We start from the raw sequence: 72,089 nt of genomic DNA, 5'->3' as shown, positions 1-72,089 counted from the left end.
TCTTTTATAATATACTTCTGCAAAACTGAATTTCAGGAGTGTGGATGAAATGGAAAGTGTAAGAAAATACTTATGGGACAGTGGCCGAACATATCAAATAACTTACATAAGTGCATAAATGTTAGCTTAACTGCCTGTGTGGGTTTTTACATGTTCTCCCTATGCACACATAGGTTTCCTCTGGGTTCAATGACTGATGAGGTTTGATTGGATTGTCTATGTGAAATCGAATGAATGTGCATGTGCATGGTGTGATGGACTGGTGTCCCAGCTCATGTGTATTCCTCCCTCGCACTAAGTTTTCCCAGGATATCCTCTATGACCCTGATGAGGATGAAGCGTTTGCTGAACATGAATAAATGACAAACCACTCATAACCTGTCATGAACCAAGACATCAATTGATTCTCAAAAATGTTTCATGCTATCGAAGGTTTAGATATCTAATCAACAACATGCCATTTATTCAATCAACAATGTACATACAACATGATCTTAAATTGTGATAACATTAGGGGCAAGCTTATAGTCTATAAATTATCTCTAAAAAAGCATTCAATAAACGCAGAAAAAAAGCTATAAATTAGCAGTGGCATCCCACTCAAAGTGTATTTCTGATTTGCTCTTGGGTCAGGCTCCAGGTAAATGAACTAATGAATGAATGAAGACAAAGTAGTGATTCACTAAATATAAACAACACCACATTGGATCTTTACCTAATTTTTAAACTACCTGCCATGTTATTAAGAATGATTGAATCTTCCATATTGAAATGTTTCATGACAGTCATCTGACAAATTATTGGTGGTGAATCTGAGGTAGACAACCCAAGCAAAGTGCTACTCAACATCTTTCTGTAATGAATTCAACTCCTCAACATTGTCATACTCAGGTAACTAGATTAAATATTAAAATTAAAAATGTCACTCTTAAAATGGATTCCAGCTAGCATCTTTTAGAAAATAATCAATTGTATGACATTATGACAGACGCAGTTGATTAAACATGAAAAGCAGCACCTCTTGAAGTTTCCATTTTTCTTAGACCCCCGTGTCTGCTGGCCAATCAGATCTCTGAAGCACTAGTGCATCTCTATTTGCATAAATATTGCCAGGACCAGAAACGGCAAACTAATAACTGCAAACAAGAGGTAAATTCTCATTTGTGTATTGCCTTTGATACCACCATCAGTCAGCTATGTATTTTCCAAAGCAGACCCTAGATCTTCAGGGCCCCTTTAAAGTGCAAACCGAAGCTTTAAAGGATCAATTGCTCTGTATTGCCTGACACCAGACAGATATATTCTCAATCCGTCACACCTCACTGTCAGCAACAGCTAATGGAATCAACATGGTGACTGATAAAGCATGGAAAATAAGTTGTCAAAAAGTGCAGAGCCTTTCATCAATGATGCTGACCCCTCCCAAAATCTGAGCAATGATCTATCATGCACAAATCATATCCTCAAGTTTCTTGATATGAGGAATTTGCGTAAACTTGTTTGTTAAGGAGACTTCAATTTTTATTAGAAGTTGAAAACTCTAGAGGTAGACTCAGAGAAATTAAACCTAACACTAAGCAGAGTATTACTAAAGACATGAGACTCATATGCCTGTGGATTGAGCTGTGAAACATGATGCATAAACCCACAGTTAGCATTGTATAATTTAGTCTGGTCTAAAATGACTTTAAAATCACCAGTAAGAACCCTTACATCTTTTTAACCACTTTATCCTGGTCAAGGTCTTAATGGATCTAGAGCCTGTCCCAAGCACAGTCTGCCTGGGCTGGGTATACACCCTAAATGAAATTCATGTTGAGGTACATGTCATTTACATATACCCCTTATAATATAATGCAAAAGTTGCACTTATCCCAGACTGCATCTGAAGCTGCGGACTTGCATAATATCTGAAGATTCTATATAGACAGCCTAATAACAGCATCATATATCAAACTACATACTAGGTCAGGTGACTCAGGGTTTTATGATCATTCTAATATTTAGCATAAACAATTATGTTTGTTTGTCAGTTATCAGGAAAGGCTTATTCTACTGTAAAGTAGGGTGAGACAGTAATATTAGATTTTTTATTGACAGTATTTTAGTTGTAGTTTATATTATTATTTTATATGCCTAACTTGTTATATGCTGCCTATTATTTTGACATATCAGGCGATTAAGCAAGTAACTGAGGGATTGTGGGGCGTGGTTTATGAACACTGCCATAAAACAAAGTGTTCCTTAATTTTATCCAAAGCCCATAAGAACTGTGATAAGAGCTGATAGATATGAATGAGATCGGTTGATGTGGGACATAGGCTGAATGAAAAAGAACACAATATTTATATATCAACATTTAGTAGTGTCAACACAATGTCTAACAACACAGAAAATACCAGACAAATATAGTACTGTTATAGAGATTATTATAATAATCCAATATAAATGCCAGGGTCATGAGAAGACAGACAACATACAGTATGTGCTGTAAATTGTCAGTCAACTGGTTATTTCTAACACACAAACACACACACACACACACACACACACACACACACACACACACACACACACACACACAATCAAATATATACAGTGATGTGCAAAGGTTTTATGTTTAAAAATCTGCAAATGAAAAATCCTTTCAAAAATAGGAATGTTAAAGAATATTTTTTATAAATTAACAAAATGAAAGTAAATAAACAGTAGAAAAAATCTTATCAAATCAACATTTGTTATGAGTATCCTTTTGCCTGCAAAACAGCATCAGTTCTAGTTTCACTTGCACACAATATTTGAAGGAACTCAGCAGGTGGTTTGCGCTAAACATTTTGGAGATCTAACCACAGATCTTCTGTGGATGTAGGCTGCCTCAAATTCTTCTGTCTCTTCATGTAATCAGGACTCTGTGGGGGCCAAACAATCATTTACAAGATATTTTGTTCTCCTTTACACTGAAAATTGTTTTTAATGACATTGGCTGTCTGTTTGGGATCGTTGTCCTGCTGCAGGATAAATTTGGGGCCGATTAGATGCCTCCCTGATAGTACCGCATAATGGATAAGTATCTCTTGTATTTCTCAGTGTTTTGAGGACCATTAATCCTGACCAAGTCTTCAACTCCATTTGCAGAAATGCAGCCCCAAACTTGCAAGAAACCTCCACCATGCTTGTCTGCTGACACTCATCCTGCCTTTTGCCAAACAACTTGCCTCCTGCTGCAGCTAAATATTTTAGATTTGACCAGAGCACCCGTTGCCTTTTATTTGCACCCTAGTTTCTATGTTTTTGTGCAAATTTGAGATGCTAAGACCAGTTCTGGCCTGACTTCTCCAGACAGATCATAGGTTTGTCTGGGTCCCACTGGTTTTCTCCAGTTCTTTGCTGATGGCACTGCTTGACATCTTCCAGTTTTGAATAAAAGTAAGCATGATGGGTCTTTCATTAGCTGCATTAAGATTTCTTGGTCAATCACCAAACCTGCAGTCCTCAACATTGCCTGTTTCTTTGTGGTTCTTCAAAATAGCTTGAACAGCACTTACTGAAGCCAAGCCTTGTCATCGATTCTCATGTTCACATGTTACAATACCTGGTATAAATTATGTCTGTTCATATTCCCTTGTATATACCCCTGTGTTTTACTAAGATGATTTGTTTGTTGTTTCATCTTGTCTGGTTCCAATCACGTTTTGGTTTTCTTGTTCTTTGATCTAGTTTTGATGTTTGCAAATCACCTGACTCTTGTCTGTTCTAAATTCATGTTTACGTCTGCTATTTGGGATTGTTTACTCCTTCTATCAATAAAACATTCTTACTCATCCACCTCTGCTATCATGCATTCCGTGCATTACATGACAGCTACTTTCTCTCAGCAGCTGCTAGTGTAGCTAGCTGCTTTATCAAATCGCTCATTTTGTCTGTAGTTTTAGCAATTCAGAAAACATTGAAAACAAAATTTAAAACACCATGCAAGTGATGTGTTGCATTAAATCCCCATCTATATATCTGAGTAAAAGAGAGACAGAAAGCTGTGGTGAGTCTGTATCTTCTTAGTGCTGGACCTAGTGCCAAATCAGATGTTGGATGGTGTACTTTTCAAATCCTCACAGGACATAACACCTAGTGAGCAGCAGTATCAGTGACGCAAGCACACAATATACTGCCTTCTTCATGGGTAGGGAGGCACTGATTACACCTCAGTTATATTTTTTTAACATAGCAAAAGTTTTAATCATGTACATGATGCAAATGTAAACCTCTGCCACCCGGGAACTAATCTTTCTCTCAATTACTATGAATCTTAATTAGCTTTGTTATGTAAGCGAGCATGTGGGAGGTCACTGCATTTAAAAATATCACTTTACAAAAAGATAAAACATCAGTATTTGTATGTGTACAAACTCAGGGGGAAATAATCTAGGACAGTTTCATTTTTTCTGTAACAAAACACAATACTATAATTTCTCCAATTTTAAAACAAAACAGAGAATCTACAGTGTCTGAAAAGTTTGTGGATCACACAAAATTTGATCCGTTATTCTAAAACTTTAAATCTTCCAAAAAAGCTGTGTGTGTGTGTGTGTGTGTGTGTGTGTGTGTGTGTGTGTGTGTGTGTGTGTGTGTGTGTGTGTGTGTGCGCATCTGTGTTTCAAATTAGTTTAATTTAGAAAAACACAAAAGCAGGCATCACTGTCTCTGCCTATTTATGTCATGTCCAAGTCCACACACTACAAACTCCTATAATCCTCTCCAGTTGCCTTGTTAGAAGATTCTCTTGAACCCATCCACAGTCTCTGTCTGTGGACCTGTAAGGAAACCCTCTTGTACACAAACACAAAGTCAATCATTGTAAAATCTTGCTCAGGGTTGAAATTTACCCCAGTGATGTTGGTCTGTCAGTTCTGCAGAAGGCCTTGATTATCTCAAACAGCAGGCCCTTATTTTCTATAACCGCAGCTCTGGCAGTATTACTGTCCAGAAGGATAAATTACAGGGTTTGTTTTATGGTTTGTCCAACTGAAGGTCCTTTTTAATTGTATTTATTTATTTTTAATCAAGAGAGACGATTACCATTTCTAACTGTTATACTGTGATAAAGCACAAAAAGTCAAGCAATTTTCTGTTACAGATGTTGCACTATTTTAATCATTGCTATAAATGCATAAAATGCATGAGGCATCATTTTTTATGAGTAAAATTGTGTAACCCATTGCACTTTGCTGTGGTATAAGAAGTTGCATGGGGTGTGTTGTGAGTGGGGAAAATGAAAGCGCTACAATTGTTTAGTCTGGAAATAATTTAATTAATTAATAAATAATTGCAAAACGTCTTTGTTATTGCGTTCCAGCATGCAGAGGTGTAATGTAAGTCTGACCAGAGTCAGCTTTAAATCAGTAGGAATGAAACAGAGTTTAAGTGCCATTCTGTTACTTCAGACATCATGTATTTATCGCTTTTTTTATCAGCAGGTTCGTACTCTAATTACATTTACGATAATAACAAGTACAACTTAGTGCACTACTTCTCTTTATAATGCAGCTCGTTTTGTAATGCATTCTTGAAGGATCTATTTGCAACACATCTGCACACACTTTTAAATATTAGAGGAAAATTAAAGCTGTGAACTAAGTAGGTCAAGGATTGAAGCTGCAGGAAGCTCGCATGGAGCTCTTTGTACTTAGCGTCCTGACCACTAGGAGTCCCTGCAGATCCATGGATTTACAGATACTGCATCATTCCAGAGAAATCAGTCACCCCAAAACAACTATTGTATAATATTATAGCAGCTTATTATGATAGTGCTGCAGAAGCAAAGTGTATCCGAAATAAAACATAACTTCTTTATTGTATTTGTTCAACAGCATGCATTTTTCTGACATTTAATGCAATGGAGGTGGATGAAAAGCAGCCAAGGCTAAAGTTTTAAGGTCTGAGCTTACCTCCACCACAATTTTAGAAAAAGTCAACTAAATTGTATATATAAAATTTTTATATACATATATTGTTATTCTGTAAACCTAGCTAGTTTGTGTAGGATATATATATATATATATATATATATATATATATATATATATATATATATATATATATATATGCTGAGAATACATCCTGTAAATGAGCGACATGTACTGTGTGTATTTCCACTCAGTTAAAATAAATCAGTGTATTCAGTGCATTCAATACAACCCTCATTCACAGCGTTCCTAAACTAAAGGAAAGTGTGGAAAACTGCTGTGTATGAAAAAAATTGCGAAGAAAGAAAAAATCAGCCAAGGTGTGAATAGGATCAATTGCAATTACATAACAATATTCAATATTTTATTGACATTCTGTCCTATATTTAAATTCTGCTAAATGAATAAAAACGTCATTGTGGCAGTGGGAGCTTGGCCAAGTGCGCTGGCTTGTGAATGGAGGGCGAGGCCGGGAGCAGGTAGACATGGGAATGTAGTGGTGTTCCTTTCCCCGAACCCTTTGCTCTCCCACATTTATCCTTCATATAAAAACAACCTGAGCATTTTTTAACCTTGGTAATTATGTGGTTAAATTCACAAATCATCAATATAATTAACACAAATGACATATTTATCATCGCCAGTAATTTTCCAAGTGCAGTTGCTTTTGCCAGCCTTAAATGGCATCTTTTTTTGTTTTTAAACTACATCACTGTATTCTCATGCAAAGGCATAAAAAGAGCAACCGATCAGATCACATTTTCTCTCCCATACATCCAGCTGTGTCAGTTGCAGTGATACCAACTAGCAAGCAGCAACAATAGCAGCATTGTCACCAATACCTCCTCCTCTAATTTGAGTGCCGGTGAAATGAGCAGTCCAGAACTGCTAAGTTAATCCAATGCAGGAGCAGCTAACTCATTTATCCACTGCAGATCAGGGTTTCCAAGAAATGAAACACGGTTTATAGAATGTTTTGACACAGATGAACACATTATACAATGAATAGACAAGATCTGTATATCTGTGCATTTCAGTTTTAGCTTTCTGTCATATGTTTCTCTCAGAACAAACAATAATCAGCACTCATCTCCTTTTCATACATGTGTCATCTTAAGCATACGTAATCCCCTTGAACAGCGAAATAGAGAGTAGGCTGCATAAGCAATGAAGGAAATTGACAGTTAGTAAGAGACTGCAGAAAAAAAGGAAGACAGATGACATATTTCAAAAACTTCATAGCTGAGGTTTCTAGGTTGCTTGCAGCCCTTCAAAACAAAACTTTTTACTTTGGTGTGTCTGTGGTTTTTTTGTGTGTTCTTGTTTAGGCATGTTAAATGCGACATGTGATGGACTTGAGGCTTGATCTGGAATGGCCACTTGCCTTTTTTTGTGACAGCACTTGAAAAGGTTAGCAGTCAGGTACATCTCTCCTCTTGTTCACCTCTGTCACTGTGGCAAGGCTAAGAGTTGCCCAAGGCTGGACAGATGTCATGGCCACTGCTGCAACAAGCCTCCTGTCATAGGCACTTGTGGATGTAGGGCTTTTTGGAGCTTCAGAATAAGGAGGGCATGACCATGACAATCCAGAAAGTAAACATTGCTGTCATGCTCTGATCACTTCACGAAGTCTGTTGGCTTTTATCAGTGTGCTGACAGTTGATGTATCACCTGTACCTTCAGGCTGTTGCATGAAGTAGTAGTAGGAGTAAGAATTCATTTTTACAAGTATTTCACAGGCAGCTTAACCAGTCAACCTGTCAGCGAGCAGTTAAGTGTGAACTCCCTATTAAATACCATTAATAATGATGCTGTTGAATGCTCAATTTGGATTGTTAAGGAGGTGTTGACTGATTTTCTAAAGCAGTACACGTTCAATAGTAGTGTTGGCTGTGATTAAAACGGTTTGCATGTATGTGAAATCAAAGACTAAATGTAAACAGACATTCAACAATCTTATTGTTCATAGTTCATCTTATTGTTCATACCACCTTGATGTGGTAATAACCACATTGTGAATTCTTTTAATAAACAGCATGTCACATCATGCTTTATTTTGTATTACAGCTTATTCTTACATATCCCCATCCCGGTTTCATGCTCTAATGCTTTTCTTGTTTTATTATTGTTATTATTATTCTAGTTTATTTTTGGTTCCTCTCGTAATAAAACTATACATACGCACTCCAGATGAAATCACTGCGTTGAGACTTAATTAATGACCTCGTCTTAGTTCTGTTATACATCTACTAATAATGAAACAACACAGCAGATGACCTTGTAAGCATGCCACATACACAATGGCTTGAATAATAATTAACTGTCCTGTTTGAAAGGGGGGGTATTCTTAGAGAATTCTACATCAATGTCTTAAAATAAAAATAACTTAATAAATTATTAAAATAATAATAATAATTATATATATATATATATATATATATATATATATATATATATATATATATATATATATATATATATGATCTTGATATTAGGAACACATCCTATTCAACCCTTTATTATAGTGAGCTCAAATATCATACAATGTAAAAAGTAGTACTCTTACAAGGCCGTGTCAATCACATTGTCTACAACAGGCTTAAATTGCTTAGATTTATGTTGAAACATAATTGAAACATGACATACAATGTGTGAGGAAATCACACTTACTGTAGCTACAGCGCCAGAACTAAACAGGAAATATCAAAAGCAACCCATATAAAATTTCTCTAATAAAATTTGTTGAAGTTCTTTAAATGCATGTGCAAAATAAGTTTCAAAAACACATCCTCAGATTAATAGGTACCTTGTACATGTAAACATCTTTATTTCTTAGTTTTGTGTCTGCTTGCAAAAATAATATCACATTTTATCCAGTAAGTGAAATTTACACTTTGGGTTTTTGCTTTATATTTACATGAATCATCTTTGTGATTCTAATTAGATATTAGAATCACAGATTTGTTTTTTGTTTTTAAATCATATTTACTGAACCACTGAATTCTTCTTTTTTCAGTGTGCAGAGAAAATTGAGTCATATAACACAAAGTGAATCAAGTGTTTTATAATCAACCACTTCAGCTAGACACTCTGCTGTGAAGACTTCGAGAGGCTTTCACTGATTCTTAATTAGCACCCTTTTGTTTACTCGGCCAGCATGCGTTTAATGATTGGAAGAATTTAATGCCCTCAATCAAGCCCTTGTCGTGCTTTGATTCTGACATCTTCATTCACATGTAATTGACTTTTCATGTTTCCAAGGCAATAAACTTAATGTCTACTTACAAAACATCAAACAAGATGTCTTTTAGCAACTATTAGCCAGGGAGGCCATATTGTAAAACGATAATTAATTGCTTTCTCTGGGATGCCTAATTTCCAATTGTTGGTGGTATGTGCGCATTAGTGGCCCAGTTTGACAGCTTGGAATATGTGCCAGTTACCAAAAGATTTGTTGCAGTGCATTTGTTTTTGAGTTGTAAATGTATTAACATAGTACATGATCCATTTTTTTCTGAATTAAGAACCATCTCTTTTGTTCTAATAATTTATTTTGGGCGTTTATTTCAATTAAGATGTTGTAGAGTATTGTTTAGAAATATTTTGGTGTCTGGTGTTGGTCTCTAAAGAGTACCAACATTTATAAAAAAAAAGAATTAATCACTTTGGGAACAACTACTACTTTTATAACTAATCATGCATGCCATGGAAGTTTTTGTAATAACTATGTGTTTTTGTTATTTATTTTTTTACTAATTCATTAATTTATTTATTTTGCAATATGTTTTTGAGTCAGTGACAGATTAGTTCTCAACAGTGCATACCCCACAGTCCACTTCTCCTGAGTACTAACACCTGTTCTCCATTTTCCCTGCAATCAAGAACTGCACACACACCACTGACTTTCATTTAGACAGATGTGCAGTCTTCTACCTTACGCTGTGCTTTTTCTGCCTGTCCGATCTTTCCCGTTTACTTTCTAAAGCTACTATCTAAAGCTAATAGTTTACTCTATTTGGCCTTGCTTAGCTAACCTCTTTATTTATGTATACTTGCATCTGAGCTAACTTTGCCAAGCTCAAGCAATGCATCTTGAATTTTAATTTGCTGTGTTTAGTATGAATGCTGGTTTGTGGTTTTGTTTATACTGATCTCAGAACTGGATTATCACATTTTCTTTAAACATCTGTGTTTATTACATTGCCATTTACTCTGAGTTATACTCTATACCAAATAATGCAAGGGATGGATGCAGGGGGATGGATGGATGGATGGATGGATAGATAGATATCCATCCAATATACCTTTAAACCAATATCCAGATATTGGTTTAAAGGTATAATTATACATACAATAATGCGAATTTAATTATTTAATACTGTATTTAAAGCCACAGTTTTATTTTGTTTTGATTAAACTCACGTTTCCAACATTAAACAATTATCTACAGTGTCTACTTTTTGATGATCGAAAAGTAGACACTGATTATTTTTATGCAGTTAAATGCTGGTGAAACTGCAAACCTATAACCAGGCTAATGACATTAAGACCTTTTAGGTTACACTGTAAAAAGCAAAATATATGCATTAGTGCAATAATTGTGTAAAAATATAAATCAGTTTATAATGTTTTACAAATGTAAGAATGTCCTTTTCCGCATATTTGATTTGGCACATGTTTTATGCTGGATGATGAACGCATCCCTCCCCATTTATCTGGGCTTGGGACCGGCACTAAGAGTGCACTGGCTTGTGCAACCCTAATGGCTGGGTTTAATGTAAGAATGACCAATTACATTCTTCTTACAAAGAAGCTCCTGTCCATCAAGCGAGCCTGCTCGATAACCACTGTTAGATGGATAAAGAATTTTAGGTCAATATAAGCTTCTCTGACTTTTTTATTTAGTTAATAAAGACCTGGAAGTGGAATTACTAGCACAGACTTACAAAGTTTATTCAGCATGTTTTCTTAGCCATCCTCCTTGCTTTTATTTCCACTTCAACTAGTCTACAGTTCCACACAGCAGTGACTAGTGAATGACTTAGTCAAAATACTACAGACTGAAGCCTTGTTCTCAACTCGTTCTCTACTGTTGTTCTCTACTGTCTCTTGTGTCATGTAGTAACAGACAATGAAACAAAAAACAGCGGTTGCCAAACAAGGACATCCATCCATGTTGTTGCTTTGTTCTGCTTTACATGGTTTCTGTGCTTCTTGTACGTGTTATGCTCTGACATGGAGTCAAGTTTGGTGTTTTTCTGTCACTGTTTAAATGATTCATCAACCAGAGCAGAGGAACGAAAACAGTAAATTATATTTGATCAAAATATTCAGCATCATTACACATTTGACCAAATACAATTTTTTTTCCATCCTAATATATCAGTAGATGTACCATTGGTGCGTCGCTATTTGAAATTTGAACAGCTCCAGGCATTTCCATAAACCTAAGATGAAAAAACATTGATTCTAACTTTATTTCTGTCTATAGTTCATTGTAGTACAATATTTAACACTGAGCACACCTGTCTCTATATGCCTGTATTTGAGAGGTATATTTAGAACATAAAATAGAAGAGACCTCTATGCTCATTCATCCCTAAACTCTTTTATTACTGATGATGGCTTTGTGACAAATTTAGACGTATCACACTTCTCTGAAAGAAATTTTATGTAATCACAACCAGAAAAAAAAAATTGCTCTTGTTGCCCTGAGAGGACCTGCTGCTAAAGTAAAAATGTCAAATGATATTAGGCTTAAAACCAATATTACAGATATATATAGATTACATTTTAGTTGTAATATTTGTAATGAACTTACTGGGGACAATTCTCTTGCATGGTTGTTCATTTAGATTTCTCACATTTTGAGAAACCTTTTCCATGCAGAACAGCAAAATAAATACAGGAACTTTCTGTGCATCACTCTGACAGTCACACTGATATCCACAGTATGTTAAACTAATTTTATTCAGGAAACTAATTAATTCTGCATTTATTAAAGTGACCATTTGCATGTTTTAAATTCTTTCCACCAACTGAGGCCTCACGACAGGATCATCAGCCAAAAAACAATGAAGAACTAAAGTACATTACAAATATATTGAAGAATATGTTCTGACTTGCTGGGGAACTTCAGAAAATCATTTTTGTGATCACAGTGAATCAGTGAACCAGCACTGCCTGCTTTGTTAACAAAAATATTTGACACAAAAGTGCCAATTGGATCCCACTACATGTGTGGAGTTTTGACATTGGACCTCCTGGAGTGTTTAAAGGCTCTGGGATGGAGAAGCTGGTGCTGGATCTGTGATGATCACAAATGTTGAGCTCAGTAGCTCCTAGTTTTATAACCATAATGACTGTATAAGACTGTAGAAAGAACATTACTTATAATCTTATACTCCAGTACTCATGTTAGTTCTCACTCTCCAGTGTTCTGTACTGTTGAAAGATTTATGATCAAACTCTTGATGTCACCCAAATGAGGATAAGTTCCCCTTTTGAGTATGGTTCCTCTCAAGGTTTCTTCCTTATACCATCTAAGGGAGTTTTTCCTTGCCACAGTCGCTATGGCTGCTCATCAGGGATAAATACACATCATTCACATTGCTGCTGAGACAATGTCTGTTGTGAAAAGCGCTATAGAAATAATCTTGACTTGACTTGACAAAAGCACAAATTGAGCATTAAGTATAAAGAAGTTAATTTGTTTTCCAATATCAATTGTCATCAGTTCATCAGAAGGAAGACATGCTTCCAAACTCTTCTCTGTTCTGGCACCTAGTTAGCGAAATTAACTTTCACTTGGCATCCGAACAGCTTGTAGCAGTTTTTAAACAGCAAACAAGTTTCATAAATAAGCACTTTGCTTAAAAAAAATATATATAAAAAAAATGATAATGCCTTCTGCAGCCAAACAATTTTGATGTATTCATGTAGTAAGACATATTCTATTTGATGAACTGTAGTCTAGCAATTGCTGATAAGGGCTAGCACTACTTAACATCCTTGTTATTTTGGATAGCATGACAGAGACACAATTTAATTGTGTCTGTCAAATAAAATAACAACGTTTTGTATGGAAATGGAATAGCAGAGCTGAGTGTTATGTCACCTTCTGAGTGAAACACCCTTGATATTAAATACCCCAAATGCAAACAGGTCAAGATACAAAATAGTGCATGTGAAAAATATATAATAAAAAGTGCACAATGTTGTAGCTTTATCAATAGAGACATTTTTGGAAGCAGAATATTCAGTAAAAAGTTAGAGAAAATGGTAATTCTGGTAGATTTTAGTAGATGTAATGCTAAGGTAGTTTTCAAAAAACCCACTTGTGGTTTCCATGAATTATTGAATAATTGATTAGTTATATTATAGTAATTGTTTTTTGTTTTTTTTTATTAGTAAAAACTTTTTTTTGCTTATGATGTGCAAGCAAGAGCTTACCGAAGCCACTCTCAAAGCTGATTTACCTAATTGTTTTAATCAAATTTACTAGCTAGCAAATATGTGTGTGCATGTGTGTTAATCGAATGGTACTACACTATACTTATTCTCACAATCTAATCCTGATGTAATTCACTGCACTAAATGTTGTGGAGCTCTTCTCTCCTCTCCAGGCATCTCATCTTTTTCTCTTTCTCCTTGTCCCTCACTCATGAGACGTACACTGAATGCTAATTTATGGACTCTTCTTTGATCTGTGAGCTGTGAAGTAAATAGAATTCATAATTTAATGTCTTCAGCCTACTGTTTCCTTATGCAGACTTAAGGGCAGATCTTAGACTCCTGCCCCTTACGACAGGGGGGCAGATGGATCATCCCAATTTCAGGTTATAGGTACTGAATCATTCATGAAATGTAAGGAAGCATGCTCTTTTTTGGTTCACAGGAATGACCTAGAGTCCTTTTCTTTTGCTTTAAGGAAGGCAAAGGGTAATCCAGCAGGGTTGCTCTGGGACATATTGGTTGCAATTTTATTGCAGAAGTGTAGAGAAAGATCTGTTCTCATAGACAGATGGGGAAATCGGGAAGTCACACAAAATTATTTCCTGCCTCAGCATTCATTTCTCCGTCGAGAGATGATGAATTCCTATTCCACAACTCTTCGAAAATATCACCGTTTGAAACCTTTCATAATGCTTGTACAAATGTACACTTGTTATCCAGAAGAACCGGCCAGCATCTACAGTGGTTCTGAAAGAGATTTCTGGACATAGAAAAATAGCAATATTGGATTGTTCAATCACTTGTGCATTAGATTATCCCAGTATTATCCCAGTCAAGCTTTTCCTTACTAAATGACAAATCTTTGCTACACAATTTAAAAGCTTTATTGTGCTGAATACCTTTCAAAAGCCTGAGGATGACAAAGGATTAGATTTTCTCAGAAGCATCAAGGTTCAGAAAGAAAAAAAGCATACCAGAGGACAATGTTGCAGAAATAATGTGACGGCACACTTGGTACAGTGAGTTTATTGGTTATAATATGTCACTTGAATAGACAAAAATGTTTGCTATCTTAGCAAATACAGTGGAACCTCGGGTTACGAACGCCCCGGCATACGTATAATTCAGGTTACGAATCGCAGTTCATAAAAAATGTTGCCTCTAGTTACGAAATTTTTAGGATACGAGCGTTGCGCACGGAAAATCGCAGGCAGGTTAGTTTTTACGATCGCCACGTGCTCTCGCTGCGCTCTCGTGCAGCACATACACATCCACTCGTCGCTCTAACAGTGTGAAATTACTGAACTTTAAATACTGTACGTATTCCTATCACCATGCCGCCAACAAAGTAGCCTGATGGAAATTCTCCTTCCAAACAATAACTCTCCCTCCTCCCGCTTCTACGGACGTCGTCTCCATCATGCACGCAGCGAGACTTCTTAAAGGTAAGGTACCATTTAAAGATTTATTTTTTATATGTTTATATGTTTTTATATGATGCGATTTCAATATAACATGTTAAAAGTAAATTATATTAGTGAATATTGGCGTTACTTTTTTTTTTAAGAAACACTTTTTGGATGTCCAGAACGAATTACCGAAGTTTCTATTCATTCTTATGGGAAAATTTGTATCGGGATACGAGCTTTTCAGGTTAAGAGTAAAGTGATGGAACCAATTAAACTCGTAACCCGAGGTTCCACTGTATAGAGTAAGTCTTACTTTTCTGATTATTTCTGATTTGTTATAAATGTACAAATCAAATTGAATGCTATTTTTACTATTCATATCTTTTCCTTTTAATCTGACTTGAAGAAGTTCGCAGCAGGTGAGTATGTTTTGTGAAGCTCTTGTGCTCAAGGTTTCCTTTTGAGTTTGTTAAACATTTCAAGCTTTTAATTGCATTTCAATTTAAAACATCCAGAATAACACAAACTCAGTTAATGTATTAAATGCAGATTTATAACATGTTAAACATTTATACAATTTTATGCAAATTAATCAAATTTACCTTTTTATTTTTAATTGCCAGATATTTCATTATATGGTGCTAGAAATATGTTACTAGTGGTGGATATTGTTTTTTTCCATGAGCAAAATACTATTAAATAATGGCACAAACAAACAAACAAAAATGCTCATATTGATGAATGATTTTGATTATATGGCTTCATTGCCTCAAGAACAATCCAAAGATTATAGATTGATAAACAAAGTTTTGTGCCTATAGCTGAAGGCAAGCATACTGTAAAGCATGCCTGCTGAGATATAGTTGGCTAAAGTGTCAAATACTTTTTAGGTAATCCGGGCATCAATACAAATGACATTCTTCAATTTTACAGCTCCTGAAAAACATCTATAATATTTTTACTTTAGTGGGGCATAATTCTCAACCATGGTTGGATGATCATGACCATGGTTATGCATTTAGAAAAGCTCTTCAAAACCTTGTTTATAAACATTTAATTAATCATTTCAAGTTTAGTGCAAATCCATGCAACTTTGAAGTCCAATTTAATATGAATAGTTGTTTTTTAGTACACAAAACTATTTTTATTGCAAAGAACCTTGTCAGCTTCCATACCTTTTTTTTTTAAGAACTGCTAGAACTGCTATATTAGTTTGAATATAAAAATCATTGAAGCTTATATTTCCACGATGCCTCCCTGGTTAGTAACTGATGTGTAACTGATAGGGAAGAGCTGGAAAGTGAATAAAAAATGACAAAAAAAAAAGATGATTTATTCAAATGCTTTAAATGTGTTATTATTTTCCATTGTGTCTGCTCCTACAATAAAATATAACCAAGCAAATGTATTCATTCTTTTCTTGTTTATATTGTTTTCATTTTTGATCTTTATTCTCACCTTCGCCTCTCAAGTGGAAATGTATGCATTGCGCTTGCAATGAAGGACTTCCACTCAAGTGTGTACATCCTTGATAAATCTGGACCGTACTATCACTAAAGGCCTTTAGCTGGATTGATGCCCTGTCTCTGACAGGGTGAAGTGTTTAAGGATGGGGTAAATCAGATCCAATAAGAGCAGATTTAAATGACTGCTGTGGCCTGTAATTGGTTCTGCCGATGACTCCTTAGCACAGGAGAAGCAGCCAATGACCTTGGCTATGATTGTACATCGCTCTTCTGTGCCACAACCCACATCACTCTCTGTAAACATGCCTATCTCTGAAAGGGATCCGTTCTATGCCATGTCATTTGGGTAGAGCCCGGAATAATTGATTTACGGCCATTTCTAAATGCTTAGAAACTTTATTAATTTTAAACAGTTTATTACAATAAAGGAATCCTGCTACTGCTCTATCATAATATTGTTTGGCCCATGAGCATGCTAATATTATCTCAGAAATAATGACTCAAAACGCTAATGGGATTTTGGTGCCAAATCAGAAAAAGAAAAAAAAAATACCTGACCAATTAGCTTTATTTCCTAATCACTTAGCATATGACTCGCTGCACATGAGCAAAGCTTGGCAAGCATCCACACTGGCTCCACTTAAGTCTCCTATTCAGTCTTTTTTCCCCTTATTCTAGGCTTCTTAGTACTAGACAATTTCATCAATAATGTACATAAAGAGAGGTTGAAAACTAATTTGGTAGGTTTTTGCCCCCCTCACAAGTGTAAACACTCAAACACAAGCATAAGCAAATGGAACAAAGTGGCCAATGTGGTGTAATTTTCCTCCCCCTCTCTTGTTCTGCTTTTCTTATCTTTTTTATACACCTTGCCACGTTGGCATTTTCTGCCAATCATGGCGTGACAGCTAACTTCACTGCATCAAACTGTGATCAAATCAGAGCCTTTTCGTCTGGCAGTGAGAACAATGTATTCTGTACTCTAATGAACTCCTGGCAGGAGGGCCACCTGCCTTTTTGCTTTGCCAGCCCATGCAGCAGCAACAGCAGGCAACCTTTACTTAATTACACCATTTTGCATTTAGGAAAAAAAAAAAAAAAAGCTTTTAGTAGGAGTGCTGACTTTCTTATTATCGACAAAAAAGTAAAGGGGTAAAAAAGGCTGCAAAAGATTGTAAAGAATGGGTGTTGGGGAAAGAACAAAGTATAGTAGAAAAACACTTGCTGCTATGAAAAGGTGCATATTAAATTATTTCAGTTCATTAAATTAATTTTCCATATACATTTTTCACTGATGTTATAACAATATTGGTGCATTGCAGTGAATCTTTAAATCATTAGCGATAGCTAAAGCAAATTAGAAAAGAAAATAGATTGCTGATAGTTGCTCTGCAGCATAACTACTCATAAATAATTTATAGTAAACTGGCGGTGGCTTAAGGGGGGGTGGGTGTTGGGGGTTCGATAGTATAAAGAGAAAATTCTAAAGGTGAAACTTATAAAAGGGTTAAAGCAGTTTAAACTAAGCCAGTTTAGCACTGCACACGTCCTCACTGTTATAGGATGATTTGTAAAATGGCTCTCTTAAAAAAGATATCTAGTTTAATCACATATGCAAGCCTCCCTTCAGTTTTACATTTTTATTTAAATCTCTCATGGTGGGTAATGAGTACTTGTGCCTGAGTTGTTAGATTTAGCTTCATTGAGGTAATATACTGTACCCTGCAATCTTGGCCATGATGAACTCATTTTGGGCTGTCATTGTGCAAACTCTGTCTCAGTTTGTGGCAAAAAGCGATTTGTTGGCTGCTGAGCTGTTTGGTCAGCATGATGCTTATAGCCATTCCTGCTGTAATCCATAGCGCAACACTGAAACAAAACACCAGGCTAATTAAGAACTAAAATCTGTCTTAAAAATAAGACTATTAAGAGTTCTCCTACTTTAAGAAGCTTAACGTGTAAAGGGGAATGAGACAGAGTACATGTGTGTGAATGAGAGGGAGGGCAGTGGAGTGGTGCAGTTGCAGGGAGAAGAGATGGAGAAGGTGGAGGAGTTCAGGTACCTGGGGTCAACAGTGCAAAGTAATGGAGAGTGTGTTAGAGAAGTGGAGAAAAGAGTGCTGGCGTGGTGGAGTGGGTGGAGAAGAGCGGTAGGAGTGATTTGTGATAGAAGGGCATCTTCAAGAGTGAAAGGGAGAGTTTATAGGACTGTGGTGAGGCCTGCTATGTTGAATGGTTTAGAGACAGTGGCAATGACCAAAAGACAGGAAGTGAAGCTTGTTTTCGTTAGGAGTGATGAAGATGGACACAATTAGAAACAAGTTTATTAGAGGGACAGCGCATAGGATGTTTTGGAGACAAGATGAGAAAGGCGAGATTGAGATGGTTTAGACACGTGCTGAGGAGGGACATGGGTTATATAGGTAGGAGAATGCTGAGGATGGAGCCAACAGGAAGGAGGAAAAGAGGAAGGACAAAGAGGTTTATGGATGTGTTAAGGGAAGACATTCACATAGTTGGTTTGAAAGAGGCAGATGTAAAGGACAGGGGGGTATAGAGACCGATGATCCCCTGTGGCGACCCCTATTGGGAGATGCCCAAAGAAGAAGAAGATGATAACATTAAAAAACACATGTATAATATTGTGTAGGTCCTTCTTGTCTTAGCAGCTTGTCCCTTTGAGGTATGGATTTCACAAGACCTCTGAAGGTGTACTGAAGTGTTTGGTACCAAGATTTTGGCAAGTTCTGACGGATCGAGGTGAGGTCTTTATGGACTTGTCTTGTTTGTCTTATTGATGCTTGATTGAGATCTGTGGTGGCAGAGTCAATCATTCCTGAATAATGTTTGCACTGTTCTGTATTACCCTGCTTATGAAGGCCAATGCTTTTATAAACTGTTGTTGCCATGAAAGGGGGTACCTGGTATGCAATGACGATTTAGTGGTTAATATGTACAGTATATAAGTATATTACATATACTATATACTGCAGTGGTGCTTCAGTGGTTAAGGCTCTGGGTTACTGAACATAAGTTCAGGGGTTAAAGCCCCAGAACCACAAGCTGGCACTATTGAGAGCTTGAGTAAGGCATTTAACCCTACCTACCCCAGGGGCACTGTACCACGGCTGACCCTGTGCTCTGATCCAATATTCCTGAAAAGCTGGGATTTCAGAAAACCTAAGGGGAGGTTGTAGCTCAGTGGCTAAGGCTCTGGGTTACTGATTGGAAGGTTGAGGGTTCAATCTCCGGATTTGCCAAGCTGCCACTCTTGGGGCCCTTGACTAAGGCCCTTGACCCCCAGTGCTCCAGGGGTACTGTATCATGGAACATTGCTAAGAAATGCGAAGAACTAATTTCACTGTGCTGTAAAGTACATGTGACAAGTATAAAGCACCTTTTTTTTCTTTATAATAGAAGTAGTGGTTGGCATGCTGTGTGCTCAAGAGACAACATATTCAAACTGCTCTTGATGCATTTACTTTAACAATTTTGAGATTATGAGTTTGTGTGGCCCAAAAAATTTATTCATTTGTGATTGCCAAGACAAAATTCTGTACTAAGGTGGCAGAGAAAGGCTTTAAATTGTAATTAGAATCATTAATGGTATATGTAATACAGAGGAAGTAGAGTGCAGTATCTGTAGGAGAGGCAAAAACAGGAACAAAACAGAAATGTGAATAATACAGTCCATTATAATATCATACATATAAAATGTATAAAAAGAAAATGTGAACAAACCTGAAGTTACAATACAGGGAATCTTTTTAGTGGTACAGTGTGATAATGTGACTATCAGGGAGGCAGCAAAGATGGTCAATGTTCAGGTTAATATTATTACAATCTAATATGAAAATAAAAAAAAACTTTAGTAAAGCTATAAAAAATCATGAAAGAATAACCTGCTATGCAGGGTGTGTAATGAGCAACAGATGAGTTTAATCAGAAGTCCAGTCAGTGAATGTGCTATGCTGTTTTTCAGTGGTGAATTCTGGAAACTAGAAACAGTGATTCTGATTCTCTGTAGCATATTTTTCAAAAATATAAAATATTCTTGCTTTAGGGCACAAGAAACAATGTGCAATGTATTTAAAGAGATGAATGAACAGTTTCAGTCTGGCAGTAATGCTGACTGCACACAAAGGTCAACAAGAGAAGTGACAGACTCAAGCTCATAAAAGATTGTTGCTTAACATAAGGCCAGATGTTGAAATTAGTGCAATGTAGCTGATCATATCAACAGATGATGACAACAAAAAAGAACTTGCAGATTTGTACTTCCCAATAAATAAATATCTCCTCTTATATACAGTATTCTGTTATCTAACCAGAAGTCAAACCCAGCTGCTTTATAGTACATTTCAGAGAACTGACTGTGAATCACTGGGGACTTCAGAAAGTGTCAGAGAACTGAAACTGGGGGGGAAAACAGAGAAACCACAGATACAAGAGGACAGCTGTAGAGAATATGAATGAATAAAATATCGATATTTGTCTGTGACAGCTTGTCATTTCCTGCCATTCCAGAGAGGGACAAATCTATATTATTAATGCATACAGCTAAGAACAACAGTCTAACTTTTAACCCCCACCACACTATATATAGGCACATTCTCTAATTACACACCACTCATATATAATTAATCATACTTAGACCTCTGCAGTCACTTGTATAAAAAAACCAAACAAACAAAAACGAGTGCAGAAGTGAGACAGAGAGAAAGAGAGAGATAGAAAGAGAGACTAACATATGCTTTTTAGATTTTAAAAGTGCTCTTCAAAGGCCCATTACACCATCGGTGAAGGTGATTGTTAAAGGTGATAGAACATATTATGAGTGAGTTTTCAAGGGTTTAATGATGTTTTCCTCTACAGCTGGATTATGTCCAGAATGATTACACTGTTTAATGCAGAGAGCTCATCCTCTAACTATTTTGTTGCTTACATGCTTCCGTCAGCTTAATTGAGACTATTTTGTAAGCTCCTATTACTATTACCTTCATTGAGACAATTTTGTAAGCTTCTATTGCAGTCTTTTCGATTTTGATATAATTGCCCAAAAATATCATTTGAATTTAATTAACCTGAGGGAGGGAGGGAGGGAGGGGAGAGAGAGAGAGAGAGAGAGAGAGAGAGAGAGAGAGAAAATAACTAGAGAGCATGAACTAGAATAGTTAACCTATTACACCATACAATGCAAACAGTTCTTTTAAACTTTTTTGCAATTCAAAATGGTGCAGAATGCAGCAGCATCACTTTTGTTGGGTGTATGCAAGCACGATCACTTTACTCCAATTTTAAAGTCCCTTTATTGGCATCTTGTCTGTAGAATTGATTTTAAGATTCTTTATTGAGTGTTTTTAAATCCTTAAAGCCTGGACTGGCACCTAGCCACATATCAGACCTTCTGCCTATGCACAATCCAGTGAGATCCCTTAGGTCTTCAGATCAGAGATTGCTGACCATTCCTAGGAAAGACAAAAATTAAGAGAGAATCAGACTTTTTCAGAAGCTGCAACAAATCTGTGGAACAGTCTCCGTCCTTGACGTTTAAAAACATTGTGTGCTCAAAGTGCTCAAAAACATTTAAATATTATATCTGAGCTAAAAAACTGTTTTCTCTGGCTTTTATTGTGCTGTAGAGATAATTTTTAATGTGTTTTATTTGGGTTTTTTTTTATGTTCTTTTATTACTTTACAGCACTTTGGTCAACTTCTTGTACTTTTAGAATTTATTTTATTGTATTTTATTTTATTTTTTTGCACCACTTTATAGATTATACTCCAGTAGTCCCACCTCGGTTTTAATAATTTTTGCCCAAATAATGAATGTTTAGACAGATGAATATAATCAGTCATTAGCATCCAAGATAATCATGCATATGATTCATAGCCACAATATACACAATATTTATTCTGTTCAACTTCATAGAATGTCCACATAGTTGCTTGCACAATAAGGGAATATAGAAAATAGCATCCAGTGATTGCAGGCACACTGGCTATTCTGCTGTCTGATACATTATTGATCTGAGTACTTGCTAGAGTGATAGGTGAAGAAGGCAACGAATGAAAATAATTTGAAACTGAAACAGAAATATAAATCAGTTTTAGTCTGTTTATCTGATGATCATGTTATGATTATGAGATTACAAGAAATAAAATTAAACAAAACAAGAATGCACAACCTCAATGAACTATTTGGAATAATATGTAGGCGAATTCAGTTCTTTTCAGTAAATCCTATCTGTGTTGCTTTACCAGAACTATTTAAAGTACTTGGACTAACATTGCAATACATTCAAATGTTGCAAATCCACTGAATGAACTGGTGTACAAGTGTTTCTATTAAAGTGTCTGGTGTGTTTAGTTTCTTAGATTCAGATACAAGTGTACATATTTTCATGAATCCACCATAATTCTAACCTATGCAAGGGTTTACAGATATTAGGCTTTAGAAACTGAATGGAGTTTACAGATACAAGGCTATTGAATCTAAATAGGGTTTAGAAATTTCAAGGCTTTAGAAACTGAAAAGCAAGTAGAAATGCAAAATGTAAAAAAGAAAATTCATTGGTTTTTTTGTTTTATTCAATGAATTACCATTTATGATTTTGTTTTACAATTAGTTACAACATTTGTAATTATAAACTATATGTTTAACAGTTTGTGTGTTTAAAAAAAAGTCAATACATTTCAAGTTTTTTATGAAACGAATGTTCATGGGTCACTACGTAGTAATTATGTCCGGTCAAATTACAAGAAAACGTGTGTTGTTCAAAGAGCCAAATGATTAGTTTCTTTGCAAATCTATCACGTCTGTTTTTATAACAAATTGCTACATGTCATAAGGGAACACAAGCCTATGCCTGAGAGCTTTATCCACAACATAGATTTATACCTTTAACAATGTTATATATAGTGTGTGTGTATACAAGGGGTGTTGAGCTGTTGGGTTTTTTGAAGTTGCTGAAATCATCTTTTGGGGATGGGCCGAAAACGCTTTAAAGGAAATTCATGGTAGAGAGTGAAAAGTTTTGAGAAATTGTTAGTTTTTTTTGGGGTTTGAATGGACATTACTCTTTATTGCATGCGAATATGTGCTCTAGTGTGAATTGCAGTCTCTAATAAAATAAAAAAAAAAAAGAAAAGTTTTCTATTTAGTTAGTGAGAATCTGCTTTTTATATAACACTAGATTGACATGATGAGTAAACATGTGTAGCTCAGATCATATAAAACTGATCTATTGAGCTATAAAGCATTTTGTATTTTTATTATTAATTGCACATATTTTTGTGTTGTTACATCCAAATTAATGGCATTAGTGTATGAAAAATATTTGTACAAGCAACTTTTTTCCAAATAACAAAATAGCAGGGTTAACCAGCTAAAAAACATTCCTGTCAATCCTGTGAGAATCATGCATTTCACAGTACTTTTTTATTTTTGTGAATTATTTTTTATTTTTTCATCCCTGAACAAAGACATTCACCACATGACAATACTTCACATCACAGTTCCTAAAATGAACAGCTTGAAAAGAAATGATTGTTATAGGTTTAGCTTTAAAATAAAACTATATACATTCTGCATGTGACTCCTCACACTTCAAGATTATTGCTCAGAGCTTACCCTGGGCTACTAGTCATTATGTTATCAGGCCTGGCTTTTTCTCAATAAGTAGCTGCCTTGATCGAAGTCTGAAAAAGTCATGGGCTGAGATCGGTGCTTCTCACAGCTGAACATTTGCCTGTAGCCCTGCTAACTGTTATAAACGTCTCAGAAGTATATAAATGCAGGTGAGAACAATGGCCTTCTTCTTTTCAAGTGTAATACAATAGCACAGCAGGTTCTAACACATCGTGTGCCTCGTGCCTTTGATTCTCATAGGACTTTAAGCAGGAAGTATCCTGTACATTTAGTTACACTGTAGATGCAATGTTGTTACACATATTGTAATGTTAGCGGCCATGTGTACAACATAAGCATCAGCAGCATTAATCGGCAGTATTTATACAATTTGTCTGAAAAATATATTGTATCATAAATATCTCTAAAACGTTTATATGTGTATATATTACATTTTCCATCAGCATTCAACATCATAGTCTTGAGAAATCTAAACTTGAGAAATACATTAAGAATAAACCTAGTTTGCCAGCTGAGCCATTAAAGTGAAACTAAAAAAAAAAAAATTGGAATTCAAATCCTGAACTGAAGAATAATTCACGCGGCCTTTTAGCTCTGAAAGCAGGTCCAGAAAATGAAGTCACTGCTGAGAGCAATTTTAAAATCGGCAGTATTTATAAAATTTGTCTGAAACGTACTATTTTGCATTTTGAATTAAAAAAATTTTGGAAGACATTACTCTTTGGTTTATTATGAATTAAATATGCTGTATGATGATGAGGACGCTCATAATAACAGTATTGTTATTGTTATTGTTATTATTATCATCATCATCATCATCATCATCATATATTTTTTTTTATACTTCCTGCTAAAAGTGGAAGCCTCAATGATTTTGCTGTTAATTGCTTTTGGAAAGGCATGAAACCAACCTGCATGTTAATATATTTGTAGTACAGAGACAGATTTGCTCATTTAAATATCAAGTATTCACATCAAATTATCGAACAGAACCTTAGTGTTATGAATCAATATTTGTACTAATTTGTTTTCCTTGTGTACCCAGAATGCTGTAATAATTTTATTTAATAGCATTAATTCAACATTATAGGTGTTATTAAACAGTGTAGTTAAATTTGTAGCTTTTTTCAAGGATAAATGTGTGTGTCAGGGTGTGAGCGAAACAAACGGCAGAAGCCGGAGTACAGCTCGCTTGGGTTTTAATGGCATGCGTGAGAGAGAGAGAGATACACGCGCGCGCGCGCGCGCGAACACACACACGCACGCACGCACGCACACGGCAGTCCTTCGGTTGAGAGAGAGAGACCGAGTTGCGCATTGGGAGACGCGTAGCTGACCCGAGATGCACAGGGAGGGGAAGCGCAGCCGGTACGGGATTCTGGAGTCCGAATGGAACGGATGAGAGGAGTCCTGGATGAAAACCGGACCGCGAAAACATGCAGCACGGGAAGTCCAACAAAAACAATAATGAACGGGGAGTGGGAGTGAATGTGGAGCTTATATAGAAGCGGGGTGGAGTGATGAGGAGCTTCAGGTGTGCGTGATTAGGCCTGGAGCTCCAGAGAGAGTGGAGGCATGATTGATGATGAGCTCCAGGTGTGCGCGGTTAAACCTGGAGCTCTAGGGAGAGCGGAGGCATAGAGAGCCACCAAAGGGGGCGTGGCAGGTGGATCCCTGACAGTGTGTGTGTCATAAACAAGCTCCTGAATTCTGTCTGGACAGATTTCTTGGATAGATTTACCTCACAGACAAACCAAATTTCCCTTAACAATTGTCAATACACATATTTGTACAAATGTAATTTAAGTAAGCTGGAATTAAAATAATCAAACTTAGACACTAAGTTTGTTAAGACAGGATGTCTGCATTTTCTTTTTTTCTTTTTTTTTTTTTTATATTATCTCTATCTGTGCCTACATTTAGTTTAAAAAAACTTTAAAAAACACAAAAAACCCCCAAAATTTTTAAAGTAGCTATTAATAATAATAATAATAATAATAATAATAATGTTTGTATATTTATTCATTTATAATATAATATTTTTAAACTAATTTTCCTGTAAGATTTTCTGGTGAAGCAGGACATTTATTTTGATGCAGGACAATGCAGGATGTTATTATATATTTAATTGTAATCATTAAATTATATTCATATTATTTTGGGTTATATTGAAGAAATTTTAATTCAAAGCTTACGATGTATGTTTAGGGCTAGCTACCAGAGCAATTCATTAATAAAAATAACAATAACAACAACAGTAATAATAATAAAAACCCGGCACTTCCTATTTGCTTTTGTATATATCTATATATCTTATCTGAACTTTTTTCCATTCCAAATAATATATTTGTATTTGTGCACATCCCTGTGATAGAGATGAAATGTCACCTTCTCTAGTATATATAGGTTGTGAGAATGCAATGGGGTCAAATGTACTTTCAATCAGTTTGTATAGAGTCTCTTTATTACAGCATCAATCATCGGGCAGCCAACAAAGCCTGGCGTGGCTTCTTTCTCACTTGTCGCCTCAGGTGTGGGTAGAATGATGAAGCGGTCCACAGCCATGGCCATTCGATTACGTGTAGTACTGTTGTTTCACCAGAAATAAAGTGAGTGAAGGCTTCATGTCTTAGCCTACTCTTACTTCAGTCACTCCTGTAGTTTAATATCACACTGAGACCAGAGCCATTTCAAGTGGTGCTCAAATCAACCAAAGTTTCTGTGTAAAGCCAAACATCTATCTGCACATTATTGGACTCTATAATAAAAATCCTTATTGCTTTACCCCTTAAATGAGAGATATCCATCTCAGCTGACAAATCCTAGGTTCCAATTTCAGACTAAATAGATTTTCCCTTTAAATGCTTGATCATGAAATAATTTTCACAAAACATATTTTAAAAATCCCCTAAATATATCATACCACTAAATATCTCAAAAAAGTTTATATATGTTGTGTTCTTAGTGATTCTGGTCCAAATTTGCTGGTTGATGCTGTTTCATTGTTATTCCTGTTTAATGGTATCAGCTGTCCATTTTTTGTCAGCTTTCAACTTCATAGTCTTGAGAAATCTTAACTTGAGGAATACATTAAGAATAAACCTAGTTGCTAACTGAGCCATTAAAGTGGAACTTTAAAAAAAATTAGAATGCAAATCCTGAACTGACAAATAATTCACGTGGCCTTTTACCTCTGAAAGTAGGTCCAGGAAATGAAGTCCCTACCAAGAGCAATTTTAAAATATAGTCCAGTTAACATGTTTGACATATTTAATGACAATAAGCTTTGAAAAAGTACGGTGTCATTAAAGTATTTTAATGACTAGAGCGAATTGTTTATTTAAAAAAAAACATAGTGCTGCAGATCTGAGACTTATATATATTAAAGCATATATCCCTGTCCCTTTACAACAGATCTTTGCTTTAACTGTATTTTAAATAAACAGACTAACTGTATAATCAAGACTGGCATACATACTTGCTTAATTGCTGTCATACAAGTTCCTGAACTTTGGGTGAAATGGCTTACAGTAGTTAAGAGCACCAGATTAAGAAGGAGAGAGATGGATCATGTCTAATATTTTAAAATAACAGGATTTTACGGAGCTTTGAAAATAATCCTGCATGGCACTGTTTAAAAGACTAGCACTGTCATAGCATTACTTTGAAGCTTCAGTCTGTCTACTGTATCATATAGCATGGCGCCATGGTGTTAAATTGACCTGAATACAGTACATATGCATTTGTATTACACTGAATTGAATTACCATTTGCATTACTGGTATGAATCATACTGCTCGTATTCACTGTGCCTTTATCTTAACTTATTGCACCATAAATTTGCATATTTCATTGAACTACGCTGCCGTTTGCATTTCTGCATTGACGATAACTGAATTTCATTGTCTCTGTACTCATACACACTGGCAATGACAATAAAGTTGAGCGTAACCTAACGTAACTTCTCTGGCTCATATATTTCACTTTAACCACCAAAATCCATTTTCATGTCTTTGAGGTTTTTTGTAATCTATAGTAGCCTGCTTGTTTATATATCTGTTTTCGGCCTGTGTTTGTTGAGTTACCCCATAAACCTTTCATAATTTTATTTAAAGCAGGGTGATTTTTAAAGTGGGTGGTATCGTTGCTGACATTGTGAAAGCTGCTTGCTTCAAACATGCACATGAGGATTTGCAACAACATACATCTACAGTATGTTTTAATGAACATTTAATCAGATTTAAGCTTATAAGGACTTCTACATGTAACAGATATATCACACATGCACAGATAACGTAAACCTGTTTATGGATTATGCACCATGGACTATGTTTCCCAGCAGTCACTGCTCTTCTGTCTTAATCACATGGCCTAGTCACACGTCAGTGATCTCACACACACACACACACACACACACACACACACACACACATACATACATACACACACACACACACGTTTCCTGTCTTACTGTTAATGAACACATGCATCTCATTCAATGTATTGTGCTTGTCTAGCCGATTGTTGTTGTTTCTTGTTACAGTTGTGGTATTGAGTATTGCTTAATGTTTTTATTTGCATATATTTTGTATATCTTTTTCATTGAAGTAAATCTGCATATGTGGACAACCTTTACACTGTATTTACATTTGCAAATGGTTACCACGATTACAATATACATTATACCACAGGTAACATCTATTTACAAGTTGATTTAATTTCTTTTTCAATTTAGCATCACTGAAAACACACACTGTGCTTCTTTAGTGTGTAATGAGAGTTAATTGTGTCTTGCCTTGAGTAGAAGTGGCTTAGATGTGTGAAAAAGCAAGGAAGATACAAAAAAAAAAAACACCCCTCTGGTTTGACTATTTAAATATGGGTTTATCAAATACATATTACATACAGTATATAGATGTGAATATTTGCAGTATTAGTGGATTGTTTAACAAGATTTTGGAAGGTGAGAGGATGCCTGAGGAATGTAGAAGGAGTGTGCTGGTACCGATCTTTAAGCACAAGGGAGATGTGCAGACCTGCAGTAACTACAGGGAAATTGAGTTGCTCAGTCACACTATGAAGTTATAGGAAAGAGTAGTGGAAGCCAGACTGAGAGAAGAGAGAAGAGGTGATCATCTGTGAGCAGCGTAGGACAGGGTGCCAAAAGAAGAGTTGTGGTATTATTTGAGGAAATCAGGTGTGTCAGAGAAGTATATGAGGGTGGTGCAGGACATGTATGAGGACAGTGTGACGGCAGTGAAGTGTGCAGTAGGAATGACAGACTGATTCAAGGTGGAGGTTGGACTGCATCAATGATCGGCTCTGAGCTGGGTATGAGACAGGTTGACGGACGAGGTCAGACAGAAGTCTCCATGGACTATGATGTTTGTGGATGATTTGTGGTGAGAGTAGGGAGCAGTTGAAGGGGTGGAGGTACATACTGGAGAAAAGGGGAATGAAAGTCAGTAGGAGTAAGACGTAGATTATAGAGGAGTAGATGTTTGTGAATGAGATGGAGGGCAGTGGAGTGGTGCGGTTGCAGGGAGAAGAGGTGGTGAAGGTTTAGGAGTTCAGGTACCTGGAGTCAACAGTGCAAGGTAATGGAGAGTGTGTTAGGGAAGTGAAGAAAAAAGTGCAGGCAGGGTGGAGTGGGTGGAGAAGAGTGATAGCAGGAGTGATGTGTGATAAAAGAGTGTCTGCAAGAGTGAAAAGAAAAATTTATATGACTGTGGTGAAACCTGCAATGTTGTATGGATTAGGGACAGTGGTGTTGACTAAAAGTCAGTAGGCGGAGCTGGAGGTGGCATAGTTAAAGACGCTGAGATTTTCATTGGGAGTAATGAGAATGGACAGGATTAAAAATGGGTTTATTAGAGGGGCCGTGCATGTAGAACGTTTTGGACACATGGGGTATATCAGTAGGAGAATGCTGAGGATGGAGCCACCAGGAAAATGGAAAAGAGGAAGACCAAGGAGGAGGTTTATGGATGTGGTGAGGAAAGACATGCAGGTAGTTGGGTTGAAAGAGGCAAATGTAGAGGTATGAAGACAGATGGAGGTATGGAGACACTGTGGTGACCCATAATGGAGAAGAAGAAGAAGAAGAAGAAGAAGAAGAAGTAGATACGAATAGTTTATTGGTGTTGCACAACTGTATTAAACTGTATCCAGGTCTTTAAATTTTATAATCACAAATATCAATTTTACAAAGATCACAAATATCCAGAAATACACTAGAAGGCCTAGTGGTTAGAACTAAAATGAAATGTCACACTTTTGTGTATATAATTATGCATATGCTGATAGAATGCTCCTGATGGTAATACAAATTATATTGTATTTCTATTGACCCATAAAAGACTGTCAAGTGTAGGCATCTGCTGCATTCAGGCAAGTTATAAAGGTTTGCCTGGAGAGAAGTAAACCAGGAAATGAGAGCACTCTAGCATGTGAGTGACAACATTATTAGTCTCTAGTCACACAAAGCAGTCAGTGAGTGGAACAGTCCTGTCTTTCATTGTCTTTTTACTTTTCCTCTTCCATCTTCCTTCTCTTGGTGCTTGTTCTTTGCCAAGAAGTAATCTCCAGACTTTTTCCAATATATAGTTTCAGGAAAAGAAAGCAATAAAGGTAAGTAACAAAACAAATAATATTTGTGTAAATAAATAATTGAGACTTAATTATGCTTAAAAGATTGTGAAAAACATGTGCAAACATACTGTATATTAATACCTATAAAGTATATACAAGCTACCATTATGCTTGCCTTGTGTACAACATCTCAACAGATGTTAAGTTTAGGTTTACACATGTGGCTTTGATTAATTTATTTTCTGCAAGTTCGTTGTCAAAATCCCACTGGATCCACAACCTGTCCCAGATACACTTAGCACAAGGCAGGAAAAAACCCAGATGGGACCCGAGTCCATAGCACAGGGGTTCCCTAACCTTTGTGGCAAACAACCCAAAAATGTCATAAGTGCATCCTGCAACCATCTCTTCCTCACTAAGCAACACATGCACACACCATCCATTGGATTTAAAAGGAAACATGATACATTTGAACAAGCCACCTTTGCTCCATGGTCCAGTTCAGATTCTCACATGGAAAGTGCTTTCGATGGTGGACAGGGATGAGGGGTTCTGACACCTTTCAATCATAAACAGCATTAACTTTCTCAGCAATTTGTGCTACAGTAGTTTTTTTGTGGGCTCAGACCAGATCATTGCTCTATATGTGCATTAAAGCCTACTGAGCCTTGGATGCCAGTATTGCCTATTCACCGATTGTCCTTCCTTCAACCACTTTGTTTAGATACTAGCCACTGTATAGCTAGAACAGTATTTTTTATTTTGCAATGTCAATAGTACAAAATCAACCATCATTTGAAATGCAGAAAAGATTACAAAAACAGAGATCTGATTTACAAAGAAACTAGAAGTTAATTAATAAATATATATACACTGGAGATCAAAATTAGAGAACAATTTATAAACAATTGAACAATTCTGAAATAATGTTATCTTCACTGCTCAACAGTTGAAGGAGTTTTTGTCCTGTCTATACCATGCTACCAGAACACTTTTTCCACAAATTAACTAAGGCATTTAAAAAAAAAAAACATTATTTTGCAGAAAACACACTGATCAAAATCAGAGAACACTTTCAGATACCTCCCAGTTATTGGTGTTAATCTGGTACCTGGTGCTAATTTCCTTGATTATCTGTCAACCCCTATTTAACCGGCAGCCTAACTTCCAGTTTCACTGACTTTGCAAGATAGTGGGCCGTTCTAAAGTGACTGAAAGCCTCCGGCAGCAGGTTGTCCAGATGGGGATGACCCTATCAGCCATAGCAAGACAAGTTGGTTGTTCCAAATCTGTGATTTCAAGAATACTGAATCTTTACAACATCACAAACTCATTTAAGTCCGCCGAAAAGGCTGGTCGTCCACGAAAGACAAATACAAGAGAGGACAGGATACTGCGGAGGATCTCAATGGGCAATCGTTTCCACACTGCAGCTGGATTTTGCTCACCAGTTCAGCGCTGAACAGGGTAAAAGGATCTGTCTTGTCATACAGTGTCTCGACGTTAAAGAGTATTTGGACTGAAAGCCCACTCTGCAGTGACCAAGTCAAGTCAAGTCAAGTCAAGTCAAGTGGCTTTTATTGTCATTTTTACTATACACAGTGGTACACAGTACACAGTAAAAAGACCAAACCTCTCATTAGCAGAAAGAATCAAAAGCCTAGACTAAGCTTTGCTGAGGAGCATGTCGTGTGGACAGAGGAGAACTGGTCCAAAGTTCACTTCAGTGATGAAGTTTAATTTATTTGGGTCCGATGAGAAACATTATGTACGGCGACAAACTGGAGAAAGACTGAACCCAAAGTGTGTAAAGAAGTCAGTGAAAAGTGGAGGAGGAAGTGTCATGGTTTGGGGAATGTTTTCTGCAGCAGGAGTTGGGCCTCTTATACAGCTACATGACAGAGTGAATGCAAATGTTTATCAGAACCTTCTTCAACAACATATGGTTCCTTCCCTGCGTTCATCACCCAATCAGCCCACAGTGTTCATGCAGGACAATGCTTCATGTCACACAGCAAAACGGGTAAAGCAGTTCCTTGAAACTGAAAACATTGAAATAATGACATGGCCTGCACAGAGTCCTGATCTCAACCCAATAGAGAACCTCTGGAAAATCCTTGGTGACAAAGTTATGGCCAAGAAACCCACTACAGTCACTAAACTATGGAGGAGACTGGAAGAAGACTGGACCAAAATCAAACCAGAGCAGTGTGAGAGACTAGTGCTGTCCAGTGGCCGCAGATGTGCTAAAGTCATTCAGAGCAGAGGCGTGTACACTTCTTACTAATTGCTGACTGTTGTAACCTTCAGAAAATTTTGTTGTAATCTTTTTCCATGCTACAGTCATTGTTGTTCTCTAATTTTGATCAGTGTGTTTTCTGCAAAATAATGTTTTTTTTAAAATGCCTTAGTTATTTTTACAAGCAAACATATGTTTTATGAGTAAAAGATTATTTTATTTGTAAAACATTATGTGCCACATACATTTGAAATTGCTGTGCATAATAAGAAGAGTAAAAGCTGTTCCTGAGAGCTTTATGTAAATCATTTGCTTCATGCCAGCAATAAAAATAAAAACAATATTTTTGTAAAAAAAAATTTTTGCAAAATAAAGCTTTTCAGGAAGCTAGGATCAGATCACAGGGTCAGCCATGATACAGTGCCCCTAGGAGCAGACAGCTCAAGAGCCCAACAATGGCAGCTTGGCAGTGCTGGGGCTTAAACCTACAAACTTATGATCCGCCTTAACCACTGTACCACTACCTTGGGTCTATATATAAACACAAATTTTGTGATCGAACTGGCATACGTAGCTATTTTTGCAAAATGTGTTGTTATTTGCATTAGCGGGCCGTGCATTTTGTACCTGGACCTTTAGTGGGGACTTACCCGACCTAATCACCTCTTAATACCACGACTATCACGTCACAATTATAGAAACCATCAATACTATACAAAAAACGCAATATAACAACACGTGGCATTACAGAGAGAGAAAGAGAGAGAGAGAGAGAGAGAGGCATTTCACATATGGAGGGTGTATACTATTTTACTATAGCAAGCTCCAAACCTCTACACTACAACCTACTCACCAGAGATGTATACTCATAATTTGCCAGTTCCAGTGGTCTGGAAGTGGAGAACAAACCCTTTCTCGGGCGGAGACAATCTAGCTAGCTTCGGGATTAGACGAACTCTTCTCATGATGTCTAGCTTTTCTTGTAAATAAATTTGTTACCATGTCCGAGACCAAATAAATAAATATTGCTCCATAGGCATAAAAAAGTCTAACTCTAATGTATTAATGTGTGCAGAGCTACACACGTGTTTTGCCAGTCGAACTTGGCTGTAACAGTTTCCCTCTGACCAACCAGAGAACCGAAAAATGCTGACCATACTCCGGGCCAGCTAGCTGACCCTGTGAGGTGAATATAAAATTTGATTGGTTAAAGAAACAGAGTTATTTCTTAAGGAGACATAGTAAAAAGGCCAGCAGTATTGACTTTGAAGGCCCTGGGCAGATTAGATTGACATGGCAGCACACAGAAGCTGAAATCTGATCTCAAAAAATCTAACATCCACATACACATACTGGAAGCAGTGCAGCCAAGAGAAACGCTGTGCAATGAAGAGAATAAACTGTTGGAAATAAATTAATACATTTTCATGGAACAAATATTAGAATTTAGGTTGTAAATGTAGGTCAGTGCTTCTGATAGTGTTTAGGCCAGCAGAGAACGCTTTGGTGGCCCTGACCGTCCGCCACTGGTTATTTGTTATGGATATAAAAGACTTTCAATCCTAGCATTTATAAAAGAAGCCTTTTAGAAAACTGCAGTTATTTTTTGACATACTCTCCTGCTACATTTATACACTTACCCCAGCGTTTAACTAATGCCTAGAAAGATCCGGCATAGAAAGATTCGTCAGTATGCCTGAACCATCCTAGCACAGCCTGATTCTTATGTTTTTTATGCCTTTGTTCACAAGAAACTTAATCAGCATACTCTGCTCCATGGACACACTAACACTTTTGTCTGCCATCTTGATTAACGCTCTCAGAACTGGCTTGCGACATGTGCGCCGCCTATCAGTAATAGGACACACTAGCCACTTACTACTGCATGTGGTACTGCCACATTAGCATCCTTAAAGTGTAACATTAAAAGTCCCAGAATGTAGGATGCAGCAATGTGGGAACACTTTGAAAGGTTGAAAAAGTCATGCAACTGCATACTGGATCTGCTACAGAGGTCAAATGGTGTTCAGAGGCAGACCTGCAAGGAAAAAGTTTGCAGTAGTCCAGGCTTAAAATGACAAGGGACTGAACTTGATTGGCCTGTGTGGACAGAAATGGATGAATTTGTCTGACACTGTAGAGGAGAAATCAGTATTAGCATGTCAGATCAACAATTCGTGAGGAAAAGGACAGTCGATTGTCCATGGTTACCCCAAGGTTGTGCACAAGACTGGAGTCTGGTAGTTGCAAATGGAGATCACAAGATAATGTATATGAACCAGTTAGGATGAACAGCAGTTCAGTCTAGCTGGGACTAAGCTTGTCTGACTTAATGTTTCTGCTGTTTGAATTTAGGAACATACTAAGGGTAAATATATATATATATATATATATATATATATATATATATATATATATATATATATATATATATATATACAAAAGCAAAACTTGCTTTTGTCTGGTTGCAGTTTAAAATAAATTTTGGTTGGATTAGCAGCGGTAAACTTTACAATCACTGCAGTCATTTCTTTTGGTAGATTGAAAAATAATGTCTAAGCATTCTTACGGCATTCTAGGATACTAATGAAAACCTAGAAAAATAATGAATAAAAACCAAGAAAAATAGGAAACAACTATTTCAGAGTCTGGAATATTTTTTGCACCCCAGACAATATGTATTTAATGATCAAAAGCCTGCTTTATTATGATGTTAAAGGGATTATTCAATTTGCAGATGTATTGAATTCAAGAACCATATATATATATATATATATATATATATATATATATATATATATATATATATATAAATAAATGACATATATATAAATAAATGACAATATGCTATATTGTTAAATCTTTTTAACAGTACAGGGAGATGTCACAACCACCTTGGCCATTCCACCCACATCTGTGTGGTATAATTTATAGCCACTAAAAGAACAAGAGGTCCCAAATGAAGAAGAGGACATAGGCTTGCACTGTAATGAAAAAAATAATTGCAAAAACATTTCTAATAAAAAAATACTGTTTGTCAGGCAGTGGTTTTATTTTGACACTCCAGAAAACAGAAAGTCAACATGAGAGTTCCATGTGATCTTTCAAATATAATTTAGTACACTGTATAAGTATTGGATATGGCACACTATATCACAAGATGAATCACTTCAGCTGGTCATGAATGTCAAACTTTGCTTTTGCTTATGTCTGGTAACAGCTGGATATAGGGTAGAGTTCTGTAGTAGCAAACAGAGCACAGGTCTGTGTTGCTCCAACAAACAGCATGCATAGCTAGTGCAATTTTGTGTGATATGGGCGAAAGCACGGAAACGGCATAATTTCGTGTCTTGCACAGTTTGAAACCAGCCATATGATGCATAGCACATCATCATTGCTGGCATCCATCAAGCAGCTCTCAACAGCTGGTGCAGTTTTATTTACACATTGGCAAATGTCTGGTTGTAATGTATCAAATGCCTAGAACATGGCTATTTTTTCCTTCCATAAAACAGAGATAAAAGGTGTTAAGAACTTCTGTGTTAGCTTAGTCTTCAGCAAATATTGATACGATTACTTATACATTATATGGATAAAAGTACTGGGACACCTGACTTTTCCAGCCATATGTGCTTCTTGCACAAATGGTTACCACAGAATTGGAAGCAAATAATTGTACTTCGGATGTCTTTGGATGTGGTAGCATAAAATCTTTGATCTAGAAGACCCAAACATGTTCCAGCTGTAGCCAGAATAGAATGGTTAGTTCTGAGGTTGCAGGGCTAAAAAAATATGGTTGTACGCCAGCAAGCACAAATGGATTTTGAAAACCTTAAGTAGTACAGAGGGGATCTCTAGTAATGTAACTAGGCCCCCTAGAAGTACTAGGTTTTGCCGAACACCTGATGGTCAACCAATATGTGTTAAATGTAATCAGGGTGGCCATATTGCTAGATATTGTACTAATATACTTCAAACTGTTTTTTCCGATGTCCCAAGCTCCAGTGTTGGTACAGCTTCTGGACCTGTACCAGGGTGGAAAACTAGAGCCCCCCAGGGTGCAGAGCCACACGCTGGAAATGGGGACATTGGGCTCAGAATTTGACCAGGGTATGGTTTCAAGTTTGGTAGGATCTTGTCCAACTTTGCAGGTTAAGATGGGAACTGTTGATGTTTGGTGTTTATTGGACACAGGCTCCATGGTTACCACTGTCACTGAAAGTTATTTTAATTTAAATTTTTCAGATTTGGGTAAGGGGGGCTTCAAGAGTGTGCATGGTTGGCTTTGAAAGCTGCCAATGGCATGGATATTCCATGTGTGGGATATGTAGAACTGGACGTTAGTATATTAGGTGATACTTTACCTAGTAAAGGCATTTTGATTGTAAAAGACGCATGTTCCCCCAGTATGCATGCTCAGAAAGAAAAGATCCTTGCAGTGCTAGGTATGAATATTATTCAGGAATGTTACTCTATTTTATTTAACAAATATGGTGCAGAGCTTTTTCAGGTCCCTCAAGTGCAAACGGCTGCTCCTGCCTGGAGACAGGCACTTCGTTGTTGCCAACAGATTGAAGCCATTTCAGGTTCCGCTTCTATATATAAGGCAAGAACGCGGGGTAAGGTCCCAATTTGCTTTGCCGCAGGCACTATGACTATGGTCCCGATTTTTGTTAGAACCTTTAGGGCCTGAGGAAAATGCTCTTCCAGAAGGCTTGCTGTTGTCTCCTTCGGTAGTCTATGCTGAGGGAGGGTTAGTATATGCCCCCATTGTTAATGTAGGTAGTGTAGATGTATGGGTGTCACCTCGTCATACTATAGACACTGTTCAGGTGGTGAAAGTAGTTAAAACCCAAGGGCCTAATCTAATAATTTCTCCTGAGAATGTTTATACAGCCCATGTTCATCTCCAGGTGGTGGAACAAGCACCTGGTGATGAGGTAAAGTGGCCTGTTTTTGAAGGACTGGCAGAACAGGAAGTAGAACATGCAAATCATCTTTTGAATAGGTACCAGTCCCTCTTTTCTGTAAGTGAGGGTGATATAGGGTGTTCATCACTAATTACACATGAGATCCCTCTGGTGGATGATAAACCAGTTTGACAGCCATATTGGCGAATCCCTCCTTCTCTGTATGAGTCAGTGCGGGCCCATATTCAACAGTTTCTGGATAGTAAAGTGATAAGGGAGCGTGGTAGTCCTTATTCCTCCCCTATTGTCTTGGTACAAAAAAAGGATGGGACAATTAGGATGTGTGTCGATTATCGGCAGCTCAAAGCAAAGACCAGGAAAGATGCATACCTGTTGCCCAGAATTGAAGAGTCTCTGTAAGCGTTGAATGGGGCAATGTGGTTTTCCACCTTAGATTTAGCCAGTGGGTACAATCAGGTACAAGTGGCTGAGGCTGATAAAGCAAAGACTGCTTTCTGTACTCCATTTGGCTTATTTGAGTTCAACCGTATGCCTTATGGGCTGTGTAATGCCCCAGCAACGTTCCAGAGACTCATGGAACGTATGTTTGGAGATAGGCGGTTCCAATCTTTGTTGTTGTACTTGGACGATATTATTGTTTTTTCGTCTACCGTACAGGAGCATTTGGTACGGTTGGAAGAGGTATTTATTCGGATGCAACATGAGGGTCTTAAGATCAAGCTAAATAAGTGTAGCTTTTTCCAGAAGCAGGTAAAGTACCTAGGTCATGTCGTATCTGAACAGGGGGCTGCTACTGACCCTGGAAAAGTGGCAGCAGTGAACGTTTGGGGTCGCCCAGAGCATTTGGCAGACCTTCTGTCATTTTTAGGGTTCGCCAGTTATTATCGACGTTTTATTGAGGGATTTGCCAAGTTAGCTAGGCCCCTGCATGCACTGGTGACGAAATTGAGTGGTAACAGGAGAAAAGGGAAAACCCTACGGTTGCCCCTATGTTCCTTGTGGGATTCTGAGTGTGAGGAGAGTTTTCAGACATTAAAAACAAAGCTTGTTACGGCACCCATACTTGCTTATGCTGATTTTAAGAAGCCATTTGTTTTGGAGATTGATGCGAGTCATCAGGGGCTGGGGTCAGTTTTGTCCCAAGAGCAGGGGGGAAAGCTCCGCCCAATTGCTTATGCGAGTAGGGGCTTACGGAAGACTGAGCGGAATATGGAGAACTATAGCTCAATGAAGTTGGAGTGTTTGGCTCTCAAATGGGCAGTATGTGAAAAATTCAGAGAATATCTTTTGGGAAACGAGTTTGTTGTTTATACTGACAATAATCCCCTCGGTCATCTGCAGACATCAAAGTTGGGTGCCCTAGAGCAACAATGGCTGTCCATGTTGGCTTCTATTAATTTTCTCATAAAATATCGCCCTGGGAGGGTTAATCGAAATGCAGACGCATTATCTCGTCAGGGTTTGGAAGATGTTTTTCCAGGTACAGAGGTCCCATTACTACAACAGCAGGTTGGTATACATCCCCCGGAACAGGCAGTGGTAAGGGTTAATGAAATTGTTGCACTGCCTGGATGTTCGCAATCAGATTTGCGGTCTTTGCAACAGGCAGACCCTGTTATTGGCCCTGTCATGAAGGCTTGGGATGGGGGTACCCCTCTGCACGCTTCAGAGTTGGCGGAGATGGGTCGAGCAGTGAAGGAGTTGTCTAGGCAGTGGGATCGATTACGTGTAAAGGATGGGTGCCTTTATCGTTTAATTTATTCACCGGATGGCCATCAAGAGATCTATCAGTTATTGCTACCTCAAAACCTCCAAAAGGAAGTGTTTACGAGTTTACATGATGGTCATGGGCACCAAGGGGTAGATAGGACTGTTGAATTGGTTAAGCGTCGTTTCTATTGGCCAGGGATGCTGAAAGATGTGAAGCAGTGGTGCCGCGAGTGCCAAAGGTGTATTCTGGCTAAAGCGGTTCAACCAAAGGTGAGGTCTTTTATGGGTACATACCAAGCATCCAAGCCTCATGACATTCTAGCAGTAGATTTTACTATGTTGGAGCCTGCAAATGATGGAAGAGAGAATGTCTTGGTGCTTACAGATGTATTCTCCAAGTTCACTCAGGCTATTCCCACGAGGGATCAGCGAGCAAGTACGGTAGCTCAGGTATTGGTCCGCAATTGGTTTCAATTGTTTGGGCTGCCTCGTCGTCTTCATTCTGATCAGGGACGAAATTTCGAGAGCAATCTTATCAGTCAGTTGTGTAAACTATATGGTATACAGAAAGGTCGCACTACCCCTTACCATCCGCAGGGTAATGGGCAGTGCGAAAGTTTTAATCGAACCCTACATGACCTATTGCGTACTTTGCCTCCTGAAAAAAAGAAGCAGTGGCCTCAACATTTGCCGCAGCTTGTCTATGCATATAACACCACAGTGCATCATTCTACAGGTGTGAGTCCATATTTCCTTATGTTTGGATCTGAACCCAGATTGGCAGTTGATTTTTTTTTTAATAATCAGTTGGAGATGACTGTGGAAGCACCTGAACTGTGGATTGTGAAACATCAGGATAGACTTCAGGTGGCATATGGGGAAGTGCAAAAAAGGCTGAGTGATAGGGTTGCCCGACGTAACCAGCGCCATGAGAGTAGCGTGAATGATAAAGGGTTTTGTGAGGGTGAGTTGGTTTATTTAAGAAACCATCAACGTGGGCAAAATAAAATCCAGGACATGTATGATTCATGTTTGTATAAGGTTGTTTGGGCACCAGGTGAGCAGAGTGCAATATATTCAATCGCCCCGTTGTCTCGGGAAGGGCCGGCGAAGCGGGTGCATCGGTCAGAAATGCGTAAGGCATTCTATGAACCTGTAGTTGAAGATGTGGGCCCTCCTGTTCTTAGTGGAGTGTCTAATTCTAATGAAAGGGCTGGTACTGATTCTGCATTGGAAAGGGATTCTGCCTCAGATAGTGATTCTGTATCGGTTGTAGTATTGCATAATGATTGTGATTTAGTTCCTTTAAGTGTTGGCAGTGAGGACCGCTCAGAGTGTTCTCTTGTCTTAGGGGAGCAGCCATTGAGCTTGGGGCGTCCGAAAAGAAGTACAGCAGGCCAGCATTCCAACCCTTATAGACTACCAAGAACTGTGGCTGTGGCAGCAGTTAGTGAAGATTCGGATTGAAGAATGAATGTGTTATTTTGGGATTTTACTTATTGTTATCGTCGGGTCGCCGATTCATTTGGGGGGAATAGAATGTAGCCAGGCAAGCACCTACCAGTAGGGGTGTGGTTGGCTAATTATCCCAAGACTTTTTAAGCAGGCACTGGGCAAGAGGCCTTGAAATGTGGGCCCTGTTTTGAAAGCACATGGGCTATAGTGCTGCTTTGTTTGGTTTTGTTTGAAGTCGCCCTAGAGGAGGTAGGCCAAGTTTGTTTAATTTGTTTATTTAGAGGGATTTATTTTTGATTGTATGTGAAAATTGTTTTTGTTTATTTAGTTTCAGATAAATTTAGCAATGCTGTCTGTGTATGTTGACAGCTGCTGGTGTAGATCTGGAAAAATGCTTGAACATCAACTGATTGTTATATCTGCTATATGCCAATGAAGGTAAATTATTTAATATTTTAATTAAATAAGTGTGTGCAGTTGGTAACCATGGTTTTAAATGTTTTGTGTTTTAAAGCAATTGATGTATTGTTAATTTTTGTTTTTCTGTTTTAGATTTATCAATTGCTGTTTCTCCTGTGTTGTTTTTGTTTGGTCCCCTGGTTGGCCGGTCTCAGGAGTGTGCTGCATGGTGGCAGCACGTGTATCGTGTAAATTGTTTGTGTACGAGTCCGGTTGGCCAGGGCTTTGTTTTTTTGTATTCTTTTATTTTTATTGATGATACCTTCCCAGCCTTATGCTGCCAGCTTAACTCATGGTGCTTGTATTTTGTGTGCATGTGTGCATGCCTTTGTGTATGGGATTTAAGTTTGCTGTGTTTTCTTTTGTGGTTATTGCCTTTTGAGTGTTTAATGTAAGAGGGATGTCCCCCTATGCCTAAAGGTTTGCCGCACGCAACGAAAGCAGTCATCATAGCGAGAGAGTTGAGCTGGCTGTTAACCTCTTTGAGAGCTGGGACCAATTCTGGATAAGCTACTGGTATCAATTATATAATGTTTAGGTGTTTTATGTATATTCTCTGTCCTATTTTGAAATTAATTTTTGTATCTTAGCCATCTGAAGGGTTTCGTTTTTGGGCCTGTGCTCTAAACAGGTTTCTTTCTCCTTCGAGTTCATTTCGAAGGGGTGGCGTAGTTGCTACACAGCATTACCATGCCCCTATGCACAAAGTGAGCTTCATGAAGATATAGTTTACATGGGTTGGAGTGGAAGATCAGTGGAAGTGGCCTGCTCTAGAGCTCTGACCCCAAACATTTTGAACACCTCTGGGATTTTTTGGAATGCTGACTGCACCCCAGGCCTCCTAACTGTACATCAGTACATAACTTGTACTTAAATTGTACTCTAATCTAGTGGAACATCTTCCCAGAAGATTGGAGGTTAGTATAAGAGCAATTGGTGATTATATTTTAGTAGGATATTCAAAAAGCACATATGCATTTTCTGGTCAGATGTCCAAAAACGTTTGTCCATATAGTGTATTATTGAAATAGTTTAGATATTTACGTCATTAACATAACTAAAACAACAAAACAGATTACAGTGTTGGACATATTTAAGAAGTCAAGAGAAAGCATTCAGTATGAAAAAAGTGATGTGAATAATATGAGATTTGAGTTTTCTCCCTACTTTGTTTATTGGATACCAACACCATATTTCAGCTCTACTGTATGTAGATACGTGTTAATTGTCTCTGGTTTCATGAGAAACATTTAACTACAGTAAATATACTCTGAAATCAACAGCTGTCACCAAGCCTTGCACTGGGGATGTGGTTAATAAAATGGAAATTTCTCCAAATTTCTGAAGGGTGTTCAAATAGAGGCTGTTAAAAATAAATAACTAACTAAATAAGTGCATAGACCCTGCTGTGAGCAACTGGGCAGATATATCGAGTAAATATAGCTTTAATTACAATGAGAACTCAGGATGGGACTGCAACAGCTGCTGGGCTCATTAATCTAGTCTAGTTGAACAGCAAAGAAAAAACCAAAACAAAAATGCATTTTTATTATTTTGTTATGTTTTATTATTTTCTGATATTATCATGTAAGCATATTTACTTCATGTATTCATTTATTTATATGGTTATAGTGTAACCAGAATCAGCCAAACTGGTCATTTGGGTGCAAGAGGATGGAAGAAAAGCACAAAAACTACAGAAAAGGCACACAAACAAAGGGGGGAAATGTGAAAATTCCCATAGGCAAGAACCCAAGCACTGAATTAAAACAAGGACCCTGAAGCATGGTGGTATTAATGTAATTTGCCCCAGTGCTGCCCATACCTAGGGTTACTTGCAATAGTAATAATATTAATTGCCCATGGCATGGTTGCTGGTACTATTTTGGGTTGGTTTAAATATTTCCTTAAATACTGAGTTTTTTTTTTTTTTTTTTTTTTTTTATATACAGTTTTTCAGTTCTTTCAGATCAGTAGAACAGAACAGTGGTCTCTAAGGTTTATACAGAATGATGTAGAAGCAAAAAATGAACACATCTGGTAAATGGCAGTTCTGTGAGATGAAGTATCTTGTTTATGGACGAGATGTTAGAGGAGAATGGCCGGGCTGGTTGGAAGCTGTCAGGAAAGCTACAACAACTCAAATAAATCAAACACTAATATTTTTCAAGCCACCTACTGTACACATACTGTAATAGGTTCTACTAAAAAGGTACATTTGGCTAAAAATGGCCTAAAACTGTATTTAAAACCTACAACCAATACTGGCAGGACACTACCAACCATGGACAAAAACTTCACAGGTGTTAAATATAGCCAGTCACTGATTAATGTATGATGTTAGGCATGGAAATAGTTGGATCATTAAAATGATCACTTCTTACCTAGGAAAAAAAAAATTGTCCATCACTTTCAGGTTTATGATGATGCTTAAAGTACCAATCTTTTGAAGTCCTTATGAATGCAATTCCTTGTTTTTGACCTTCACACTAGTTTATGTTTTAAACCAGTCCATTCCTGCAGTTTTACTAAATCAGGCCTAATGGTTAGATAACATGGCATGGGTCTATGCACCCCACACAGACTTTATGCCCAGGCTTAATGTCCTTGCAGTTGAGTGTAATGTTGAGAGATATATGGGCCTGATGTTCTCTCCACACCAGGTCAGGCAGTGAGATTGCATGCCTGATACCATAGTCCATCTACTTGACTGTGACATTGCTCCAATCAATACAGCTCCCAGATTCACCGTCCTTCAAACTGGCATGCTGAGCAATATCTTCAAAGAGTTTGGAGTCAGAATAGGATAACGGTTGTAGGGTATTCAGCCACAACCCATGCCCCACAATATAACAACTCCACGTGGATCACCTAATATCGTCAAGCAAAACTGTTTATAAGGAAAGACCTTCACTTTCTTTGACCCTGTCTAATTCGTCCATCTGTTCGGACAGCTTGACATCTTGAGATCTACTGTACACATTTTGGAGTTCAAGCTACTGTATGACCTGAACTCTGCAAAACCCCAACACATTTACCTGCTTTTCACCTTAAATTTTCTTTCCTTAATCCTCTCTTATCTACAAATCACCTATTTAAGGGGTTAACTTTCTCTCACATTTCTACTCTTAAAAAATAGTCATTTCTTTCTTTCTTTAGTTTCTTTCTTTAGTTAACTGATTGTTTTTTCCACTATAAAGGCGTATTCTAGTATCTATTTTATTAACATGGAAGTTATGGACACTCTACATGAAAATGTGCAAACATTAATATCCAAATATCGATTTGATGTTACAAATATTTGATTTGGGTTTTAATCTACTGTGACCTTTTACAGGCTACTTGAAAAAGGTTACGGAATCCTTTACATGAAACTTGAAAACCTGCGAAGATTATCTTATGGGGCTATGCAACAGAGACCCATTGCTAATCAATAACTGCCATCAATATTTATTATACTCTCTTTTTTTTCATTTTGCAATAATCTTTTACCTACTGCACAGAATTAAACAACATGGCTATAGAATTCTACTTGTGGCCCTGAAATGACCTTGGTTTCCATAATGCATTCAATGGTGGTTAGAAACCAGAAGATTTGGCACACTCAGCTATGTCATCTGTGCTTATTGCTTTGACCACATAACTACTATGACTTTAGCAGTTTAGGAAACATGTCAGAATGCAAGACCACACAAGATTTCCCCTATTACATGGGTCATGAACAGATATGAGATATTCTACAATGTATACACTGGATCCAGTGCATTGCCCGTTTTCATAAATACTAACTTTTCTCAATAAAATGTTTTCTGGAATCTCATAAACTTCACTGACATTTGACAGTTTAATCCCCTAATCACATTCCAGCGTAAATAGCAGGAAGGAAACGAAATGCTAGGAACACATGAACACAATGGGCACAAGTTTGTAGACACATGACCACAAGATTTCTGTGTTCTTTCTAAACAACCCTGTTTAAACAACCCTTTCCACATGCACAGTAAGACCCATTTTTGCATAACCTCCATTACTCTGGGAAGATGTTCTACTAGATTTTGTAGTGTGGTTGTAAAGATTAGTGTTAGTAAAGTCTGAATTACGATTAGAAGTTCTGGGCTGCAGTTCGTGTTTCAATTCATCCCAAATATGTTCAATAAGCTTAAGGTCAGAGCTCTATAGCAGGTCAATTCAATTTAAGTAAACCATATTTTCATGGTGCTGGCTTTTTACAAAGGCTGTTAAGATCTCCTAGTTTAAGAGAAATTTTCATGCTACTTTCATGATCATTTTATAAAAATTGTATGCCTCCAACTTTGCGGTAACAGTTTTGTGAGGATCCACATATGGCTGGAAAAGTCAGGTGTCCTGATACTTTTGTCCATATAGTGTATAAAGCCCAGAATAATGCCAGATATCTTTGTCATTTGAAAAATTGCATTTAACTGGCAAGAACAATAGGCTGCATGACTGGTATTTAATCAAAAATCTGCCTCATGCATCACTTGGTGACCTTGTTGAACAATCTCAGCATGTGTGCACATCTGCAAAAAAAATCACCATCACCAGTATATGCATATCGAACCAAACTTCCTTTTCCAAACTGACTATGTGGATGACACAAAATAATTTAATAATAATAATAATTATTTTAATAACAATAATAATAATAGCAGAAATGGTAAAATGCAACAACTTAGGAACTAATTATATAATCACTTAACACACAATTTTAAATAATTGCTCCTATTATTCAATTAAATGAATGCTTTTATTTATTGTGTGTATTATATAATCATAGTTTTGCAATAATACTGGATGGATCTCTGTCAGAATTGTTGGTAGTTGTTGTGTAAGGAACACATTCAGTATGTAATGTTAGGCAAACACAACATCATTAAAAAATGAACGAAATACAGTTTGCTGCTCTTTTGTTTGCTGCAGCTTCTGCTGCTGCCTTTTTATCTCCCAAGAAGCAGCTAATTTGGCATACGCATCCATCCATCTGTGGAGCTTCTAACAACAGCCTCAGCAGCCATGTCAAAAATTGTTTCGAATTCCTTGATCATCTTGTGATTTTTTTCCCCCTTTCGTTCTTATACTATCTCACACAATATCACCCTTGTGAAGACTTAACCAATTAGAATACATTTTCAGTTAGAATTATATACAGGCATAGCACAAAAAAAATATTTTGAGACACATTGAACCTTTACCGACCTAAATTGCCTGTTCCTTTCACTTCAGGTTTAAGAGGAAATACAATACTGGATATGAGTAATTAGTCTTGAATGACGGTGACTTGACTCGGCCATATCAAATGTCACTGTGATTTAAAAAATATCACAAAATCTTTAGTTTTAGCTTTAAATACACTGCCAGTGAAATTAAGCTTATAATGTTAGCCTGACTCTCATTCAGGAACTGAAAGCACTACAGATTATTTGATCCATCTGCTTTGCCCTAACGGCAATACATTATGCAAATGCGCACTTTGCCGAAGAAGTGGAGGAAGGGTTATTTTACCATAAATGGCTCTGTATGGCACCATTTACTATGTACCGATTGTGAGTTAGCGCCATGGCCCAGTTTTCCTCTCCATATGGTGTTTCTTAGACGGTTTTAAACGTGCAATCTGTCAAAATTAATAACATGCTCAATTGCCAGTGATGTACATTTATAGAGAAGTTGATATGGTGTTTTTCTTTAATCTTCACCTTCCTTTCATAACTAATGAGTTTTGTTATTGCACCAGAGACTTCGCTGTTGTAGAATCAAAGCGATGTACAGAGTTATCATTGGCCACTGCCTAGATGTTAGGAGGCAAGAAATGTTTTACAGTCCTGTGTTTGATTTATTTGTAAAAATAATGTGTTAATGTATAGTGAGCTGTAGAGCTAATAGTCAGAATCAGAATCAACTCATTTTTATTCTGTTTGCGGTGTTCTGCTTAGTTAGTAATCTAATGTGGTTTATCTTCCAAGAGGTACACTATGATCTTTTTCAAAAACCTTACAGAATGTTCTGTTGTTTATCTCGTACAAATCAGTGTTGTGTGGTCGTGTTGCATTGCTGATGTGTTTTATAACAATCTGGGATCAACAATAGGAAATGAAAGAAAGCTGGTTCCTGATCAGCATCCAGGATTTGGGCTGGGACACTGACTAGGTTAACAGATACCACTACTATCTCTGCCACCAATATTATGGTACTGACAGCTATTAAAGAACTGTTGAGATGCACTGACTATGTCCCAAAGAGTACATTAGGCATTTATAAACCTTTTGCCTCTTTAGTATTTTATTTTTCAAACCAATCAGCAGCAACTGTAATGTTTTACATTTTCTTGGAAATGTTATTTCATCTTCATTAACAGCATATTAAAAAAGAAAACCTATTTAAATCTTTTATGAAGTATCCACTTTGGATACTCTGTGGTTTGAAGTGGGGGAAAGAAAATAGAAGTCTAACAATATGTGTAACAAAAACAAAAGCTTTATTAGGGTGCTTGGTTGCTCACACACACACACACACACACACACACACACACACACACACACACACACACACACACTCTCTCTCTCTCTCTCTCTCTCTCTCTCTCTCTTCCTTTTTTCTTTTTCTTGCTTTGTTCCCACCCTCTTTTACCCCTTCCACCACTCACTAAAAGAGGGAACACTGTTGTGTGATCCTTACCACTCAATTCCTCTGGTTCTGGCCCCCATTTGCAAACTGGCACTCAACCACAACACTGCTTTCATAACTGTGGAGCTTGAAACTGAATGCTCCATTTGCATTCAAAACTATTACAAAACACCATTCCAAAACAAATGATTTACTTATTTAGAAAGCCGACAAACCAGCCAGCTGAATGATTTTAATGGGTTCATACTAAAGTGGTAATCAAGTTTTCATTTATAACACTGCTATGAAGTACCTTTCTAATAAATGTTTTGAATGTTCTGTTATATTCTAGGGAAAAACAAATGCAGTGACTTTCTTGATCATTTTACCCCATATGATAATTGCAAGGATATGAGCTCTCATGTATTTCATAAAGTAGTCACATGGGACTTTCTGAGATCTCTAAAAAAGGGCATTAGTTTTCCATAAATTCTCTAAAGCAAAAAAACTCCTTAATAAACTACAATATCTGTGCAATGCGGTCTTGTGTAAAACCATTAGTTGCTTATAAAGTACGTCTAATGTACAGAAACATTGCACTATGAAACTATGAAACACAGAAACTATGAATACCTTCTCCTATGTATAAATATGGACAGTATTTCAGTCTATACTAACCAAAGGTCAGACTGTATTGTAGCCAAACTAGATAAATGTGCTTCAGCTTTTGGACAGTTTTACACATAATTATTTATTTATTTATTTTTTTATGAATTACAGTTCATTCGATATGTTGTACATCTAGAGGAGGACACTGGATCTAAGTTTGGGCTTTTCCTTACATGTGAATATTACAATTTATTTCTGGAACCATAGGTACATACACTAAGCAGCTTCTTTCCTCTGAAAATCTCTGCTGCATGTGAGGAACATCTCTGAAAGTTTTTAGACCCTGTCTTAACTCCATTACTGCCATGTTGTCCATGGTCACACATCAAGCAGCTGGCCATTTGTCACTGCTCTTGCCAGCTTTTCTGACAGCTTGGATGCCCTATAGAGAGAGGCAGCTGTTCCCAGTGTAGAGGGGTTCTGGTGACCTGCTTTTTCATATTATATACTCCCCAATGTATGCATTAAAGGGAATCCTGCCAGATCAACAATTTGTTTTGTGAAAAAAAGTCCTCTATTATAGTTATACACCAAACCCACGGAGAGCCTGTCTTGTGTTTTTGTGCCTCCCACACTTTCATTGCCATATAAAGATTTCTGTAAAAGTAAAAAAGCGGCTGTTCTTTTTTATATATAAATATATAAAGTATTGGTCTCTTTCTCTCTGGGTAAATATAAAACCCTCTGCCTTACCCAATGTAACAAAAAACCAAACAATAAAAACTTTCAATCCTGTTAAAAATCAACTTCAGCTGGATGATGCCAGAATGTAGGTGACAAAGTTGTTCTCAGCAATTTTATTTTTAAAATGCTTCTGCAATCACAGTTTCATTGTAACTATGGTTCCCCCATCTAAAACACCAACATACTTAAACCCTGCTTTTAACCACTTTTCTCCAAGTCTAAGGGGGTCAAAAGATTAAGTATTTGTGAACCACACGTTTAAATTATTTAATTAAATATTTAATTAAATTTATTTAAAGAAATTATAAAAATTCTTTCTATTATTTGTTTGCAATGTTGGTTTCAATTCAAATGTAAAGTCTGTTTTATACTTCCCTGATATTTGCGTCGTGGTTATTGCAGAGGCACTGTAAGTGTGCAAAATGCCATTAAAAATCAAAAGAGTGAATTTCATAAGTAAAAATCAAAAGGTCAATTTACAACACTATGGATCTTTTAAGGATGCAAACTGCAGTACCTCTGCCCACACTTAGGAAAGGAAATAAAAAATGACCATGGACATTAATTTGGATTATACTCATAACTGGAATGTTTCCTTTTATCTCTGAGCAGCATTCAAATAAATGTGATGTAGAAAATTATTAAATAGCTGTTATTTAACAATTACAAGTAAGTAAAATATTTCCTGGGTTCCAATGCAGTGAGAAGTTAGTTAAAGCCTAGGGGTATTCAGGGGGGTATTCCGTATTCATGATCCGCATGTTCAATTTGGCACATGTTTTTTACGCTGGATGCCCTTCCTAACGCAACCCTCCCCATCTATCCAGGCTTGGGACCGGCACTAAGAGTGCACTGGCTTGTGCAATCCTAATGGCTGGGGTTGGTTTGGTTGAAGCCTATTAATGGCACAAAAACTAAAAGGGGTGCAATGATGCATTCTGATTTTATTTGATTCTCTGAAGTTTTTTTTATTTTATTTTGTATCAAAATGTAATGAGCTCCATTGCAGGATGAATGGATTCATTTGAACCATAAATAGAGCTCCAAAGTCAGCTAAAATATCTAATTTCCACCATCTCCTTTTTTAACTGTAGTTTGCAGAATTGTGGATTTGAAGTTGTCTGAAAGCTACACTTTTTCTGTTTTTGCATTTACAGTAACTGTATAACCAGTTGTTGTAATCTGGAACTTTTAGGTACCAGTTAGATGATTCCCAATAATTGTAGGTTTTCCACAAGAAAATGCAATTATGTGACCAGAGTAAGCAAAGTAATATTTTTACTCTGCCGTTTTGGCAGTTTGGGACCATTATTTAAAAAAAAAACAAAAAAAAAAAAACTGCATTTGATTCATGATAATTAAATGATGATTCTGCAGATTTCTGAGATGCCCATTATCTCTTTATAGCATCTGAGTAATTAAAACTGCTCAAGAAAAAAAAACTGTCATTGTTCAAAATAGTTAAGATAATATCTTAATAAACTTTGATACATTATACATAAAACATTCATGTATTAAGTCACAATCTTTTAAGTAAAAATGTTCTAGCAGTTCTGAACCTTTCCAAAATGTTAGGGTCACTTTTCTTAATGCTTATATTTTTTATTTTCTATATTTTATTCATTTGCATTTGAATTTGGGCAGCTTTCAGGGTATATTCAGGGCTCATGTATAACTGATATCAAGCAAGCACCTGCTCTATATGTTTTTTTGGTGCTGTGACACTTTCTACACACATGCTGAGGCTAATGATGAAAACAGTGGTTCTCACGCCCTACATGCAACCAATGGTGTGCATAATCCATAAGATGTAAGCTGTAAGATATAAGCCAGAATTTATAGTGATGGGTTAAAGCGATGTAATAATGCAAACTGTAGAAACAAATGTACAGGGTAAAGAGAACATATGGTCAACCTAAGCCAAAGTACAATATCAAAATACACGCAGTGAAACAAACTGCAGCATAGTGTTGGGAACAGGCTCCCTGAAAGAGAGCTATTACAGATGATCTTGAATCATGGAATTGTAAAAATCCTCTTGGCTACATACTAATTGATATAATAATCTTTCTTCAATTTACATTTTTTTATTCTACCTAAATTTTATGCATGTTATTTTCCATCTTGTCTTTTCCTACTTGCTTATATAATTGATTGGTTAATCGTTAGTCTTTTCTGTACTCCCTTCAGCAGGAATATCTCCAGCTTCCATGTTTCCAAAGACTTCTTCCAAAAAACTCTCAAAACAAAATCTTAAAAAACTCAAAGCAAATTCAAATACAATAATGCCAAAAAACCAAAAAGATTGCTATCTTCCAGGAGATTGCTTAACTTTGCAATGAGTAAAACAAACACTTAGGTATACTGTTAATAAGCTTGGTATTACAAAAGAGATGATCTTCTGCTGCAGAAGATCAAGGCTCTAGACCGTTTACCATAGGAACCAATGCTTTATTTCAGCCCAGCTCAGGTCGAGTCCCTGCTGTCTGTGTATGGCAATCAAGTGTCCCTCTTGATTCATGATTCATCAGTTTAAAAAGTTTAGATTCGGTTATGGGGTTGTTTTTTTTTAATTACTGAGACATTTGACAGACCCACAGAGCTACAAAACAGAAGAATTTTAACATTGTATTGCACACATAACCAACATTTACTTTCTTGATATTGATTCAGAAACAACAATTATGTTCTCATTATACAGCTCTTAGAAAAAAGTACCAGCACTGTTCCTGCAACTGCTGCATCTTCCACAGAAAACCCAACCACAAATGGGACATTAGCACCATGGAAGCATGCAAGTTGCTCAAACTCCATGATACTCTCAAAAACCGTCCCACTACACCTTGCTCAAATCCATTATTTCCATATCTGCCCTTATGCTGTTCCCCCTAATACCAAGCTCTGCACTTTCTAAAGCAAGTCTTAAGAAAAAAAAAAAACACAAAAATCGCACAACTGCCAGAAGAAATAGTTTGAGTAAGAGAGATGCAAGAAGAAAATTCCCATTCTAACATTGAAAAAAGAGTGCAGAGTGACTAAAAGCAAAATAGTCTGAGATGAGCTAAGATATTAATGAAAAAGTGTGAAAAACAGAATTATCAGAGATGCAGATTTAGACATGTACATATTCATACAGAGGCCATTCATTCTAATATTTTTCGATTTCTTGTTTTCTCTTAATCACGACTTAATTTTCTCGTGATCTTGGCATAACGATTTGTTTCCTCGTGAGCTCGACACGAGTTGTTTTCTCATGATCATGACTTAATTTTTCTCGTGATCTCGACATAACGCTTTATTTTCTCGTGATCACAACATAATTTTCTCGCCATAACAAAGGGAGTTGTCTTGTGACCTCAGCATAACAACAGTTATCATGATTTATTTTCTCATGACCTTAACTGGCATTGTTTCCTCATGATCAGTATTTAATTTTTCTGTTTATTCAGCATAAGAGCGTGTTCTAGAGGCAGCATCATCGCAGCATCAACGATAAAGAGGCTGTCAGCACCCTCTAGAACATGCTCTTATGCTGAATACACAGAAAAATGTTTTTGTGATCTGGTTATGGTAATTATCCATGATGATGATGCGATAACGCCGCCTCTAGAACATGCTCTTATGAAGAATACACAGAAAAATGAAGTACTGTACTGATCACAAAAAAAAACAATGTTTGCTATGTCAAGATCATGAGCAAATTAAGTCGCGATAATGAGAAAACAACCTTGAGATTAGATTACATTGGTTTTAACTTTATAGTAATTGTGCAAGGTACGGAGTCAATTAAATACAGTTAGCATCTAACCAGAAGTGCATAAGTGGCCTTTTTACAATAAATAACAGTACGATTAAATAGGGTATGAGGTCCATATATACAGGGATGAGGGTGAATAATGTACAGAAGGTGCAGTGTGTAATAATATATAGTATATATAGTAAAATACAATATACTGTGCATATGCACAGATAGACATGTAAAAAGATAATATACTTAATGACATGATATAGTTATGTGCAAGTATGAATGTATGTATGATACTTCTTGTGGGGTCTTTTCAGTCATTCATTTACATATATCATGGCATTATAATCAATTATACATTAAAGTACCAAACCTCTTATGTATATTTTTGCAAGTCATCTTTTTATTTTGTGCAAAATCAAACAATTACAAATGCATTCATGTAATGTACAACAATTCTCTGTAGTTGAAACACTGTTGTAAAATTTGATTGTCTACAATCTCAAAGATTTCAGTCAATGCAGAAATAAATAAATAATAAGGGATCTTGCCTTTTGAGCTCAAAGCTAAAAGATCTCCTATTTCTGTTATTGCCAACATGAAGATTAAATAATAAATGCCACCACTGTTTGCAAGAAGTCACATCCAGCATGGATACAATTTTATGACTCATTGCTTGTGTGATCTTGAATTTGCTCGGGCCTCACATATGCACTGATGCCTAGTTAAAAATTCCTTCGCATATGGCTTCTGAAATGACATCTCATTATTGTCCTTTGGGAAGACCAGAGGAAGAGGTTGGGGGAATCGTGAGAGACGGTGAAAACATCGACTGCTGTGTGTGTCGTAAAAAAGATATTTACTGTAAATCTCCAGCAGATGCGAAGAACGATAAAAAACACAAACACAATCACAAGCGGCTTTATTACAGCCTACACATCTGTTCCCAGAGTTAGCCTGACACTGCATCATTGTGCCACACATGACACTTTTATAATATTTCACTTATTGCATTTTAGTGCGATGGGATAGGTATTATAGTGGTGCCATGGGACTCTATTTACAGCAAAACTATAAATTCCATGCAATGTTTCCATGTTACTGAAGAGGAACCTGTGAATTCCAGGAGAATGAAATGCTAAAGCACAATTCATATATCAGTACACCAGAAAAAAACAGCACTTAACCCTTGTAATTCTTTGTAAGTTGAATCAACACAGGAACTATTTTATCACAGTAGGGGTTCACCTAATTAGTTTCATGATTGTGGCTGTTTCACAGCACCGGTAACAGACATCAAGGCAATGCATCAGTAGTACAGACTGAAGGGTGTAATAAGTGGACGACGCATCAGACCAGATCAGACAAATAGCACTGGCCGCTGATGAAGGTGAGCCTGTGTCATCTATAGCTCTCAGACAAGCTGACAGCAATTTCTCACCTCATTGATGATGCACAGGCCCTTAACCCTCTCCCTCATTCACCCCCATTATCCCTGCATCTCTTCCCCCCCTCTGTCTTTAATATGTTCTCGACATCCTCCTTTTCCTACTGCTTGACCTTTCTGTTTTATGGTGTAAGCAGTTTTAAGACATTTTATTCAATCTGCACATTCCCATCTCCTGTAAAAGATATCTGGAGATAAAAATAGCACACAAACAACAAAGAAATGGAGGTGAGTGTGTGTGTGTGTGTGTGGTGGTGGTGGTGGTGGTGGGGGTGGCGGATGGGGGGGGGGGTGGGAACGATATAACATATTCTAATGTTAAGCAAATTACTTTTCTGAAGCTGCATGTTTGTTCTATGATGTGTAGGAGACCTGTAATATTTTACAGTGATGTTCCTTCATAACCCAGAAACTTATCAAGAACAAATAATGAGCAAATGTGAAAAATATTCGAAAGAAATAAGTTGTGCAGCACTTGCATGCTTTACACATTCAGTAGTCAGCATTTTCTCCACGAAAATAATGATCCCAATGTTCTTTGCAAATGATGGAATTACTTTAGATGAGGACACAAGAAACTTAGTTCGACTCATGCTAAAGGCACCAGTGAACATGTTCACAACATGCAGTCAAAAAATTAAAATTGTCATGTCCCTAATTAATATTTATATTGTTGGCACCTAAAATCACAAATACAACCAAGTAATAATACAATTATAAATAATATGCAAATATTCAGAAACTATTCATTTTTAAATGGATCAGGTACCATTGCCATAGGCTGCTTTTTTTATTTGTATCTTAACTCTTTATTTTGTCCCATTATATAAGGAAATATCTATGAGGAGACATCATTTATTAATCCAAAACGTTTTCTAAGTTTATTAGTAGTTTATTTCTAACTGCTATTATAGGGCAACCTTATTATAAAATATTACACACTAGAGTGTAGACTTAAGGCAATAGCTAGTTAAGATTGGAGACAGGTGGATTGATCCTAAAGTTCTTATATTAAAATAGCAGTCCTAAATAGAATTTTTTAAACAAGTCAGTTTAGCATGAATAGGGACTATTTCCTCCTCCTCTCAGCCCCTGTTTATTATACAAACAAGTCAGCCTTCTGTCACTCAGTCATGTATCTGGGCCTATAAGGGGTAAGGGGCATTTTACTTGTCACATGTACATTACAGCACAGTCAAATTCTTTCTTCACATACAGTAGATGTAACAAAGCTGGGGTATTGGTACTTGGTATTGGCTTGGAAAAAATATATATTTTGCCCATCCCAATTAAATGTCTACCAAGACTGACAGCTGCTTAACACTAAGTGTTATTGTATCTGAAGCAAAAATGTGTCCAGCATATGATGATATATTTATTTATTTTTTTTTTTACAAAATAAAGTTTACTGTATGAATGTGTATTGGTCAAGCATCTGTGCCGAAAGCGGAAACCTTGTCGGCCCCTCTTCAAATCATTATTTAATTGTAACAACATGTTACACACAAGGGACATAAGAGAGACTTTTGCACAGTGCACTTTATATATGTAGTACTTGTGAATATGATAATGATGATAATGCTAATAGTGTATTTTACATATTGAGCATATGATCAAATAAAATGTTTACCTGACAGAGTGAGACTAAGTGTACAATACATTTTACAAGGTATGTTCATTTGGCTGATGCCCTTCTTTTGTATTTGATAAGTAAAATTTCTTTATTCTTTCCTTTTGGCACTTGTGGATGTATAAATAAGCTACAAATTGTTCTTGGTGAAACAAAATATGGCCACTGGCTCACTGTGGGCTTTCTGTATGAAATGCAGGCATGGTAAAGAGGCAAAGCAACAAACTGTCACAGGCCCTTTATGGGTTAGCCCAAACTGAACCAACATGAATACCCTGGCAAATGTTTCACTGTTGGCTGATTGTGGGGAGGGTGAACTTAGAAAAAAACACAGAAAAAAGGCACATGCAGCACACACTACACCCACACCACCATTCTAAATCGTGACAATGAAGGGCTTCTTTTAGCTGCATTTAAAAATTCATATTTAATAGTCATATTTGAGAATGTCAAATCATGTTTAGTTCCTGTATCTGATACTGTCCTGGAAATTTGATATAATCACTGTAAATCAGACTAGTAAAGTCTAAGAGAAAATGAAAATGAAATAAGATTTGAAACTGAATTTGTAATTACAATCAAACTATCAAAATATGGGTAATATGAGCTGAGTTTTGAGGTGCTTTGGATGAATATTAAGTTCAATCTTGAATAAATATTAAATATGTGTAATACACATAGTATTTTTTACTTAAATTTGACATTGGAGAGTAAGGAATAGATGTGGTTCAGGTGCTTTATAAATTATGCATGCATGGTTGTTCTAAATCCTTGTCTGCCTTGACCTTTTCATTAATCATGTTTTCCGTACCAAAGTCAATCTCGCGCCATGCCAGATTGTCTATTTATTGTTTACACCTGCCACATTACATCGCTGTAAAACAAGTCCTAAGGACGTTCTCTTAAATATTTAGGTCCAAGCTGACTGTCAGAGTTTAGTTAGAGGTAGACCTCTGCCATTGTTTGGGTCTAGTTTTCATTTAACAAGCAAGCCTTCACCTAAACTATGATATATAACAGTGGGTTCATGAAAAATGAAGCCAGGGCCCATCTTCCAGCCAGACAGGGCAAGGAAAACTCTGTAAAGAACAAAGGCACTGTGCAAACACACATCTGTCACTCTCTCAGGGGTTGGTTTAATACCACATACTGAAGAATGAGATATGTTTGTACCCCAATCTATGTTTCCTCTCACCACATCATCTGTAGCAGCACAATCATTTTTTGAGTATCTGGTGAGCCATTGTATTTAATATACATAAATGTAGGTAATATACATAAATATCAATAATAGATTGCAGTATGATCCTATGAGACACCCTTTTTATTAATTAGATCGAAATGTCAAAATTACTTGTGAGACCAAGATCCAATATAACACCTTAAACTATTTCTCCATCTTCACTCTTAAATACAACTGGCAAGAAAATTATATTCAAGAAGTAAAACTGTAAACCTGGAAGATAAGCTGGACTAACTTTGTCATTCAACATTAACTTTGCCTGTAGATCCCAGTGAGGCACCTTTACTTTTCATTTTAACTTTCTAGTCTTGGTGGTACTGTATAGATGAGGCTGTTGGGTTATCTGGGAACACTGCTGAAAACTAAGGCGCTAAAGAAAGAACCATGTCATACTAGTGCAGGTGAAAAATGTCTTAGTTCCTCTCTGCTGCCATTGGCAACAAAAGAATATGTTCATAATTGGGAAGATCTTAAGCAGAGAAAACCTGCAGGTTTTTAAAAACTTTTGTTCAGTTCAAAAATGCTTACCAGATTGAACCTTGGTCCATTAGGCTGTCTCTGAACAATTCCTGTGCTGAAAGACATACACCCACACAGTCTCCAGGAGCAGCAAAAACAATAGCATTTCATTGTATTACGTGCCAGAAGAACCATCTCATATATTCTAAGCCATCTTTTTATTGCTCTGAAAAGTTGTATAGATTTCATATAGATTTTCCTTTTACAAATAGGCAGTCCAGCAGGGTTGGATCAAGGTTGGGAGAAGGTAAATGGGATTACATCTGGTATGATTCAAGTGCTAACAATCAGCGAAAAATTACAAGGACTCCATATTCTTTCAACTATCTTCCATTTTAAGTTCCAGTTGTTTACTTAGTCCAAGCATTTATTATTTTCTGTTTTAGACGGCCTGACATGTTCTTGCAATCTCTTTTAAATCCTTTCTACAATGTCTATATCTTCTATCCTATCCTTCTCTTTGCACAGCAGCTTTCATTTGCATTTAATATGGCTAAAAATGTTCACACACTCCACAATTTTTCTCTTGAGTAGTTCTCTGATGGAAAACATCATCCAGATGTGTGGCTCACACAAGAGCTGGGTTGTATCCAAATGCTTGATTAGACCAGTGATGAGGCAGGACTCTAATTAGACAGTGCAAGCTTGTGGGCAAAAGATCTAACCTTGTCAGGCTCTGTTTGACTTTACGTTCATGGGAGAACTGGCCTGTGAATGCAAACAAAGAATTACAAAGAATCTTTTATTGTGCTCCTTTTCTCGTGACCCACATATCAGTATGGTGTTTCTTTGAAAGATGTTCTGAGGTGCACTGCTGAAAGAAATATGAAGCTGATGAAATTGCAAATGGCAAAACTTGGTGGTTAAATCCTCCAAAAACTGCCATATGCTGGAACACCAAGCTCCAAACTCTTCCTTTAATTTAGACATAAAGAGGGACAAAGGCATGTGTGGGAGTAGAGAAAGCAAAAGCTTTTGCCTATAACTTGTGCTGAATATAAATGGAATAATCATTTATTTTTCCCAGGCTTCTGAACGATTCTGGTGAATTTCCTTCTGATCTGCTGTTCAGACTAGATGCAAACAAGTGTCCCACATTTGCACCATTTTTTATCTGCAATCCCAGAAACAAATAATTCTCTATAATGCCCATAACTGTTAGGTCTATGCTCCATGTACAGTATTATTATTATTATTATTATTATGAGCACTTTTTGCAACCTACATCACAACCTCCACACCGAGGTGTCCAGGTCCTGGGCTAAGCCGTATCCGGCCCGCCTCTTGAGTTCCAATCCTCATTGTACTCCAATGTAGTGGGACTAAAAGAGTGTGTTTACAGGTCGATGGCCCGGGTTATAAAGACGCTGGCTAGCTATCTCTCCACGGGTGTCACATCGTCCCTTAAGACCCCGACACTGCCCACCAAGCCCCTTCATAACATGTTGGCGCTAGTGGATGAGGGTAGCCTCAGCAGGTCAGGCCGTTGCATGCCTGCATACCATGGCGGTGTTACAGGCGTATCAGGCTGACCTGCTGCGAGAGCTAGTCGTAGGCAAATTTGGCTCTTAGGGCCACAAAAGAGACCGCTGTGGCTGTTGGCCAGTCTATGGCTGCTCTAGTCTCCTCGGAAAGGCACCTATGGCTCACCCTTTTAGATCCTTTCGGCAGGGACAGAGCTCTGCTGCTCGATGCAGTCGGCAGCATTTTAGCTGTTCCTCCCACGTCGCTCTCATGAGGATGCTCGGCAGGCGCAGCCCCAAGAACAACCCAGCACCTCTTATCACCAGGAGGTTAAAAAGCAGAGTGTCGCAACTCGCACTCCCCTGCTAGGGATCTTGTGTCACGCTCTGGGCCTAAGCCCCATTAGATGTCAGATCTTTTCAATTAATGGGCTTCGAAATCCTAACACAGGACGTTCTGAGGATTGCTTCGGGAAAGGGCATGGTGCACCTCATTAAACGGTGCCTGTCCTGCCCAGGCACCCCCAGGGACCTGGTTCGTTAACCCTGCCACGATCAGTGATTCAAGGCATGGCCAGCTCCAGCAAACACCATCCTCGGTTTCCGCTCAGTATCGAAGTGAACCGGGAGGACTCGCTGCCTCCTTGGAGGCTCCTAGAGCTGCACCAGGGCCTTTTCTTTCGGGTTGTGGAGCGATCATGAACGCCCTCTCTAGAGATGCTGGCCGTCCTTTTAGCTCTGAAGCATTTCCTGCTGGACCTCAAAGGTCATCATGTGCAAGTTCGTTTAGACAACACCTCAGTGGTCTCTAATATAAACCACCAGAAGGGTCTGCGCTCGCTTTACATGGATTAAAGTGAAAGCTTTTGAGTGGACTGCTATAGAGATCTGACCTCAAACCTACTGAACACCTTTGGGATGAATTGAAACACTGACTGCAACCTAGGCCTCATTAACACAATGAGCACAAATCTCCAGCACACTCCAAAATCTAGTGAAAAAGTGAAGGTTATTATAACAGCTAATTTGGACTAAATGTGGAATGGGATGTTCAAAAACACACGTCAGATGTTCAAAAATGTTTGTCCACATCTAATGTGTGAATCAATACCTTTTCTAGGGCTTTCTTTAAATTCTCCTGCGATTATATTTGTAATGTAGATATATAATTAAAAATAAATCATCATTATAAGAAACCTTCTGATTATTCTAATGAAGCATCATTTTGGTAACCTATCCTATTAATATGGTTTTGGTAAAATGCTTATTTTAACATCTTATTTTACATTTAACATTTTGATTTTTTATTTCCATATTTGTTGTTGCTTGATCACACCATAATTACATGATTCAAAGAAAATTTCTGAATGTTTGTATTGAAGGTTATCATCATGTGCTTCATCCTAGTTGTGCTAAGTGAGAAACTGGATAGTGCCAAGGCCTTGGAGTCATCGAATTAATAACAGATTACAATCACAATTCAGATGGCTTCTCAATCTTGTAAATCTTTCTGGCAAGCATGCAACACTGGTGGGTTTTTTTTTTAAATAGAATTCAGAAAAGGCTGTCACAGTTTTTACTTTAAATGTAAATATATGGAGTTTTTGGCAGCAATACAAAAACCCCACATACTGAAAAAAAAAATTATTCATACACTCAAACCCTGAAAATCAACAGTGAGAAGGAAGAATTTTAATTATGTATTTAAAGGTACATCAAATTGGTGCCTTTAGTCGTATTCAAAACACAGATTTTTAGCTACATCTGATTATATAAATTTATGTGTTGTCAGATATGGCCAGGTGAGTTAATGACCTCCTGTGTGTTCCTGTGGACATGGCTAATCTACTTTCCTGTGCTAATGCCAATTTTGCAGAGGACAGATGTAGATGTGCTGCTGGAGCTCATTAGGCTGGCTGTGAGTAAATGAGCCTACCAACTTCACAAGGACACCTCTGAACTAACACATTCTCTCAACAGTCCTTAGCTACAGGTCTTTCCAACCAAACAAGCTGTTGTGGTTGCTTTTAGAATTAAAGCCAGCTAACTGCAACACTCCTTCAAATATCAAATATCTTCAAAACAGGGAATGTAACGAGCATAAAAGTTTTAGTAAGACTTTATTTATACAGTTAATATTATCTAGTTATTTTAAATTATGGAAAGGAGATTTTTCAATATTTTGTTTAAATGAAAAGAAAAGCCTTGATAAATCTTGTTCTAAATGAACATTATATTAGGGAAAAAGGTATGAACAATATCTGATAAACCTTTCAAAAATCTTTTTTTCCTTATTTCATTCCCCAAACAAAAAAATTGTTGCCATAAAACATTGTGTACAAGTGCAAACCTGTTTCTACCATCACTGGCTTGTTCCCAGGTCATTAGATTAGTAAGAGCTAAACACATTGGGCAAGCAAGTCTATGAGGAAATCAAAAGCTTCCATCTCAGCTTCTCTGTAGTTAGTTGAAAAGCAATAATCACTACTGACTCTGAGTAGTTTCATTAACAACTTTTCCTGCAAAGTAGACTACATTTGCCCAAACATTATTAGCAAGTCATTGTGTTCATGTTGCATTAGGCAACTGGAATTAGGCCACATGAAACAAAAACCTTCTAAATGGTCTTATATCTATGTGTCCCATAACTAAATATGACCTTCACAAGCTTCAAACTAATAACAGTCAACCAGCTGCTTCCATATTCTCTAGATAATTAGCTTAATTAATTCTGGTCATTTCCACGTGAATGCTGAAAATGCATGATAGTCCCTACTGGGTTACAATAGAGTAGATAAAGTCAATATAGGTGACCTTCTTTGGAGATTGTGTTTGCTGTCATGTTTTATGCAGACTTTTTTGAATTAAAATAAGTATTTGTTTGTATGCGGACTTCAGTATGTTGCTTTATGATAACTATCACTTCTGATAGAAGTCCTAGAATTTTTAGGGTAGTACAGTGATTTTGCTTCTCTGAAGTATTATATTTATTTCTTGCAAAATAATATTTTTTTCAATCAAAATGGCATGCCTTTATAATCATTCAGATAAGTAGTATCCTAAAAAAAAACTGGTGCACTGCAGTTCAGTGCTGGTCTCTACAATAATTAGAAACAAGATTATATAATAGACGGAGTGGGTTTGGATTCTTTCCATATAACACATACCCAGTTTGAACTCCATTGGGCTATGTTTGATACAGAGCCATTACTTCCATTAAACCTCATTAATATCAGCCTGGGCATTTGCAAAATCACTGCTTTAAATAGACTTTGAACCTGTTATGTAAAACATGAAATCTAAATTTATGCAGTGTCAGTCCCCATGTTTCAGTTTTGGCATTTTATCCATAATTTTACACAGCGCACTGGGATTTATTTATTTATTTACGGTCTCTTCGTACAGTATATGGCAATGTTTTATCATTTATAACTTCAGTATATCACATAATATTGTTGTTTGTTGGTCATTGTTGGTACTTTAATTGCGACTAGATGTGAATGTGTCCAAAATTACACTGCCTTATCCTGCATTAAATGTAGATCCAGAATAAAGCGGCAACTGAAGATGAATAAATAATCTGTGAATGAATTAAAGAATGTACGAATGTATGTATGTATGTATGTATTTAATTATTTTTTTTTTTTTTCTTAATGGACAAATGACATTTTTAGATAAGTGGTTTTATTTACATCATTCTAATTTTCTTTGGAGCAATTACATTTGCAAAGATGTAATGTTGGCAAACACAGGATTTGGAACTACTGTACCATTACTAAAAGCACCATTATGAGTTTTTTAGGTCAGCTATGTTATTTGAGTTGTTCTGTAGATGCTAATTAATTTTGTAACTGTCAGGGGGCACAATTATTTAATTATCACACTGAATATTAAGCAGACTGAATTAGCCCCTATTCCTATCTGATTTATCTTTTCTGTTAATAACCACAACTTTAATTGTACTATTCAATCAGGGAAATCCTTATTTAAGGATAAGGAAACTTTGGAAAGGACAATTTGAGTGCTAAAGAAAGTTCTTACAAGGTCAAAACAATTTTACAGGTTTTTAAACTGTTCAGAACTGTGACCTTTCAGGTTCTTGTGTATGCCTCTAAGACTTTTAAGATTTTCTTTTGGAAATTTGGATATTATTTTAAACAGAATATATTTAAAAATGAGAGAGAGAACAATAGAGAATGGCACCACTGCCAAAACAATTTGCCTAGAAATAATGTGCCATAAATCCATAGCAAATCATTAATAATTAATGGATGTAGGTAACAATGAATAGGAGGGGTGAAGATAGAGATGTGTATGCCTTTAAACCTGAACCCATACACAATATATTGGCCAGGACTCAAACACAATGCATCAATCAATTTTACAGTGGAAATGTAGACAGCATAGACTTACAGTTTAAGTCAAAGAACTTATAGCAGGTGTATATATATATATATATATATATATATATATATATATATATATATATATATATTATATTATATGCAAGAATATATATATATATATATATATATATATATATATATATATATATATATATATATATATATATACAGTGAGGAAAATAAGTATTTGAACACCCTGCTATTTTGCAAGTTCTCACACTTGAAATCATGGAGGGGTCTGAAATTGTCATCGTAGGTGCAATATATGATTTTTAAACTATTTATTTGTATGATACAGCTGCAAATAAGTATTTGAACACCTGTCTATCAGCTAGAATTCTGACCCTCAAAGACCTGTTAGTCTGCCTTTAAAATGTCCACCTCCACTACATTTATTATCCTAAATTAGATGCACCTGTTTGAGGTTGTTAGCTGTATAAAGACACCTGTCCACCCCATACAATCAGTAAGAATCCAACTACTAACATGGCCATGACCAAAGCACGTCTTGTCAATGTCCAGGCATGTCTTAAGATTGCCAATGACCATTTGGATGATACAGAGGAGTCATGGGAGAAAGTCATGTGGTCAGATGAGACCAAAATAGAACTTTTGGGTCATAATTCCACTAAACATGTTTGGAGGAAGAAGAATGATCAGTACCATCCCAAGAACACCATCCCTACTGTGAAGCATGGGGGTGGTAGCATCATGCTTTGGGGGTGTTTTTCAGAACATGGGACAGGGCGACTGCACTGTATTAAGGAGAGGATGACCGGGGCCATGTACTGCGAGATTTTGGGGAACAACCTCCTTCCCTCAGTTAGAGCATTGAAGATGGGTCGAGGCTGGGTCTTCCAACATGACAATGACCCGAAGCACACAGCCAGGATAACAAAGGAGTGGCTCTGTAAGAAGCATATCAAGGTTCTGGCGTGGCCTAGCCAGTCTCCAGACCTAAACCCAATAGAGAATCTTTGGAGGGAGCTCAAACTCCGTGTTTCTCAGGGATAGGCCAGAAGCCTGACTGATCTAGAGAAGATCTGTGTGGAGGAGTGGGCCAAAATCCCTCCTGCAGTGTGTGCAAACCTGGTGAAAATCTACAGGAAACATTTGACCTCTGTAAATGCAAACAAAGGCTACTGAACCAAATATTAACATTGACTTTCTCAGCTGTTCAAATACTAATTTGCAGCTGTATCATACAAATACATAGTTAAAAAATCATACATTGTGATTGCTGGATTTTTTTTTTTTAGATTATGTCCTCTCACAGTGGACATACGATGACAATTTCAGACCCCTCCACGATGGGAGAACTTGCAAAATAGCAGGGTGTTCAAATACTTATTTTCCTCACTGTGTATATATATATATATATATATATATATATATATATATATATATATATATATATATATATATATATATATATTAATTAGCATTTGCTTTAGCCAGTTTCTTCAATGTTGTGTTGAAAGTAAGTTTAACTTTAAACCACACATTTTGAGAGAAAAAACACATCAGATTTATGTGGTAATTACATGGTAAGAAAAGCACCAATTTGCAAAAATTCATTAACTACTTGTACTGAGACTAGTCCAACCTCTGAGGTGCCAAAGTCATTAACACGTCCAAACTGTGCATACCCTCATGACACTACACTGAGCTGAGTGTCGATAGACTGAGGTAGGTAGGCAATTTGTATTAGTATGCAATCAGAAACCAGGAAAAAAGTATTGTATGTGGCCTGAACTGAGATCTAATTGTGCATTCCTACTGGCAGCAATTTTTCACTTTACATGGCTCAATAATCACTCTACTGTGGTCGCCTTTGGGTGTTCCTATCTTTAGTTGTTACTTGCTGTAGTTTTACTGGTAGTGCCAAACTTGTGCAGCATGCACACAAGCTAGCGCACATGCATACGTCCACCCACTTAATCAGAAAACAAATGCTTTTTTGACTAAAAATAAAACAATGGACAGAAAAGCTTGGATATGAAATGCATCTATGCGGCCTTGTGTCAGTGTAGCATGTCAGCTAGTCTTAAAATAGCTTAAAAAACATTTTGTTTTTTTACAGTATCTGCTGATATTTTACGGTCCTAAGGGTCTGATATACTAAAATAGAACAGCAAAACATCACCAACTGGCTCAGGAGCTTTAAGTAGGAACACATATGTTGCACTACGGATACACAGAGAATGTTTCACAGCAAGGGAAAAAACTGAATGTTACCACTATGGGTCTCTTCTGTTGGTAGTCACCAAATCCTTCGCATTTTATTTGCATAAATTTAAACTGTCCCAAATTTGTCTCTTCACTTTCCCTGCCCATTTTGCCTCATTAACTGTGTTGCCTGACATTTGCCTCTCTCACTGTAAATCACTTCCAGGCATTTCATGCATCACTGCCTGTGCAAGTGCATGCTATGATTTCCTCTTGGGCCTTTGAGTCCTCGAACTCACTGATAGAACGCTGATTACAAACCAACAGGCTTATGTACTGTCCATTGATCTTTTTCTGGGTCTCAAATTCACCTCAAAAACCTGAACTCAACAAGTAAACCTGTTCAAATTAGATTAGTGGAAAGGACCTGCAACTATTCAACACATTTCACATGTGGAATATTTAGACAGTATGAATACTGTAATAGTATTTATGTCCAATTGCTTGTGGGAGGTGTTCTCTGAAACCTAGTTCGCTTCACAACAAGTACATCACAAGAATAATTACCTATTGAGTCCTTATCTAGCTTTTTCATACAGTAGTTTTTAATTAAATTACATTATTACTGAATAATTTCTTAAAAGTTGTAAAGATGTCCCTTTATTAGGCATTAATCCCATATTATTGGGATTTAAGCTACTGATCAAAAGGTCACTGTGTATAAATGCTCCTATTATGATGGCCAAATGTTCATAGACGTAAACGGTATAATAAAATATAAGGATACATTTCTCCAAAATGCAGAGGCTGTAGCCATGTTTGTTTTTATGGCATCCTGCTTTTGTGTAGCAGAGCTCTAAAGTTTGTGTGTAGCATAACAATCAGAGATAAAGCTGTGTTTTTTTGTTCTGATCTTCAGCACTGCTATGTAAAAGGACTTTGTACACACAAGCTAACCTATGCTATTTATACATAGGCAATGATGAGAAGGCATACATGTGAATAATGATGATTTCCCAGTGGCAGATGATAGATTGTTTCTAAAGAGATTGTGTATGGAGGCATCCCTCATGCCAGTGTGAATTGGTTTAATAATACTAAGCTAAGCTAAGCTAAGCCTGGATTGCTGAAGTTTTATTATTGATAAATTATTCAGGTTAAACATTAAGAAATGTGTGAGTAATCTTATATTTCACATGTATGAAATCTGTTCTCCTATAAGGACCTGAAAGCCAAAAGCGAGAGGGAGCTGTTTAATCCAGGGTGCCTGAGAATGGATCATGAAAGTAGTGATTAAGATGACACTAATGGCCCTGAGTGGCAGTTTTGCTCTGGCATCAAGCCCATTATCCATCCCATGAAGATGAAACACTGCAATATATCTGCCCCAGTGAGGTATGAGGTATGGAGACTCATCAGCTGAGGGTGTTTATCATTAGAGCTACATTTGTTAATCACACAGGGATGGGCAATACATCAGCAATTATGTACAACCGAGAAAGAGTATGAATGACAGAAACTATTATGCATAGGAGTCACAGCGATTAAGGACTCAAGGAGTGTTATAATTGTGCATTAATCTGAAATTTGATTCTCGGATAGGCTGAATGAACGAAGAGGTGTTTAAAAATTGATCATTTAGACTACTAGCAATTATGTTACAGCCCTTCAAATCAACAGGGGTGTTGAGAGTCACCTGAATGCTTTCTTGTACATCTGCACACTCAAGTCAAGCCCTTTCTACACAGTGATGTATGAGGGGACATTTGCAAAATTATCTCATGTGCCTTGTGAGTGTATTTGAACACATTTCATAACAAAATACTATGGAGCTTGCTAGCTTTAAGTTGCCTTTTTTGGGCATTGCTGGCTAACGGTCACCACGCAGTTAAATAATTAGCTATAATTACCCATCACTACATTAATGGGTAAGGTTCAGCTCTCGTAAGTCCACAGGCCCAGCTCACAGACTAAATTATCATGCAGAAAATGCCATGGACTAATGAGATTGGATATTGTTACTTTAGAAGGAAGAAGAACAAGATTCCAAAAATGTGGAAGTTGTCCTCCAACATAGCTTTGGCATATGCATCCAGTAATCAATTTTAGAAAGACTTTTCCTCTTTTTGCTTGTATTCGGAGACTACTGCAGTGAACAATTCACGTGATAAATTGTGGACATCTTTTGATGGTCCTTGTTCTGCAGTGTGCTATCTTATTGGACTCATCCAGTGCTGTCCTGGCTGAGTCACCTATTGATAAAACTGTCAAATGTCAATGAACACAGACCAGTCTGTGGAATTACTTGGACCCATATTAGCATCCAAGTGTCTAGGAAGTCCGGTGGATTATTACAATAGGAAATTGGAAATTCAGTCCTACTGGGGCAGTAAGATTCTGGAAAATACATGATGTGAACTTTCCACTCTTTAGCCTTTACACCACTCTGTGCTCTGCTGAATGAGTCACCTAGTAATAAAAGTGTCAAATGTCAATGAAAGCAGTCTGGTGTCTCTCAAGTCAGTAAAGTATGTTACATATTCTGTGCTTTAATGTGTTTTCAAAAGGTAGAGTGCCATTATGGTTATTTCACACTATGCTACATGAACAGCTGGAAAATGACAACATTTAGAAACAAGAGCAATGCTGATAATAGTAATACCATTAGGGCTAGAATGCAGGAAAAGCAAACATAACACCTGAAAGAATGCTGAGAACGTTTGAAGCCTTTCTCTGTTTATCTGCCTAGTTATCCGCAGGACATCCAGGTCACTCATCTGGAACACATTACATTCGTTTACAGCTGAATAACAGATATTAGGTTTGACAGTGAAAAGTTCAGAGCTAGTGGAGCCTGAGACTTGTCATTACCTTAGACCACACAAATAAAGTGACTATATGCTCGTGTTTCATATCCTAAAATAATTGCTGCTGATTGCAAATTAAGCAATTTGCAAGTGGAGGTAATTTTAATACTGTATGTGACGGGATTAATCAACATAAATTGATTTATTACATTAGTATAATATAATATAAAATAATTATTTAATTTGACGCAAAAGCATGCTTTCAGTATAAGCTTATATTAAAAGTTTCATAGAAAAAGAGAATCTTCAATAAGGTATCTCAATTTCAATTTGTCAATTTTTTTTTATTTTCATATGCCAGAATAGACTAGACCAAAGCAACCAAGATTTACCACCGCATTTTTTCCAATGTGTCAAAAAAGACATAAAAAAAAGCTCAGACCATTTCCAAACTTCACACCTGAATGATGACTAAATAAAACTTAAATGTAATGTTTGTTCCAGTCGATCTTAATAATTAATAATTATTGGTTATTATTAATTAGCAAGATCGGCTGGAACATACATTACATTTAAGTTTTACTTAGTCATCATTCAGGTGTGAAGTTTGGAAATGGTCTGAGTTTAAAAATCAATAAGGAGAGGTAATTACTAAGTACACCCTATATAGTGTTCAGACAGACAGCAAGTATTGTTTCTTCCTCTACATAAAGGAAACTGCATTAGGCAGGACATAAATCCATAAAATTGTTTTTTTTGTAAAAAAAGGTGGAAAAATAAAGTGAAGTTAAAGCTTTATATATTCCACAAATATATATTTTACTGTGCTAAAGTTTAAGGTAGGTGAGAAGAAATGTCATAAAGTAGGAATTATTTTTAAAATACACATTTGAAATGTTTATTTCTCTCAATTAACAAAATGAAAAGTGAGCAAACTGAAGAAAATCTAAATCAAATAAATATTTGGTGTAATCACCCTTTGGCTTCAAACCAGCAACAATTCTTAAAGTTGCACAAAGGGATTTTGTAGCACCAGAGTTAGGTGTTTGATGAACCAGTTATGCCAATCAGGTGCTAATGATCATCAATTTCATATGTAGGTTGAAACACAGCCATAAACTGAAAGAGAAACAGCTGTGTAGGAGGCCAAATCCTGTTACTAAGGTGTGAAATACACACAGGTTATATGTCACAGGACATACACTATGGCAAGACTGAGCACAGCAACAAGACACAAGTTGTTATCACACATCAGTAATGTCTCTCCCAGGAAAAGATTTTAAAGAAGTTTGGAACATTTAAGATGTGCTTTTCAAGATATTTTGAAAAAGCACAAAGAAACTGCCCGTGTTGAGGACCGTAAGCACAGAGGTCTGTCCAGGAAACTTAATGCGGCAAATGAAAGACACACCATTCTTATTCCCTGATTCCTCTGTCTAGCAGTGCCATCAGCAAAGAACTGGCAGAAACCATTGGGACCCAGGTACATCTACTGGAGAAGTTTGGCAAGAAGTGGTTGTCATGGAAGAATTCCAGCCAAAAAGCCATACCTGTGACCTAAGTCAATTACTGTATGTGCAATGCCACAACAAGGAAATGTGGAATACATGCATATCAGATTAGTGGAATACAACACTGTTCTGGAGTTTCAAATCCCTGCTAAGACATGTTTTTAGAGGGAATGGTCTCTTAACTTCAACTCATTTTTTTTGTGCAAACTGGAGAACCAAACTGCTACCTGTAAAACCCTGCATTTGTTCCATTGTGCTGCTGTCAAAAGCAATTTGTTCTTGTGAAAGACAATGTTCAAGAAGAATTTAATCGAAAAGACTTTCCATCAGAGGTTTACTTTATAGTATATCTTTTTGGCTCTGGTGATTTTTTTCTTCAATAAAATGAAAAGCAGTTGGTTGCACTTGTGTATCCTAGCATTTCAGTAGGCATTTTGGGGACATATTTCTGGCTTTGCTTCACAATAGGAACATAACCAGAGGTGAAGCTGGCAAAAATTCTCACCTTATTTCAGATGAGGAAAAAAGTACTTAAGCAAATAAAATAGGCCTACTGTGTGTACTTTCCCATGCTGATTCCACTTAAACTAGCACAAAACCTGCCAATTTTTTTTTTTAACCCGGTTATTTAATTAGACAGCACGGTGGTGCTGTGGGTTGTGCTGTCACCTCACGGCTCCAGTGTCCTCAATTTAATCTTGAGAGGCCTGTACTGATTTTCTCTGGGTTTTCTGCCAATAGATGGATTCACTAAGATAATTTGGTGGCTCATTCAGGATGTACTCCTATCTCACATCCATTGTTCCTGGAAAAGGCTCATGATCTGCTGTGATCTTGACCAGGATAAAGTGAGTTACTGATACACATTTAACTCATACACTACAATCCTTACTTTGAAAAGTGCTTCAAAGTATATCAGAACACAGAAGCCTGACTCTTATAGGTATAGACTAACATTCTGCTGAGATAAACTTTCTCACTTTCCCATATCATAACTATCAAAGAGCATGTATAGGGCAGTCGATTATCAGTATAAATGAAAATAAATGGAGGGCAGACACATTAACATTAATGCAGTTAGTCCTCAAAGTGGCAGCGATTATACAGAGTGATGTCACATGGTGCACAAGGATAAACTACTTTACAAGGTTACAGATACCAATAATCCATCACAGTGAGGCCAGCAAATTTATTAGAACCGTAGAAGCCTCTGCTGTTCACTCAATTCAAATTATTCCCTTTAAGAATTTATCAAATAAAATGCCCTAGGCAACAAACAGGGTTATTACAAGTACCAACTGACACCTTTCATCCTTGTCAGTACCTTTCCAGTGTTCCATGTATTGTTAAGTCAAGTCCTCCTTGACATGTTTCAGCAGTTTTATAATAGGGTCTCACTTTAATGGTCTATAGAGATAAAGCCATATCTATATTTGCATATTCATTCTGACACAACACTGTATGTTCTCAGTACTCAATATAAGAGATTAAAGAGAGAAAAAAGCAACTGAATTCAACTCAAGATGCATAATTCAGACTTGCTGGAAAATGAAGCCCTTATGACTTGGCCTCAAACTGCCACTGTAGGCAGATCAGACTGCTGTTCAGTTAATGATACACAGAAACCTTGCTGTAGATGCAGCAACATGAAACTGATTAATCCTCACAGGAAATAAAAACATATGCCCATTATATTCAAATGATATTACATTTGTTTTAAATATTTTAGATCAATGATTACTGTTTAATTAAATGTGAAGAGCATTACATCGCATCACTGGCAAATGTAAAATTTGCTAACCCTGAGGAAATAATTAATGCCATTCCGAGCCTTTTTTCATGAAATGTA

At 36.9% G+C, this 72,089-nt stretch overlaps 1 long non-coding RNA gene across 1 annotated transcript; it reads left to right on the top strand.

Moving 5' to 3' along the window:
• Positions 1-40,857: 40,857 nt before the first annotated feature.
• LOC124376262 lies at positions 40,858-42,971 on the top strand. The gene is made up of 4 exons (XR_006923806.1): positions 40,858-41,116; positions 41,237-41,842; positions 41,958-42,243; positions 42,959-42,971. It is a non-coding gene; the product is annotated as an uncharacterized LOC124376262 (long non-coding RNA).
• The last annotated feature ends 29,118 nt before the right edge of the window (positions 42,972-72,089 follow it).

Source organism: Silurus meridionalis, chromosome 22, assembly GCF_014805685.1.
Source record: "Silurus meridionalis isolate SWU-2019-XX chromosome 22, ASM1480568v1, whole genome shotgun sequence".
NCBI classification, from domain to species: domain Eukaryota; kingdom Metazoa; phylum Chordata; class Actinopteri; order Siluriformes; family Siluridae; genus Silurus; species Silurus meridionalis.
Note: the sequence above shows the minus strand (reverse complement) of the source record. Positions and strands in the feature narration are given on the sequence as shown.